Genomic DNA, 72,089 nt, shown 5'->3' on the forward strand with positions numbered 1-72,089 from the left:
GTCTGATCAGGTGAGAAAACGTCACCTCCTCCACCCTGATCCTGAACACTGTTGTTCCACATGCTGCGTGCTGAACCCCCTCCTGTACTCCCTCTTCACCCACAACTGTGTTCCTGTACACAGTTCCAACACTTGTCAAGTTCGCAGACGACACCACAGTAGTAGGCCTGATCAGTGACAATGACGAGTCAGAAAACATGGAGGAGGTCAAGTGCCTGGCAGCATGGTGCGAAGACAACAACCTAACATCCTGGGCCTCAATGCAAAGAAGACCAAGGAGCTCATTGTGGATTAGTCTCAAGGCTGCAGTCACACCCCAGTTCTCATCGATGGCACTGAGTTGGAACACATGCCCAGCTTCCAATTCCTGGGTGTCCACATCTCCGAGGACCTCTCCTGGACCCTCAACAGCACAACCCTGGTCAAAAATGCGCAGCAGCACCCGTATAGAGAAGACTTCATGAATACAGAGGGTTCACCACAAGGTGCAAACCATTCATAAGCCTCAAGAATAGAAAGGACAGATTTAGCCAAAAAAACATCTAAAAAAGGCAGCCCAGTTCTGGAACCGCATTCTGAGCTGAGTACGGCTTGGCATTTACTACAATTTTAATAAGATACCAAATGTATCAGTAATGAAGCATACCAAGTCATCTGTAAAACAGGCACGAGGCAGTGTGATGGCACGAGTATGCATGGCTTCCAATGGCACTAGTGTTTATTGATGATGTGATAGAAGATAAAAGCAGCCAGAAGAATTCTGAAGTGTATAGGGCTATATTGTTCAGATTCAGACAAATTCAGTGAAGTTGATTGGACGGCCCTTCACTTATGGATAGACAATCACTCAAAGCACACTGCGAAAGCAACACAGGAGTTTTTTTAAGGCAAACAAGTGAAATATTCTGCAATGGCTGAGTCAATCACCTGCTCTCAACACGATCGAGCATGCATTTCACTTGCTGAAGACAAAACTTCAGGCAGTCAATTACAAAATAATGAAAATATTGTCATTGTCCAAATATTTCTGGATCTAACTGCACATATACATAATAATACATGTTCTGCCCTCCCCTATTTGCCTTCATTGCTCATTTATATTGCCATTTGCACTGTATTTGCCTTCATTGCACATCAATACATTTCACTTGTAACATACACTATACTTAATACTGCATTTCCTGCCCTCCTCTATTTGCACTTCTGGTTAGATGCTAACTGCATTTCATTGTAATGTACTCATAACTGTTCAATGACAATAATGTTGAATCTAAATAAAAAATGTATCAAAAAATTTTGGCAGTAAAATTACACCACATTTTAATTACATAGTGTAACAGGAAAACATGTAATGACATCAGAAGTTATAAATCTGGAATAAAATTCAGAAAGGCAATTTGCAATTTCACATTCCCATTTTTAATTGTGCAATAACAGATTTTGTAACAAACATATTACCATGTCATTACTAATACAGGAACCTATGTCACTACCAAATTGCTACTATAATTATTATTGTGCTGGTTACATAATTTTTCATATGAAAAGAAGTCTAAAAAGATTCTTCCAATAAATGAGTAGGGCTCAGAAAAATGTCAGTCATGCAGTGCAGTATTTCAGATTCCAGTAGGGTGAGAGAGAAGGCCTGCTTTGTTGAACTTGATGTAATCTGTGGTAGTGCCTGAACCTAACTTACAGTGGAGAGAACAAGTATTTGATACACTGCCGATTTTGCAGGTTTTCCTACTTACAAAGCATGTAGAGGTCTGTAATTTTTATCATTGGTACTCTTCAACTGTGAGTGACGGAATCTAAAACAAAAATTCAGAAAATCACATTGTATGATTTTTAAGTAATTCATTTGCATTTTATTGCATGACGTAAGTATCTGATCACCTACCAACCAGTAAGAATTCCGGCACTCACAGCCCTCCTGTTCTCCACTCATTACCTGTATTAACTGCACTTGTTTGACCTCGTTACCTGTATGAGAAAGAAAGAAACCTGTCCACACAGACTCCAACCTCTCCACAATGGCCAAGACCAGAGAGCTGTGTAAGGACATCAGGGATATAATTGTAGACCTGTACAAGGCTGGGATGGACTACAGGACAATAGGCAAGCAGCTTGGTGAGAAGGCAACAACTGTTGCCGCAATTATTAGAAAGAACTTCAAGATGACAGTCAATCTCCCTCGGTCTGGGGCTCCATCCAAGATCTCACCTCTCCCCCTTTTTTCCAACATGGAAATGTTTATAATAAATACCATATTTAAACTACCTTACTTTTTTCTGGACAGATATGTGTCGGACAAAAGGGGGAGACAATATATCTTACATAAAAATAATTTCTACCTTCTCAAAGTTATGGGTATACTTTCCTGACAGATATTTCCTACGGCTACTTGGGTCTAAAGACTATGTCTTGCTCAGGGTGTACTGGAGTGGAGTAGGGGTTGACGTGTTAAGTCTGTTCCTGGTACATGCAGAAATAAAATAGTGAAACAAATGTTTGTCTTTGGAAATCTCACACTAGCACCTCGAAAATTCTGTTATCACCTGTGTTGAGCTTTAGTTTAGCCTTTTGGCACAGGGAGTCTTTGTTGTTATATAGCGTGAAAAGAAAAAATAGTATTTACATATTACACACAAGGTGACACACACAGGTGAAAATGGCAATTAAATGGGAATTTCCCATACCTGTGGCTTTTTAAGTTGCAATTAGTGTGTATAAATAGTCAATGGCTGAATCTCAAATCGCATAATTGCATACTATATAGAAGTATGAGAAGATTAGTATGTCTTCAACCATAGTATGCTGAAAATAGTATGCCAAATGTTCCCTGATGGTCTGCTATTTCTTGTGGATATTCGAAGTCTATTCACTTGATGACAAAATCTGTTATCGTCACCTATATTGATACTTATTGCGTCAATATCATTCATATATGCCATTATGTTGGTCTTCAGTCTCGCTAGCAATTGCTCAATTCTTATGACTATTCCAAGTATTAAGTAGACACTAGTAGGCTTAATACTGGTTAATAAGCTGGTAAAATGGCCAGTGGCAAAAGCAATACAGTTCATAGATGCTATTTGTGGCAGAAGTAAACTTTATAAGAAACGTTAGTCAGTTTAACACAATGCTTAATGGTGTTTTGCTAAATATGCAAACTTGGCATGATGTTAATTTGCGACAAAATCAAATTTTGAGACGCAATTTTAGTTTGTTTGTCCCAATCGGTCCCAATACTGGCATACTAGCTTACTATGTACTAAAGAGTACGTACTTTACCATAATCCGTGAAGTACATACTTGTAGTATGTAGTATGAGATTTGAGATTCAGCCAATGATTTTCTTAGCACTGAGTAGGCTAGATATGGAGAGCAGAAAATAACAATCAAAAGACCTGCGTAACAAGGTAATGGAACTTTATAAAGATGGAAAAGGATATATAAAGATATCTAAAGCCTTACAAATGTCAGTCAGTACTTTTCAATCACTTATTAAGAAGTGGCCATTTTTGGGATCTCTTGATACCAAGCCAAGGTCAGCTAGACCAAGAAAGATTTCAGGTAGACCAAGAAAGCCAAAATTGGCAGAAGAATTGTTCGAGATACAAAGAAAAACCCACAGGTAACTTCAGGAGAAATACAGGCAGCTCTGGAAAAAGACAGTTTGGTTGTTTCAAGGAGCACAATACGACAATACTTGAACAAAAATGAGCTGCATGGTGGAGTTGCCAGACAGAAGCCTTTACTATGCCAATGCCACAATAAAGCCCAGTTACAATATGCCTGACAACACCTTGACACACCTCACAGCTTCTGGCACACTGTAATTTGGAGTGATGAGACCAAAATAGAGCTTTATGGTCACAACCATAAGTGCTATTTTTGGAGAGGGGTCAACAAGGCTTATATTGAACAGAATACCATCCCCACTGTGAAGCATGGTGGTGGCTCACTGATGTTTTGTGGGTGTGTGAGCTCTAAAGGCACAGAGAACTAGGCAGTATATCAGTATATGGAGTAGAAAGAACATCATTAGTGATAATATTTTTTGTTTATACACAGAAGCTTGATTCACAGTTATTGCTTGTCCTTTATTGATGCAAGCCTCCAAGTGTTGAAGTAGTTCGAAGCTCCTTTTCCCTGGTTTTTAGAGGACCTGGGTATTTGGATGCCTGAAGACATCTAGAAATTGCTCTATTTAGTTTCCATTTGTTCATCTGACTCTGGCTAAGTACTGGAGCAAAAGGACTTAAATCTTAAAATCCTGCAGTATCCCTTTAAGGATTATCGGTGGTCCCTGAGAAAATTACCACATTAGATAATTGCCTAGATAATTACATACTCCTAATTATCTTAGTTTAAGAGATACGTGTTTGGACAAGAAAAGACATATCATCACCATCAAGTGATAATGAAGATCTAGGTGAACTGCAGCAGAAACAAGTGTTGACAAGAGGAAAGACTGAGATCAAAGGGGAGGATGCAGCGCTAGTTGTCATCAAATATGTACAAATTCATGCCTTTCTCAAGGTCAACCGTGTGTACAGCTTCCCCATGCTATTAGTCCCTCACATGACTCACACGGATCTCTCATGTGGCTTTCCAATAGGTTGACATATCTCCTAGATCTGTTCTGCCCTATCTCACTAATATGATCTGACAGCACTGGTCTATAAGCTGCAATGTTTACTCTTGGTGGGCCTGGTCATTGGAGTAATACCGTTCCACTCACAGCTTATTAATGTATATGTCAAAGATGCATTAGATATGAAGGGATTGTTCAAATAGTTCCCCCTGCATTCATACCACTAATTGCCTGATGTTTATGCTTTACAGCTGTCACGCCCTAAACAACACAGTATTGCTTCTTTGGAATGGAAATTCTCCACAAAGCAATTTGAACATGTCATGTCTTAAGCTGGTCACACGTGTGGCGGCTGTGCTAAACATTCCGCAGCTGCCAAACAACCTTGCCTACTTAATGAGCATAAATGAATTATGCAAAGAAATTGCGCAGCACTTTGCATTTCACAATCAGCATCAGTGTGGAGTGAAAACACTAATGCAGCAGCATTCACGCTCAAACAAGCACAAATAATTATTGGACAAAAACATTGATGCTGATGTTTACACATCAAAGACAGTGCCATGGGCATGTTTTATAATTGCCAAATGGTTGTGTAGGTTGTGCATTCATTTACACAGATAAACACCTGGCCTAGACAATTTTGAAAATCGTTGGATTTTACATTAGATATGTATACTGCTCTTTGTACTACTGCTTAGGACAAATTAGGCTGGCTTTGTATTTCCTAAAACTATAGCAACAGAAATACACAAGTTTGCTTCATGTTTCGCCGGCTCATCTATTTATACCCAAACACCCCCATCCAAATGTTCTTACAATTCTGTGGCTCATTATTCACTATCTGGGCTGGAGTGTCCTGCCTGTGTCCCTGATAACAGCTTTCAGAAGAGATCCTATTTACTTTTCTCTTGCTTTTACTTCCCCCACGAACAGTGAAATTCAACCAAGCAGGTCAAGTGGCAAGCATGTGGCGCCATTTGCAAGTAAATTACTTAGAATTTCTACTGTTCATGATAGTTCCTTTTTAGAATAAAACAAGGATTCTTGGAACTTCTTGTGAAGGTTAGCTTTGTGCCTTGCTGTCTTTCCTTGTGATGTGATCATATAAGAACTAGGATGCTGAAAAGGAATGATCTTATCTGCTTTCATCAGCAGTCTGCCTCAGAGTACGCCTCTGAGCTGCTTTGATTTGATTCCACTGTATCTCCTCTCATTCAGCACGGTTGCCTCAGTTTAGCATTTTTAGAATTTCACCTGGTTTATTCCAGTGTTCTTATCCAGACAGGGACAGACAGAAACACAGTCTCCAGTTGGATTGGCAGAAAACAAGAACTACACCACTGTCTCCCTCCCAGAGTGTCCCCCACAGCAGTGTGACGGATTCTCTCTGCTCATCTCCAGGCTACTGAGTTTTGTGGGAGGGAGAAATGCAGGCTGTCAAATTTCTCTCTGTTCCCTGTGGGATCAGTTGTTTCAAAAAATGTGAGGTGTAAAAATTGCAGCTTCATTGAAGAGCTGTAACATGCCATTGATAGTAGCATATCCACAGGAATGTTTTACTTATGACACATTAATATGACTACAGCAGCATTTTACAGGCTACCAAGGAATATTGAGGTGCTGATATTTTCAGACTGCATAATCTTTTAAAATGTAAGCACTGGAGGCAATTTCTTTTTCCTTGGTGGCCAATTAGAGTTTTCCTCTGTACTGTGGCAGACAGCTACCAACCCAGCTACTGTCAGAGTTATTCCCTCTTATCCTTGAGTAGCCTGACTCAAGAGCGACAACTGAGGTTCATTTAAAAAAAAATGTATTTAGTGTTTTATTTTTTGCACACAGCAGAGCTCCCATAATCTAGGGCGAGGTTCCCACAGGGCACAAACATAATTTCAATGTCTATATTTTTGTCTGCATTTGGTGAGGCTGTCCAATATTGGGAATTCAACATGTAATCAGTAAAAAGTTGGGTCAATTTAAAGCAGATATTCCCATACTTTGATATCTTTATTCAAATCCAAACTGTTTTCCAAGTTCATTCAACTTCATCACAATGAGAAGTAACTTTGATTCAACCGTTGCCCATGGCCCATGCCCATTGCATTTTTTGTACTGTATTCAGCAAAAAATGACTTAAGACCAGAAAGTGTTGAAAGAAAAAACAGAGAAAAGTATCAAGGGTCCTTTGGAAACATAACTACAAAAATTACTTCCACCTCCACTTTCTCCTTGGTGTATTTCTTCTGATAGACAATCTCTCAAAGCCAGTGTAACAAGACTGGCCCAATACTTTGGAGATTTCCTTCAGCCCATTTTCACCTAGGATGTGGGGAGGGAGTGATTCAGAAGAAGAGAAGGTAACGGAACAGCAAGTGATGAGAGAATAAAGGGAGGGATATGAAAATTGCCCTTAGTTGTTGTTTCAATTCAATTTCATTCTAAGCAATAGTTTGTAATGGTTGTTAAGTACAGTATACAGTTGTGCTCAAAAGTTTGCATACCCTTGGAGAATTGATAATATATGTACAATTTGTAAAGAAAACACGAGTGAGCAGGCAAAACACGTCTTTTATTTCTTATAGGATTCACATTCAACTGTAGGTCATAACAGAATGGCACAATCATTAAACAAAACATGGCAACAAAGAAAAAAATTAACTGACCCTGTCCAAAAGTCTGCATACCCTTAGTTCTTAATACTGTGCATTGCCCCCTTTAGCATCAATGACAGCGTGCAGTCTTTTGTAATAGTTGTCTATGAGGCCCCAAATTCTTGCAGGTGGTATAGCTGCCCATTCGCCTTGGCAAAATGCCTCCAGGTCATGCAAAGTCTTTGGTCATCTTGAATGAACCGCGCATTTGAAATCTTCCCAGAGTGGCCCGATGATATTAAGCTCAGGAGACTGTGATGGCCACTCCAGAACCTTCACCTTTTTCTGCTGTAACCACTGTAGGGTCAACTTGGCCTTGTGCTTAGGGTCATTGTCAAGCTGGAAAGTCCAAGAGTGTCCCATGCACAGCTTTTGTGCAGAAGAAAGCAAATTGTCTGCCAGTATTTTCTGATAACATGCTGCATTCGTCTTGACATCCATTTTTACAAGATTCCCCATGCCTTTAGAGCTCACACACCCACAAAACATCAGTGAGCCACCACCATGCTTCACAGTGGGGATGGTATTCTGTTCACTATAGGCCTTGTTGACCCCTCTCCAAACATTGCGCTTATGTATGTGGTCTCGTCACTCCAAATTACAGAGTTTTTTGTGACATTGGCACAGTAACTGATTTTGTCATCAAGTGAATGGACGAGAGAATCGTGGAAACCCTTCCTCTTTTACTGTGCGCAAGGGGTTGTGGTCTGTTTTACCCCAAAAAGTATGCATGGATGCGAACTTCGAATATCCACAAGAAATAGCAGACCATCAGGGAACATTTGGCATACTATTTTCAGCATACCATGGTTGAAGACATACTAATCTTCTCGCACTTCTATATAGTATGCGATTTGAGATTCAGCCATTGACTATTTATACACACTAATTGCAATTTAAAAAGCCACAGGTATGGGAAATTCCCATTTACTTGCCATTTTCACCTGTGTGTGTCACCTTGTGTGTCTGTAACAAGGCCAAACATTCAAGGGTATTTAAACTTTTGATCAGGGGCATTTGGGTGATTTCTGTTATCATTAGGATTTAAGCCAGACAACTCTATGATAATAAATGGCTTCATATGATCACTATCCTTAAAACAATTTCTGCCATGGTAAGCAAAATTATGAGCGCAACTGTAGGACTATGGAAGTAGTAAGCATAGAAAGCAAACAATGCTTTGTGAGACATTCTAGAATCATAATTACACTTCAAAGCCAAAAGTTACATTTAGTTAAAATAGATATTTTCATGGTAAAGGACCATAAAGTCTATTGCTATTTTCAAAAGCAGCCTACATGAATTGGCTTTTATGTACTTGAGTGGATATCACTGGATGGAGATACACCTTTCATAAAACACACTGTGGAGACTGGCAAAAGCACTCTGGAGCATTGTTTCCTCCGCAATCTCTCTTCTCTGTTACGTGCTGTTGCTAGGAGACCAACCAGTCTTCCTCCTTCTCCATCCCCACTCCCACACATTCTGAGGGTGAACATGTCTTACACAGACCCCTCATCATGCAAGGTTCACCACTGTAGAGTCAGGAAGCATGGATAGCAAAGGTTTCGGGTTGAAGAGAGTCTAAGGGGGTTCATACCTACAGTATCTGGCTTGCCATGTAAAAAAAGGTACTTTTTCGGTGGTATTGAAACCTTGCACATTCTTTAACCCTGATATTCTACAATATGTGTTCAATGATTGATTTGCCATATTTTTCTCGAAGACTATTGTAAGATTTCAGCGAACTCATTGAAATTCAAAAAACAATGGTCAAATAGGAGAGTTGTATCGAGTTGCCATAGCATTCTATGCCGCCCATTTGAAATCCAATATCTTCAAAGGCCAGAAATACAACTTCTCAATTATTCATGTATACGTGTGATGTGTCATTGGCACTCCATGGGGTTTTGACAGTCATGCAGGTCAGAGGCACATCAAAGCTACTCTGATACACATGGAGTTAGGTCAGCTTTGGTAAAACGTTAGGTATGTAAACAGAATTTAAATGGCAAATAACTAGAAAGAATTCATGCAAAAGAATCAATGACCAGGGAATTTCTGTGTACAGTCTTCTTGATAACATTACGTATGGTGGAAACAGGAACATTAAGGTCTGGAGATGGACTTGTAGCCTTGGGGTTCTTTCTATCCTCCATACTTATTATGGTACACGCGCAAGACAGAAAACAGGAGAATGAGTCCCTTTCTATATTCAAACTTGTTGAATATGTAATATTTGTATTGCAAGCACATGTAACTCACAGGTGAGCAAAATTATTACGGTTTAGTTCCAATACAAACCAAAACATTACATATGTGGATACCAACTTTGTTTTACAGAAAGAAGTTGGGGTTGTACATCAAATTTATTTTAGCTATGTATGCATAATCGTGATTATACTTTGTGTAATAGTAATACTTAAAATGTAGAGACTAGAAAATAGACAACTTAAAGTTTGCATGGCCTGGCCCTGCAGGAGGAGAATCTTTGGAACAGGGCATGACAGGGATCAAAGATGTAGGTGATAATCTCTCCTCCATGCATTATGCCCTGAAGCCATGTAGACGTAGACCAAAACCAGACAGTGATTGGGGAGATAAAGATGGGCTTAGCAGCTTCGGATTGGCAGATGTTTTATATTTTATTTCAACACACACGTATCCATAAGTACAGGTTCCAAGCTTTTGATTTAGGTTTGACAAAAATTACAATTAAATGTTGATTATAAAACTCTGTAATACAATAACAACATTGCCAATGTTGCCTTACTTGCTAGCTAGAGGACTTGATTAATCTTAGCCTAAGCAAAGTGCTCATTCATGATGACGATGATACCTAGCTAACATCAGTAGACGCATCTAGTGTCAAGAGAATATACAGTATAATTATAAGCCAGTTCTGTAACATATAGCTAACCATTAACATAGCTAAACTTCAATTAGTGCTGAACGCAGCTGCTAGAATCCCAGCTAGAACAAAAACATTTGAACACATTACTCCAGTACTAGCCTCACTACACTGGTTGCCTGTTAAGGTTATTGTTAACCTATAAAGCAATACATGGACTTGCTCCTACTTACCTCACTGAAATGATGCATACATACCTACATGTAACCTAAGATCGCAAGATGCAGGCCTTCTTATTGTACCTAGAATTTCTAAACAAACAGCTGGAGGCAGGGCTTCCTTTTATAGAGCTCCGCTACTGTGGAATTATCTGCCAATTAAGGTTAGAAATGCAGACTCAGTGCAAACTTTCAAGAGTCTACTAAAGACTCATCTCTTCAGCATGGTCTATGATTAAGTATAGTGTGGCCAAGGGGTATGAAGGTGTTGAAGCACAGTGGCTTTTCCTAGCCACTGTGCTTCAACATTGTTGTTGCTTGCTCCTTGGAGTGTCAGGCTGGGTGTTTTATAAAAGCACCTTGTGACAAAGCACCTTGTGACAAGCTGTAAAAACAGCTTATATGAATACATTTGATAGATTGATGATTATACATGGGTAACAACAACTTGTGACTAGTTCATTTTCAATTTTGGGTATTTATTGACTGTCCAGATGCCACACAATGAAGATTATTACACCCTCCCGGGCTCTTTGATTCTTTGATTTTGTCATGTCTTTTAAGCTCCAGCCCAAAACTCTACAGAATTTGACATAGTCAATTTGATGAGGTGTGTCGATTCATTTCAACGTTCAGAATGGTAGCCTTTTTTCTAGCAGCTAAGATGGCTAGCCTGATGGATCATTATGACAGTTTTTGTCTACAAAGGGTCACTCTGTCCACTAGCTATTGAATAACATAGAATGCAAGACCATTGCAACTTATTCTTTGAAGCCATTTCTTGAGTACAAGATAGAGAGAAACAGATGTTAATTTCAACACCACAAAGTGGGTATTCTCATGCCGTCCTCACCATAGAAATAAATTGCTATGCAATCCATGTTTTTTAAAACGGTAAAATCTTTTTTTTTTTTGCAGATTTCTGCAGATTTAATTTGCTCTCAGATTGAAGTGTGCCATTTTAAACTGATAGACAATGGTACATGATTTGAAACCTTCATGAAGAAATATATGCATAGTTAAACCGGACTAACATAAACCGTAAAATGTATCTCTTCCCCCCTCCTTGAACTGCCACCTTAACGTGGTGGAGGGGTTTGAGTACCCGAGTGATCCTAGGAGCTATGTTGTCTGGGGCTATATGCCCCTGGTAGGGTCTCCCAAGGCAAACAGGTCCTAGGCGACGGGTCAGACTAAGAGCGGTTCAAAAACCCCTTAATGATGAAAAAGAGTTTGTGTCCTGTGACGTCGCCCAGGATGGCGCAGCCGGGGCCCCAGCCTGGAGCCAGGCCCGGGGTTGGGGCTCGTTCGCGAGCGCCTGGTGGCCGGGCCTTTCCCCATGGGGCCCGGCCGGGCCCAGCCCGAACGAGCGACATGGGGCCGCCCTCCCGTGGGCTCACCACCCACAGGAGGGACCATAAGGGGCCGGTGCAGAGAGGATCGGGCGGCAGTCGAAGGCGGGGGCCTAGACAACCCGATCCCTGGACACGGAAACTAGCTCTAGGGACGTGGAATGTCACCTCGCTGGCGGGGAAGGAGCCTGAGATCGTGCGTGAGGTTGAGAGGTTCCGACTAGCTCCCCAGCTCTGCCACCATGTGTTGGAGTTTACCCCGGTGAACGAGAGGGTCGTTTCCCTGCGCCTACGGGTCGGGGATAGGTCTCTCACTGTTGTTTGTGCCTACGGGCCGAACGGCAGTGCAGAGTACCCGACCTTCTTGGAGTCTCTGGGAGGGGTGCTGGAAAGTGCTCCGACTGGGGACTCTATCGTTCTACTGGGGGACTTCAACGCCCACGTGGGCAACGACAGTGACACCTGGAGGGGCGTGATTGGGAGGAATGGCCCCCCTGATCTGAACCCAAGCGGTGTTCAGTTCTTGGACTTCTGTGCTAGTCACAGTTTGTCCATAACGAACACCATGTTCAAGCATAAGGGTGTCCATTAGTGCACGTGGCACCAGGACACCCTAGGCCGCAGGTCGATGATCGACTTTGTTGTCGTCAGTTCTCAGTCGGAAAAGGGTGGCTTGCCCACTTCAGGTTGGTGGAGAGTGCCTGCCTCAAGTGGAGGAGTTTAAGTATCTAGGGGTCCTGTTGACGAGTGAGGGAAGGAAGGAACGGGAGATTGACAGACGGATCGGTGCAGCTTCTGCAGTAATGCGGTTGATGTATCGGTCTGTCGTGGTGAAGAAAGAGCTGAGTCGCAAGGCGAAGCTCTCGATTTACCAGTCAATCTACGTTCCTACTCTCACCTATGGTCATGAGCTTTGGGTCATGACCGAAAGACAAGATCCCGGATACAGGCGGCCGAAATGAGCTTTCTCCGCAGGGTGGCTGGGCGATCCCTTAGAGATAGGGTGAGAAGCTCGGTCACCCGGGAGGAGCTTCAAGACAGCATCAGTGGACGCCTTGAGCCTCGAGAGATTCAAATACAGTGGGGAGAACAAGTATTTGATACACTGCTGATTTTGCAGGTTTTCCCACTTAAAAAGCATGTAGAAGTCTGTAATTTTTATCATAGGTACTCTTCAACTGTGAATGACAGAAAATCACATTAAACCAGGAAAAGCTCATTGAGATCAAAAATCTATTTTCCAAAAGCGTCCTAGAATACAATATAACAAATACAAGTATAATCAATAAATCCAGAAGACAATAAACAGAATAATTCCACAGATGTTGACCCAACATATTTAAAAACACTGGACATGTAAGGGAATTAGCTTCCAAGTCCATCATCAATGATTTAAAATTGCCAAGATAGACAAGTTCTTTCAGTTTAGAATGATTTTGAAAGGTGTTCAAATCTGATGGGGAAGAGTACATGAAGGTAGTGATGGCCATTTGAGGCTTCATTAGCGTTATTTTAGCAGCCAGATATTATGCTGGCAACACAAAAAAAAAGCCATCATTGAAATGTACAAGGCAATATACTTAATCTAGTCTGTGAAAAAGAACAGACAAGAATAACATTGGAACGGACATTTAACAGAAAATGTACAGACTGGATTAACTATATTACCTTATATATTTCAATGATGGCTTTTATTTTGAAAAAGAATATCTGAGTTAGCACTACTAGCATAATATCCTGCTGCTAGAAGAACGGTAATGAAGCCTTGAATGGCCATAACTACATGAAGGCACTTTTTCCCCAAATCCGTTCTGACTGTTAGTACAGTAAGCAAAATAACATCCTTTGAGCGGAGAGAGTATTTACCACATTTTTTACAGATAAAAGAAGATAAATATGAAGGCAATAAACCCAGAACGGCTTTGTAAACAAAGGTATACCAGTGGCTAAGTCTACAGGATGCTAGGGAAGGCCATCCAACTTCAGCATATAAGGTGCAGAAGTCTGTAAGTGCCTGACAATTTAGGATAAATCTCAATGCTCCATAAATCTCAATGCCTCCAGTATAGGCATAAAGGTTGCCGAAATAAGATTTTGTCTGGCTTTAAAAAAGAAACAAGCCTTGTTCCTAAAATAAAATCCCAACTTCAACTTAAGTTTTTTTACAAGTTGCAGTATATGCAGTTTGAAGGACAAGTCATCATTAATTAGAATTACAAGATATTTATATGAAGTTACTGCCTCAATCACATTTCCCTGGTAGGTAACAAAACTTGGGAGATTCATAGGTTTCTTTCTTGTTTTAGAGAACACCATTAGTTTGGTTTTGTCTACAATGAGAACAAGCTTCAATTGACACTGCCTTTAATGCTGGTATGTTGAACAGCATTAGAGGCAGTTTGTAAATTCTGAAAAGCCTTCGCTAAGGTCAAAACACAACAATAAATAACAGAGTCATTGGCATAAAAGTGGAGTTTGGCATTTTATATAGTTTTATCTAGATCATTTATATAAATAGTGAACAAGAGAGGACCCTGTTCAGAGCCCTGGGGTACATCACTTAGAACATACAATGTATCTGATGCAAGCCCATTAAATTCCGTGCACTAGTTGACAAACCATGAAATAGCATGCTGACAAAGACCTATGCTTGACAGCCTTTGCTTCAGTATAGTATGATGTACTGCATGAAAAGCTTTGAGAGATCAACAAAAAGTGAGACACAGTGTTATTTCTTATCAAGGGCAGTAGTGATGTCACTTAAAACCTTCATGGCTGCTGTAACTGTGTTATGCTTTTTCCTGAAGCCAGATTGATACATAGGTGAAACGCATGATAAAACTGGTGTGTGCTATGGGCTGTTCGAGAAGTACTCCTGACATATTACATCCTCCAATCCTCCCCGATATGTGACCTGAAGTGTGGCCAGTGAAGAGGGCTGGTTAGCCAGTGGTGAGTAAGATCCCAACTATGAAATCGGGACAACTTAAGACAGGCACATCTGATCACAATCCACAATATACATACCAAAGGTACATGTGTACGTAACCCAGAAACAGGATCTGTGCTGACCAAATAGCACAATGACTAGACCAAGAACATGTGGTGCTTTCCAGGTCCGGGGAGGTTGTTGAGTGTCACTCAGACAAATGCAATCAATCAATCAAATGTATTTATAAAGCCCTTTTTACAACAGCAATTGACACAAAGTGCATTTACAAAACACCCAGCCTGAAACCCCAAGGAGCAAACAACAACAAGGTTGAATTTCAGTGGCTAGGAAAAACTCCCTAAGAAGGGAGAAACCTAGACAGGAACTAGACTCAGAGGGGTAACCAGTCCTCTTCTGCCAGGTGAACATTTTCAGAGGACAAGCACTGAATTCCTAACTGCACACATTGTCTCACCCACATGCCAGTGGGGATTTCTTTAAGACTGCAAGGGAAGCTCGGCTTCCCCTATAATGTCAAAAAAAAGAATGGTCAAATATGTACTATTGTGTAAACATTTTATTGACAAAAAATGTGTTAAAACACGTTCATCTCTAAAACTAGTTAGTTCAGAATCAGCTACAGGTCAGCTCACTCGATTTTCTTCTCATACAATCCCGCAGTGTCACAGTGCATTTCCCTGTTGAAGCCGAGCGTCCATTGACTTCAATGGGGCTGCTTAGAACAGTTTTTTTCAGTGCACCACTTACATAGTATGATGTTTTTCTGTTTGTATTTGTGTCTTTTATGTGTGAGTTTGTATGATTGAGTGTGAAATGATGCATTAGAAAAAGAAAAAAAAGGGAAAAAAGAGGGGGTGCAGAAATGATGCTAATAATGACAGTATTCACCATTGATTTGGTTGACAATAATAATGACAGTATTCACCATTGATTTGGTTGACAATAATGACTGACATAAAGTGCAGTCACTTGTGCAGATTGAGTAGAGTAGGGGTGATAGCAAGCATCCTTTCAGTCCACAAACGGAATCGGGTGGCAAATATCGTAGCAGTTATAGCGTCTAACCAGTAACCACTGCAGGGGTGGGAGGTTATACTGAGATGGGGGCAAGTGTAAAAGTGATGTTATCAGTTGAATGGATCTGCTGTGCTTTGAACCACTTCTAACTCCTTGAGCCAGACACGACTCCTTTCCTTTCCAGCAGGAGGTGTTGAGCCTGAAAGAAAATTGGGACAGCAGGCTACGCCTAAATCTCCACTGAGGTTTTTATTAATACCAGCACAGACTCACAAAAGCATCCTGCCGTGTCCTTCAGGATGTCAATAGCCCAGAATAATAACATTAATAAGTAATAGTTTAGAGACTTAGAAAATGTAAATTGTTACAAATTTAGAAAATGTAAATTGTTACATTTTAAGTGCAATCTGAACAAGCACATGGACTGCTCAAAAGATTATCTGCAGTCAAAGAACCAGAAAAAGACTGAAAAGGTGTTCAGGGTTGCTCCTTCTGGTTGCTCCTTCTCTGAGTGCCCCAAGAAGAGTGGGATAAGCAAAAAAAACATTCACACGTGTGTGTCTTTGGAACACAAGCAGACAAACTAGTCATTGTTATTTTTGTAAGAGCATACAACCACATCATTGCTGAAAATTAGAAAGTGTTCTTATTGGTTAAATAAGGGTGAAAAAAGACAACCCTGTTTCCAAAAATTTGGGACGCTGTGCCAAATGCTAATAAAAACAGAATGCAATGCAAATTATTTATCCCTATATTTAATTGAAAATTGTACAAAGACAATATCAAATGTTGAAACTGAGAAATTTTATTGTATTTGGAAAAACACAGGCCCATTTTGAATTTGATGCCAGCAACACATTTCAAAATAAAAACGTTAGGACAGGGGCATATGTTTACCACTGTGTTGCATCACCTCTTTTTTTATCAATACTTTGTATGCATTTGGGAACTGAGGAGACCAATTTCTGTAGTTTTGAAAGTGAAATGTTTTCCCATTTTTGCTTGATGTTTTATTTCAGCTGCTCAACAGTTGGGGTCTCCTTGGTCGTATTTTTCTTTTCATAATGACCCAAATGTTTTCAATGGTTGACAGGTCTGGACTGCAGACAGGCTAGTTTAACACCCATACTATTTTACTACAGAGCCATGCTGTTGTAATACAGCTCTGGAAAAGAGAGACCACTCCTAATTATTCTTAAATCAGCATGTCTACATGTATGGCAGCCATTCCATTCCAGTGTCTGTTAAATTCCAACACAGGTACACCTCATTTTACTTAATGAGGTACTGATTAGGTGATTACCTGAACCAAATCTATTTTAACGAGTATAAAAACCACTGGTGTGGTCATCACTATCCTCCTGCAATAGGACCAGCTGGATGGCAAAAACAGTGCCAGTAGTATCTCAAATGTGATTTGAATTAAAAAAAAACTATTCAGCATGACAAAAGAGTTGAAAAGAAAAGCTTTAAATGAGGAAAAGGAGGGTTCAATTCTGGCTTTATTGGCAGAGGGATACAGTGAGCATCAGGATGCTTCAGGATGACTGAAAATTTCAAAGACGGTGGTGCCTAAGAACAATGTCAAGCAACAGACATTGGGGACAACAAAGCTACAGACTGTCCACTGACCGAGATTACTCATTTGAATGTCACTCAACAACCGTAGGATGACATCAAGTGATCTACAAAAGGAATGGGAAAAAGCAGCTGGGGTGAAAAGCATGGCGAGGACTGTTCGAAACAGGCTTCTAGGGGCAGGGCTGAAGTCGTGCAAAGCTAGAAAGAAGCCCTTCATCAATAAGAATCAAAGAAGAGCCAGGCGGAAGTTTGCAAAAGACCAGAAGAATTGGACCGTCAAGGAATGGAGTAAGGTCATCTTCACTGACGAGTCAAATATTTATCTTTGCCCAACACCTGGTCGTGGTTAGATGGAGACCTGGAGAGGCCTACAAGTCACAGTGTCTCTCACCCACTGTGAAATTTGGTGGAGGATCGGTGATGATCTGGGGATGCTTCAGCAAGACTGGAATCGGGCAGATTTGTCTTTGTGAAGGACGCATGAATCAAGCCAAGTACAAGGTTATCCTGGAATAACACCTGCTTCCTTCTGCTCTGACAATGTTCCCCAACTCTGAGAATTGGTTTTTCCAGCAGGACAATGCTCCATGCCACACAGCCAGGTGAATCAAGGTGTGATTCTCATTGAAAACCTCGAATTTGATTTAGAGGAAGATGGATGGTCACAAGCCATCAACCACCAAGCAACTTGAATTTTTGTGCCAGGAGTGGCATAAAGTCACCCAACAGCAATGTGACAGACTGGTGGAGAACATGCCAAGACGCATGAAAGCTGTGATAAAAAATTCCACCAAAAATTCATTTCTGAACTCTTCCTAAGTAAAAATATTTGTATTTTGTGGTTGAAAAATGTGTTTTCTTTTCATTATTTGAGGTCTGAAAACAATGCATATTTTTCTTGTTATTTTGACCAGTTGTAATTTTCTACAAATATATACTCTAAATGACAATATTTGTATTAGTAACTTGGGAGTAATGTTTTCAGTGGTTTATAGAATAAAACAAACTGTTCATTTTACTCAAACACATACCTATGAATAGTAAAACCAGAGAAACTTGTAATTTTGCAGTGGTCTCTTACTTTTTTCCAGAGCTGTATGTGCAGAATGTGGTTGGGCATTGTCTTGCGGAAATAAGCCAGGCCTTATAAAAGACATCTGGAAGGCAGCATATGTTTCTCCAAAATCTGTGTATATTGTTCAGCATTAAAGGTGCCTTTACAGATATGCAAGTCACCCATACCACGTGCACTAATGCACACACTACCATCATGGATACTGGCTTTTGCACTGTGTGCTGATAACAAGCCAGATTGTCCCTCTCCTCTTTAGTCCAGAGGAAGCGGCGTCCATGATTCCCCAAGATAATTTCAAAATTTGATTCAACAGACCACAGGACAGTTTTGCACATCGCCTTAAATTAGCTCAGCCCCAAAGAAGGCGGTGGCGGTTCTGAATCTTGTTTGTATATGTTTTCTTTTTGGCTTAGTGGAGTTTTAACTTGCATTTGTGGATGCAGTGACATACTGTATCCACAGACAATGGTTTTTGGAAGTGTTCCTGAGCCCATGCAGTGATTTCCACTACAGAATCGGGGCTGTTTTTAATGAGGGCCCGAAGATCCCGGCCATCCAACATTGGTTTTCAGCCTTGTCCCTTGCATACAGAGATTTCTCTGGATTCTCTGAATCTTTTACTGATATTATGTATCCAGGTGATGTTCCACCAGGTTAGTTTTTTAGCATTACACAACTTTTACAGTCTTTTGCTGAATCTGTCCCAACTTTTCTGATTAAATTCAAAGAGGGCATTTATGTTTACACAATCAAAAAAATGCCTCAGTTTCAGCATTTGATATGTTGTCTTTGTGCTATTTTCTGTTGAATATAGGGTTTAAATGATTTGCACAACATTGCTTTCGGTTTTTATTTACATTTTACGGAGCATCCAAACTATTTTGGAAACAGGGTTGTACAATAAATATTAATAAAAACAATACATAAAGAATAAATATGACCAAATTGAATTTGTTCATCCCATTCTAAAGAGCCAATTGTATACTGTATGTTGCAATGTTTTCTTTTTACTACTCCTAAAACAATCTATCTATACCGGTACATAACTAGACTAGTTTCCTCTTATTTGCTACCACGTTTTACCCATCACCCATCACTATGTGAGAGAAATCTTGACAAAGCCAATTATCAGTTTGGTGATGGCACCACTGAGTCACTGACAGAGCCGACAATGTGATTTACCTGAAGGTGTCTGGGCTCCCACTGATAGTTTTATCCCTTGAAAGATAGGGCAGACATTTTTCAGCATGCCTGGATGCTTGGATTTTGTATGTTTGGCTTATTTGAGTGCGACATCCATTTGTGTGTGTGTGTGATCCTGGTTGCCATAGATGCTGGTCCTCACAAAGATAGTATCCTGACAAAATGGTCCCCAAAAGGGAAAAGGGGTTAGGTTTAGATGTTAGGGTTAACTTCTTCATTTATCCATAATGGTTAGGTTATTGAGGTTAAATTCAGGGTGTAGGTTAAGATTAGGGTTATGGTTTGAGTCAAGATTAGGGTTAGAAAATATTTTTGCATTTTATAATGATAGAGATGTGCTTCACTTCACAACTAGTTTGAATGGTAATTCTTAGACCGGTTGTGCATTTCTTAATTCTAAGGACTTCTGTCCAGTTTTTTAATCCATTCAAGAAATTCTGTACGTACAGTATTATGCTATGACATTAGGATGCCACCTACTGGAAGAAGCAATACATCTTCAGTGTGCGTGCATGCGTATATACACTCACCTAAAGGATTATTAGAAACACCTGTTCAATTTCTCATTAATGCAATTATCTAATCAACCAATCACATGGAAGTTGCTTCAATGCATTTAGGGGTGTGGTCCTGGTCAAGACAATCTCCTGAACTCCAAACTGAATGTCAGAATGGGAAAGAAAGGTGATTTAAGCAATTTTGAGCGTGGCATGGTTGTTGGTGCCAGACGGGCCGGTCTGAGTATTTCACAATCTGCTCAGTTACTGGGATTTTCACGCACAACCATTTCTAGGGTTTACAAAGAATGGTGTGAAAAGGGAAAAACATCCAGTATGCGGCAGTCCTGTGGGCGAAAATGCCTTGTTGATGCTAGAGGTCAGAGGAGAATGGGCCGACTGATTCAAGCTGATAGAAGAGCAACTTTGACTGAAATAACCACTCATTACAACCGAGGTATGCAGCAAAGCATTTGTGAAGCCACAACACGCACAACCTTGAGGCGGATGGGCTACAACAGCAGAAGACCCCACCGGGTACCACTCATCTCCACTACAAATAGGAAAAAGAGGATACAATTTGCACAAGCTCACCAACATTGGACAGTTGAAGACTGGAAGAATGTTGCCTGGTCTGAGGAGTCTTGATTTCTGTTGAGACATTCAGATGGTAGAGTCAGAATTTGGCGTAAAACAGAATGAGAACATGGATCCATCATGCCTTGTTACCACTGTGCAGGCTGTGGTGGTGGTGTTATGGTGTGGGGGATGTTTTCTTGGCACACTTTAGGCCCCTTAGTTCCAATTGGGCATTGTTTAAATGCCACAGCCTACCTGAGCATTGTTTCTGACCATGTCCATCCCTTTATGACCACCATGTACCCATCCTCTGATGGCTACTTCCAGCAGGATAACGCACCATGTCACAAAGCTCAAATCATTTCAAATTGGTTTCTTGAACATGACAATGAGTTCACTGTATTGAAATGGCCCCCACAGTCACCAGATCTCAACCCAATAGAGCATCTTTGGGATGTGGTGGAACGGGAGCTTCGTGCCCTGGATGTGCATCCAACAAATCTCCATCAACTGCAAGATGCTATCCTATCAATATGGGCCAACATTTCTAAAGAATGCTTTCAGCACCTTGTTGAATCAATGCCACGTAGAATTAAGGCAGTTCTGAAGGCGAAAGGGGGTCAAACACAGAATTAGTATGGTGTTCCTAATAATCCTTTAGGTGAGTGTATATATAGGTGCTGGTCATAAAATTAGAATATCATCAAAAAGTTGATTTATTTCAGTAATTCCATTCAAAAGGTGGAACTTGTATATTATATTCATTCATTACACACAGACTGATATATTTCAAATGTTTATTTCTTTTAATTGTGATGATTATAACTGACAACTAATGAATATCCCAAATTCAGTATCTCCGAAAATTAGAATGTTACTTAAGACCAATACAAAAAAAGGATTTTTAGAAATGTTGGCCAACTGAAAAGTATGAACAAGAAAAGTATGAGCATGTACAGCATTACTTAGTTGGGGCTCCTTTTGCCTGAAGTACTGCAGCAATGCGGCGTGGCATGGAGTCAATCAGTCTGTGGCACTGCTCAGGTGTTATGAGAGCCCAGGTTGCTCTGATAGTGGCCTTCAGCTCTTCTGCATTGTTGGGTCTGGCGTATCGCATCTTCCTCTTCACAATACCCCATAGATTTTCTATAGGGTTAAGGTCAGGCGAGTTTGCTGGCCAATTAAGAACAGGGATACCATGGTCCTTAAACCAGGTACTGGTAGCTTTGGCACTGTGTGCAGGTGCCAAGTCCTGTTGGAAAATGAAATCTGCATCTCCATAAAGTTGGTCAGCAGCAGGAAGCATGAAGTGCTCTAAAACTTCCTGGTAGACGGCTGCGTTGACCTTGGGCCTCAGAAAACACAGCGGACCAACACTAGCAGATGACATGGCACCCCAAACCATCACTGACTGTGGAAACTTTACACTGGACTTCAAGCAATGTGGATTCTGTGCCTCTCCTCTCTTCCTCCAGACTCTGGGACCTTGATTTCCAAAGGAAATGCAAAATTTACTTTAATCAAAGAACATAACTCAGCAGCAGTCCAGTCCTTTTTGTCTTTAGCCCAGGCGAGAAGCTTCTGACGTTGTGTCTTGTTCAAGAGTGGCTTGACACAAGGAATGCGACAGCTGAAACCCATGTCTTGCATACGTCTGTGCATGGTGGTTCTTGAAGCAGTCCACTCTTTGTGAATCTCCCCCACATTTTTGAATGGGTTTTGTTTCACAATCCTCTCCAGGGTGCGGTTATCCCTATTGCTTGTACACTTTTTTCTACCACATCTTTTCCCTCCCTTCGCCTCTCTATTAATGTGCTTGGACACAGAGCTCTGTGAACAGCCAGCCTCTTTAGCTATGACCTTTTGTGTCTTGCCCTCCTTGTGCAAGGTGTCAATGGTCGTCTTTTGGACAGCTGTCAAGTCAGCAGTCTTCCCCATGATTGTGTTGCCTACAGAACTAGACTGAGAGACCATTTAAAGGCTTTTGCAGGTGTTTTGGGTTAATTAGCTGATTAGAGTGTGTCACCAGGTGTCTTCAATATTGAACCTTTTCACAATATTCCAATTTTCTAACATACTGAATTTGGGGTTTTCATTAGTTGTCAGTTATAATCATCAAAATTAAATCAGAAATAAACACTTAAAATATATCAGTGTGTGGAATGAATGTATAAATTATACAAGTTTCACTATTTGAATGGAATTACTAAAATAAATAAACTTTTGATGATATTAAAATGTTATATACAGTGGGGAGAACAAGTATTTCATACACTGCCGATTTTGCAGGTTTTCCAACTTACAAAGCATGTAGAGGTCTGTAATTTTTTATCATAGGTACGATTATGATTTTTAAATAAATAATTTGCATTTTATGGCATGACATAAGTATTTGATCACCTAACAACCAGTAAGAATCCCGGCTCTCACAGACATGTGAGTTTTTCTTTAAGAAGCCCTCCTGTTCTCCACTCATTACCTGTATTAACTGCACCTGTTTGAACTCTTTACCTCTATAAAAGACACCTGTCCACACACTCGAACAGACTCCAACCTCTCCACAATGGCCAAAACCAGAGAGCTGTGTATCAGGGATATCAGACATCAGGGATAAAATTGTAGACCTGCACAAGGCTGGGATGGGCTACAGGACAATAAGCAAGCAGCTTGGTAAAAAGGCAACAACTGTTGGCTCAATTATTAGAAAATGGAAGAAGTTCAAGATGACGGTCAATCTCCCTCGGTCTGGGGCTCCATGCAAGATATCACCTTGTGGGGCATCAATGATCATGAGGAAGGTGAGGGATCAGCCCAGAACTACACAGCAGGACCTGGTCAATGACCGGAGGAGCGCTGGGACCACAGTCTCAAAGAAAACCATTAGTAACACACTACGCCGTCATGGATTAAAATCCTGCAGCGCACGCAAGGTCCCCCTGCTCAAGCCAGCGCATGTCCAGGCCCCAGGTCCACGACCTGAACCCTATAGAAAATCTTTGGAGGGAGCTGAAAGTCCGTATTGCCCAGCGACAGCCCTGAAACCTGAAGGATCTGGAGAAGGTCTGTATGGAGGAGTGGGCCAATATCCCTGCTGCAGTGTGTGCAAACCTGGTCAAGAACTACAGGAAACGTATGATCTCTGTAATGCAGAGGTCTCAAACCGGTAACACGGAGGGCCGAGTGTCTGCAGGTTTTCGCTCTCACCTTGTACTTAATGACTAATTAGGTCACTAATTGGTTCGTTTCTACCCCCACCTGGTTGTTTAGGTCTGAACTGGGAACCAATTTAAAGGAAAAGCCAAAAACCTGCAGACACATGGCCCTCCGTGGAACCGGTTTGAGACCTCTGGTGTTATTGCAAACAAAGGTTTCTGTACCAAATATTAAGTATTGCTTTTATGATGTATCAAATACTTATGTCATGCAATAAAATCTAAAAGAATTACTTAAAAATCATACAATGTGATTTTCTGGATTTTTGTTTTAGATTCCGTCACTCACAGTTGAAGAGTACCTATAATAAAAATGACAGACTTCTACATGCTTTGTAAGTGGGAAAACCTGCAAAATTGGCAGTGTATCAAATACTTGTTCTCCCCACTATACAGTACTGTGTAAAAGTCATACAGCACCATATAATTACTTAAAGCAGTAAATGTTAATTTGCTTGTAAAAACAATGTATAACAGAATAAACATACAAGAAAAAGTGACATTAATGTTGTTGTCCAATAGGTAATTGTGATATTGTGAGATGGCTGGAAGAAATGTCATAATGAAATTTGAAACAAGAAACCAGACAAGCCTAGTTCAGCCGGCCTGCAATAGAAATCGAACCCACGTCACCCACATGAAAGGCTGTGTCGTTAACAACTACGCCACGGAGCTGTACATTTGCTAACTGTCAGTATAGCCTCTTATAGCACCCTATCCTGAACAAATCCCCTTTTGCCACTGCGTGTTTTAATAGTTAATTGGCCATTCGTGAATGACACTGATACAGTTTAACTGACTAACATTTCTTACTAGGTTTACCTCCAACACAAATAGCGGCTATGTATTGCATTATGTATTAGCCAGTAATAAGCTTTACCGGTATCTACTAACTTACTGGAATTGTCATAAGAATTTTCTTTTCATGGCATAAGAACTTATTTTTTTCTTTCATGGCAAAACAACATACTTTTTTCTTTCATTCGTGAATGACATTTATGGAATAAATATCAATAAAGGCGACGATAACTAACTTTTTCATCAAGTGAAAAGACGACAATCATGGACTCTACCAGAAATAATTATTAAATGTTGTTGCTCTCAATAGATTCAAACTTAAGTCTTCCACATGAAAGGATTGGTCTTTAACCACTACACCATGGAATTATACATTTCAGCAGTCATTAGACTCCATTGAGGAAATTTGTTAAACTGACTAACGTTTCTTATCAAGTTTACCTCCACCATAGCTTCTATGAACTGTATTGCTTTTGCCAATGGACGTTTTAACAGTATATTAGCCAGTAATCGGCTTGCTAGTATCTACTAACTTCCTAGGAATAATCATTAGATTTAAGCAATTTCTAGTGAGACTGAAGATGAACTATTCCATGCCAGAAAGTCGCAATATAAATCGTATACAGTTTCAGTTAAGGCATACTATAAAGTAACTACGTTGTTAATTATCTGAACATATTTTTACTTAAAATAACTGTTCAAGTATTAGCAGCAGTATTTTGCAGGTGGTGTGGTCTCAGACAAGTGAGCTTGTCAACATTATTTATGAAGAATGTAAGGAATATGGAATAAATGACAACAGAAGTGTTTTTTTGTGTGTTTTTTTTTACATTGTTTAATACAATAAAATTGCAACATTTGTGGTCAATAATAGCATAAATTGTTTTCCAGCCACATGAATATAGAATTATAACAAAAGGGAAAAATTTGATGTGGGTCCTGAGGCAAAACAAGTACAGAAACCTGCCTAACAGGGCATAAAAAGGTAAATAAATTAACTTTTGTCCTGCTCTAACAGGTTTCAAGGAATTGATATAAATTCGGAATTACGATCGCTTAGAAATGTGCTGATAATTAACCAGGAAGTTCCAATATTTATATCCATTTCATGGAAGCACTGTAGTCATTGTAGGGTTATGTTTGTTCAGTTAATTTTTTCTGTATTGTTCTATTAATTTCAAGATAAGATGGTTGTGTGCTTAACTAAATTAATTTCCATACACACAAAAAAATCCATCTAACAACATTATCGTCATACAAAGTGAAAGTTACTCAGTAATTTCATTTAAAAGTTTATTTTGTAATTGAACATAGATAAGCTCATTGATTGCTACAGTGGATTCATGTAAAGCCATGCTAACAGTGAAAATACAGTGAGCTGTAAAGACAATAGTCTTGTTTTCCATTGCCCATAAACAGCCTCAAAGCTGCACACACCAGCATCATTCCACAGGTTTAAATCAACTAAGTCTTACTCTCCCTGGTTTAGTTGGTTAAGTCTATAAAAAGGAATTCAAATGATTTAAATGAGAAAAATACATTACAATGCAAATAAGTCTGACTACTTTAATTATAATAAAAAAAGATGAGGCAATATGGAATTACTCTCATAGCCCTTATCTGATCCAAGTATGGCTATCTTAACAAAAATAAAAACATAAACCAATGTAGGTTTTAATGTACTGTTACCTTGATCAACTAACTATCCAAAACAAAACCCATATCAATAGTCTCTACTTACTTAAACCTACTATTAGGAGAAAAAAATATATATTTACACAAGGTACTTGTGGGAAAATAAACACTAGTAGCAGGTGAACAATTGTGCATACCGTCTCAACTTAATAAATACTTCAAGTGAGTTGTGCTTTGAGGGAAAGCTACTACAACATTTTGATACATGACTGAAAAGTGAGATCACTTCTGCATCCTTGCGGGGGTATCCTCTGTCGATTAGGAATTAACTTGCCATGTTTGGTGTTCTGTGGTGGTCGCTCAAATCGTCACAGTTTCTGGTTTTGAGTGCTGCCTGCCAGTCACATGGCAGAGAGAGCTGTGCAAATGTCCTTCCCTGGCATCCTTTTCAAAGGCACTCTAATGGTGATGTATCTCACAAAGACTGAGGAAAACCTTTATAGTTTGAAGATCTCCATACTTGTTACTAATCCTTTAGTTAGTTAAGGAAACATATGTTTTAATTCGAACTGTACTTGGGTTTCATTATCCTTGAAATGAACCGCCATCTCGGTGAAACCGAGCATGGCCGGTCATTTAGTGGACTCACGGCACTGTTGTAGGTGTTCATTGTTGTCTGGCGCCAATTCTCGTGATGCCTGTACTATTGAAGTACCGTTAACTGCGTTGTAGCCCACGGCAGCTAGGCGGTCATCGGGACGGGACAGCCTGGACGTAGTTAGCAGGGTAGAGGCCCACTTCACCGTTGGCCAGCTGCCCTTTGCACCAACCCTGCTCGTCCTCCTCACCCATCTTCATTAGCTCTTCACCTTGAAGACGGGAGAGAAGAAAGCACAGTGGCACATGCTTTAAGGCCTCACAACTGTTTCCAGTCTCAAGCATCCCTGGAATGTTCCCTAGACACCCCCTACTGGGAGTGTGAGAAATTACAATTGTGTGCAATTACACACACTGTAATTCAGCTATATTAGAATTGTGTACTAGACTTCTGAACATTACCTTTAGGTACAAGGGCCAACAGAAGATGATGTGATCAGGACAAAATTGTTAAAATTACTTAATTACTGACATTCATTACTGACATTCATTCATCTTTTTCAGTCTGACGGGTTCTTGAAGATTATTGAATTAGACAGAGGCTTTTCTAGATTACTGAAATCTAAAATGTTTATATTTATCTGAAGGCCCTCTGAAGGCTGATCATAGAAGCCAAGCATCAACTTCTATTATCTAGTACCCTCTCCAAATCCAAGGGCTCACCCCCATTATACATATCTAAAAGAACAGACATTTGCTCCTGGTTAGACTGGGGGGGGGGGGGGGGGGGGGGGGGGATCAGGATTAGACCAGTTAAGCTTCACTGGCAGGGAGATCTGAGAGAGACCTTTCCAGTAGCTTGTTTTTCACTGATGTAAGGGGGTCCCCCCCTACCATCATGACCATGTGAATTACCTGCTATTCACAATAATGGAACATGTCCTCCTGTGCCTTTTAAGCAGCTTGGGATATTCTAGGATATGTGGGGTCTTTTAACAAATAAACAGTATGATTCTGTTCAAGGTAATGCATGCACATCTCAGAAAACAATTGTTATGACTATCAAATTACCTGCAGTGTTGAGGAGCTGGATTAGTTTACAGGTGCATCTAAAAAAAAAAAAATATCTAGGAAAAGTTTTTTTTTTTTTTTTTTTCTTCAAATAAAAAAGTGACAACATATATTCTAGGTTCATTACACAAAGTGAAACATTTCAAGCATTTTTTGTTTCAGTGTTGATGATTACAGCTTACAGCTCATGGAAATGAAATATTCACTACATCAAAATATTAGAAGAAAAACTTTATAATACAGAAATGTCGACCTGAGAAGAGCTCTAATCAGCAAATTAACTCAACACCTGCAAAGGTTTCCTTTAATGTATGTTAATTTATGCCCTCAATACTTGGTCGGGGCTCCTTCGGCACAAATTCCTGCGTAAGTGTGGTGTGACGGAGGCAATCAGCCGGTGGCACCGCTGGGGTGTTATGGAAGCCCAGGTTGCTTTGATAGCAACCCAAGTTGTTGGGTCTTGTGTATCAGATTTTCCTCTTGACAATACCCTACAGATTCTCTATGGGGTTCATATCAGGCGAGTTGGCTGGCCAATCTAGCACAGTAACACCACGGGCAGCAAACCAGTTACCAGTCGTTTTGGCAATGTGGGCAGGTGCCAAGTCCTGCTGGAAAAGGAAATCAGCATCTCCATAAAGCTTGTCAGCAGATGGAAATATGAAGGGCTCTAAAATCCCTGGTAGACGGATGCATTGACTCTGGACTTGATAAAACACAGTGGACCAACACCAGCAGATGACATGGCCCCCAAATCATCACTGACTGCGAGAACTTCACACTGGATTTCAAACAACTTGGATTCTGTGCCTCTCCACTCGTCCTCCAGACTCTGGAATCTTGATTTCCAAATGAAATGCAAAATGTACTTTCATCTGAAGAGGGGACTTTGGACCACTGAGCAATGGTCCAGTTCTTTTTCTTCTTCGCCCAGGTAAGACGCTTCTGACATTGTCTCTGGTTCAGGAGTGGCTTGACACTAGGAATGTGACACTTGTAGCCCATTTCCTGGACATGTCTGTGCGTGGTGGCTCTTGATGCACTGACTCCAGCCTCAGTCCACTCCTTGTGAAGCTCCCTCAGGTTCTTGAATCGGCTTTGCTTGACAATCCTCTCAAGGCTGTGCTCATCCATGTTGCTTGTGTAGCTTTTCCTACCACACTTTTCCCTTCCAGTCAACCTTCCATGAATATGCTTTGATACAGCACACTGCGAACAGCCAGCCCTTTCAGCAATGACCTTCTGTGGCTTTACCGTCCTCGTGGAGGGTGTCAATGAGTGTCTTCTGCACAATTATCAAGTCAGCAGTCTTCCCCATGATTGTGGTTGTGTGTACTGAAGGCTCAGCTAGTTTATTAGCAGATTGGAGCTCATCTCACATTTCTGTATTGTACATTTTCTATTCTAATGTTTTCAGATACTGGATTTGCTGTAAGCCGTAATCATCAAGATTGAAACAAAAGGCTTGAAATGTTTCACTTCATGTGTAATGAATCTAGAATATATAAAGGTGTCACTTCTTGATTTGAATTCCAGAATGAAATGAACTTTTCCATGACATAGACATTTTTTAAGATGCACCTTTAGAATCAATGATCGTATGAGAATCATTTGGTTGGACATGCCATGTATTGCATTCTGATTATTTATATTACATTTTTGAATGTTAAACCTCCAGAATTAAGATGACCAGATGGGAAATACAAGTTCAACCAGGATTTCCTACACATATATGTGTAAATATTGTTAGGATAGACAGAGGATAGTTAGAGTCATGTGAAGAAGTACATACACCCCCGGGAAAGTTGTCTTTTGTTTTACATGCAGTACCAGTCAAATGTTTGGACATACCCATTCACTTTAATTGGCAAGTGAATGGGTGTCAAACATTTGACTGGCACTGTATTTGGTAACAGACACTGAGCAAAATTCCAACCACATTGATTGATAAATGTAAGTCAATTTAACAAATCCCTCCAAAGATGTTTTACTTTGAAACCATTTAAGCAATTAAAACAAACAAATGCAATTTCCTTATGTGGAAAACACCCGGACATTTACCATACACAAAATGGCTAAAATTTGAAATCAGGTGCACCAAAACAGGTGCAAAGGATTAGAAAATCATTAAAGTAACTTGGTAGCCTTCCACAAAGATTAGAAACCAGCTCTGGCTTGGTCTTTACCATATGGGTGAGTGTTAACACCTCATGATCAAAATACCTATCCAAGGCCCTCAGAAGATTGATGCCCCGGAGTCTGGGAGGGGTTACAATGCCAATTCCAAGCAATTCCAAGTGCAGCATTTCACTGTCTGACAGATGATCTACAAATGGAGGAAATCCGAGACCACTGGCAATGTCCGTGGGAGTTTGTCCTGACTGAAAGATGCTCTTAGAAGTTTCTAAAAATCCCAGGGACACAAAACATGCAAGCAAAGCTACAACTGGAGCACATGTTTTTATCCCTCTCAGTCGATGTAAGAAACTGAGAGACAGTTACATGAAATGGCCACATTAAGTTATTTCAGCCAAAGTGGGTAACACCAGCTGTCACAGCTAGGGGTGTACTATGAAAATGCATCTCTATTGATTTTTGATGAATACATGATAGCAAAGTATAATATTTCGGTGTCACTTGTTAGGCTACCTTTATCTGTCAGTGAAGTGAAGATTACATATCCATGTATTGAAATAAAAACTTTCCACAGGGTGTATTAACATTTTCACAAGACTCGTAGCATGCACAAACAAACGTTCTACAATCTAATGCTCATTTCCCAACTGTTAATTTTGTCCTCATATTTGTTTGCAATACCATCATAGGCCAAATTAACAATGGGTGAGTCCATTGCTAGTGGTTTAGCAAGGCAACACTACTCATTCAGACCAACATGATATGCTACTGCCTTACGGACATTTGTGTGTGCGTGTGGGGTTCAATGTCCAGTGATATTAATAAGCATTAGTAGGGATTAATACCTGCTTTAAAGCTCAGCTCATCCGCCTCCTGCCCTGTGTAATCATACAGAGCTCTAACTCGTACACCTTCTACCTTCTCCTCCTCCTCCAGCCCATTAGCAGCGAAGACCTTCTTGGGGATGTCTTCATCAGACCAATCTGAGGAGTAATCTTTAACCCCCCTGTTGGCAGAGAGAAAGAGCTGAGGGTGAGTATCCACTAGGGAAAAGCAAACCAAACTTTTCTTGTCCGAGTATCTTCCAAAGTACATGTGGGCGCTGAAATCAGACGTCTTGTAAACCCAGCCATGCATTCTGTTTGTCATTTATTCATTCCTGTAGCAACACCTTTCACCAACGGAGGGCGCCAGTGAACATGGGTCATCCCCTTGAAAATTCTAATCTATTGAATTGTGACAAAACGCATCAATATACCTTGATGTGATCTTGGAGCTCACACAATGAAGTACAGACCGGTCATGGCACTGTCTGAACAGCTCCTCTGAAATCTGTGTGTGTGTGTGTATGGTGAAGCGAATTTCAAAGTGAAATTCGATGCATGAAACCCAGAGACGAGGCCCTCAGACTCAGCACTAAAACAAACACTAAGCGACTAATTAGAGGCTGCAGCTCTCTCTAGATACAGGAAGTTAAGTCCTTGGGGGCCATGGTTACTAAGATAGAGCGCATGGCAAATACAGTAGCAGAAGCCAAACAGTGTTTTCCAAACGCCTGGAAAAATTGTTTAAACAGCTCAGAAATGTATCAGTCTTTGGTACAAACCAGCTTTGAAACCGACAAACAGGAAGTACAAACGATAATATTTTCAAAAGGAAAAAAGTGGCCTTGAGAACCACAGTCATAATTCTTTGAGCAAATAAAAACTGAAGAATTCATAAACATCCATTGTCTCCTGGTAACAGAATCTGTAAAACATGATACTCCTCCACAACTTTCCCCCACCCCCCTTTCTCCCCGATCTGTGCACACAGCAAAACACTGTCGATGAGGAATGACTCCCACTCTCATTGTTAAGTACTGGTCCTAAAGCTGACAAGATGACTCATGAATAGTAGTTCAGACAGAAACTTGTCTGCAGCTTTGAATTTAAACAAGTGATTCGGGGCAGAGGTTAGGGTGACAGCACAGGCTTGGGAGCACCAGATGGATGGGTCATCGGTGGTTCAGAGTGCACTGTTACCTAGTGGTCTCCTGAGGGGTCTGGGGTGCCTCCTCGCTTGAAGGTACAATGTTGGTCAGGGTGACTACATCATGTGCCCGGTTGTTCTTCGCCTTCTGATTGGAGATGGAGCGGTTTGACTCAGGGGACCACTCCTGAAGAAAAGAGACATGGGTTTTCATGAAGAAGAAAAAACCTCCTGCCAAACAGTTTTGCTTCTCAATCAGTAAGTACGCCCCTAATTACACATTTAGAGCAGAATTAATTTCCAGCTAACCACCACAGAGGAACTTGCAGGTTCCTAATCCACCACATGGAGTCGCTAAAGCGCGACATGAGAAGGCAACTTATTACATTCCTCTCACCAACCCAGGCAATGTGCTGAGCAAATTACTGGCACTTTCTATGTTTCACAAGCAAGAAAAAATCCATGGTCGCAAAAAAGCAGCTGCACAGCAAGCGGCTTAGAAATTTGAAAGAACATATAGATAAACATCCTATAACATCTATCCATTAAAAACTAGTTTTTTTGCCATCACATGTTATACCGCTGACTCAAATATTTATAGTACACATCTGACCCAGGGCAACTGCAGTCCACAAATAATTTGCTTCAGTTTAGAATGCGGTTACAGTAGTTTAATCAGCTGTGTTTGTAGGAGATGGTGAGGACTGTGACACTCAAGCCCTCGAGGACATTTCCCATCCCTGGTCTGGCCTACTGTGAATTCCACCAATGCAGTCCACAGCCAAATACCACAAAAGAAGACATTGCATCTACAGACCTGTAATCTAAATCTAGTCACACTCTGATGACAACTGAACAGAAAGATAACCAGACAATCACTGTGTTGATGGAGATATCTGAGGAAAGGTCCATCAGGGAGTTACATGTTGACCAATCTTTGAGAAAATACAGATTTTTTTTAACTTCATATGAATCCTTGTGTCTGGCGCTAAAGCCGCAGCAGAGAGCCACACTGCTCCCCAGCCGGGACAAAGGGGCCCCTGTGTCCGGGGAAACCGGTGGGAATGCCAAAAGATTCCTAAGGAGACAGCGGAGAGACGCCTCACTCTCCAGAAGCCTCACAGTGGTTTTGCCTGGAAGTGTAAACCAATGCCGGTTTCCAGATCAACATGCTCTACTGATCACTGGCGACTAACTCCCGCTCTTATGAACAGGACTTTTTTTGTTCAGAGTATGAGACAGTAGCACTGCATTCCCACAACAGAAAAATATGGCAACTGACAACCCCTGCATGTGCAGTAGTGAAGGGTGGTGCCTTGAGATGCAGATTTAGCGGAATGACTTACGATAGGAAACTTAGGTCTGTGTGTGGAGTGCTCCGAGCAGAGGAAAGAAGGCTTTGGCTCTGACAGAGCACTCCAGCATTCCAGAACCCACTCAGGTCCACATGTCACACAAGGGCCCATTCAATGTCATCCCCATTCGGAATTTATCAACAGTTAACCAAGAGCTCACTATGGCTGCATCGCTAAGACCTTTTATCAAAGGCTTATCAGAGGCTGCGGGGACTCTGAAGAGATTTCTCTACAACTAATTTCTAAATATTTTTTTAAGATACATTGTTAGGCATTTATTTTGCTTTATTTCACAGCAACATTGGGAACAACAGAAGGGCTGTGGACCAGAAATGAAGCCAGGCTGCAGCAGTCTATGTGCACTGGAGGCAGCGGCTTCGACTGCTGGGACAATTCTTTACCAAATAAGTATATAAAGTAGCCTCAATCTGAATAAGTACTATTTGAGAATCAGGAAAGGAGACATCCTTTCATATGTTTTACCTCAAACTGGGGCCAGTTCATGCTCATGCCAGGTCCGTGGGTGTTCCTCCACCACCTCAGGTCTTCGCTGTCATTGGCTGCAGTGATAGTCTGGCCCAGGTCGCGGTACAGGGCCTTGAATCTAAGGGGACAAATTCCTCTACTAGTCACTGGAGTCACATTATACACAGTAAGATGGCCAGTGAGCCAGATGATTAGCACGCGTGTGTGTGGAATCAAAAGAATAACAATGAAACATGAACATTTTGGGTACAGGACAGCAGTTCTTTCATCCCTAGGAACTTTAAAACATTATCTGTTTCTGACCTGAAAGAAGGTCAGAAATTAAACAGAAACATCGTATTTGGCATTTGGCTTGAATGTGTGACTTCAGATTCTATTTGTTGTGGGATTAATGGACTTCATCCAGTCAAACCCATTGATATACTTTACTCGGCCAGGTTTATCTTAATGCCTGGTAATACCAAACTGAAAGAATTCTGATGCATTCCAGCTAATATTTGTTCAGGCAGAAGGCCAATCCAACTAATCAACAAGGTTTCCACGGTCAACTGATCCTCGTCAAAAAAAAAGAGCCTGATATGAATGACTGTTAGTTAATGGACAACACCAGCAGTTGAACATTCGCTCCCTGAGTACACATACCGTTAGACAAACATGGGAACATTCTATGAAATATTTGCACTATTCCATGCAGTGTTGATTTCCCAATGTTGTGAAAGCTATTAATCTGGAAAAACATAACTGATGTCTCCCAGCCCATATAACAGTGACTAATTATTGTCAACTGCCCAATTCACGAGAAGAGGAAAGCAATAATTTATTTCCAAAATCCATTAAACAAAAAATATGTTAACGATTAACCATAATTACCACCCAGAAAGAAAAAGATGACCTCCCTTGACTATTTCCCAATTAAGCGCACCAGTGGATGTACTAGTCAGTAGGGTGTGTTATAGTCCTACCCATCACTGGTGGAAAGATCTAGGTGTTTGTGGATGTCCAGCAGGATCTCCTTGAAGAAGCATAGCCGGTTCTTCTCAGCCTCCTGGGTGATCTCAAACACTTGTTCCATATCCTCCATGTAGCGCGGGTTACAGCGGTTTAGCTCCTCCAAAGCCTTTTCATAGCGATCCTTCGCCTTGAGTTTAAATCACAGACAGAACACACATTTTGGCTACAGAGTCTTGAAAGACATATCAGGGACATTTACAAAATGACGTTCTGTCAATGATAACCTCGGAACTGCTCCCAGTCATTGTAAAAAGGTATTGCATTCCCAAATCTGGTCTAACTAGGGTGCACTTTTTGGAAAAGTGGAAAAGTGTGGCATGACAAAGGTTCTTGCTCAAACAGTAGTGCCCTGGACTCTAATCCATGCTTCACCTGTACATGTGCAAAAGAGCCAGCAGCCAAGACCACTGGACCACGTATTTGTCTGAAACAATTATTTGTGATAACAAAAACATTTAACATATTAAGGAAATTTAAAAAATGCTATGTTCTACAGTATGATTAGTAATAGAGACCACACACTGTCGAAGTAAGGACAAAGTCCAAACCTCAGGCATAGTTTGTACGTTTCTTCAAGTTTGTATTTTGGGCATGACTAAATATATATTCTTACATTTTATTCCTCAGTTTTGGACTTTGTCCGTTTGAAACCTATGCTTTTGAAACAATTGTAGTTGTCAAGAAACATGATATTTCAATGAGTGCAGACGGTTTCTGTCTATTTCTTTGTGGTTCAGAATGCCAGAAAGCACTTGGCTTTAATGTAGCTGATGTTGTTAGGCGGGTTGGTAACCGGAGAGAAAAAGCCTACACTTCCTTGGAAGACAAAGAGAGCTGCAATAGGGTATAATCAACAGATTGACCGTGAGCAAGTAAACAGCCATAAATCCAGTTGTCATTCAGGATTCATTTATTAAAAATGTAGACAGAGAAAGTCACTAATTCAACTTCATTTAGACATGATGTAAGAGACAAAAAATACCGGCTTCCACAGATCCAGCCAGTCAAAAACCCAACAGCTCCTTTTTTTCCCTGCTGTTTGCCTCAGGGCTAGAGTGACATGTGACAAGCCTGATCACATCCAAATTTCCTTAAAAGGCCCAGCAGAAGTTGCCACCTTACCCAAAAATGTCACACGTTAGGACAGGCAACACCGACTGAAGCCAGTCCATGTTACTACACTGAAACATTCCTACAGACACAGTCACTAAACTGGACAGTTGCTGTGGCTGATCCTTTAAGGCAAGTAGAAAATAACATATGAAATGCTTAAGAGGTGGGCTTGGCTACTTGTGTTTGTGGGTTGACAGCGGTTTCAAAGGCTCAGGATTCCAGTTCAAGTACAGCATATAAAGGACTACCCTCAAAGGAGATCAGAAGCCTCTAAAGCCAAAGTTGCATTAACTGTCCATGTGTTTTAGTGGGGTTCCCGTACCTTTTCGGCTTCCTGTGTACATTTCTCGACACGGTCTGTAAATTTACGGACTTCTTCCTGTGACTTGGTGGGGTCAGCCTTGGCATGGGTCTCACGAGTCAAAGCTGTCTTCTCCTCCTTACGAGCTTGGTGGTAACTCTTCTTCGATGACTCCACCTAGGACGGAAGAATTCATCCATCATCATCAACAAACCCATACCTTCATCAACCAGATGAAGAAATCAACGCTACCGCAATTTATAATACTAGTCTCTTATTGGTCATTCAGAGATGATTTTTACACTGGTTAGAAAAGCAATGGCAAGAATGACTTACGTCTTTCAATTTCCGGACCCAGGGTTTCTGTGCCTTGCGGAATCCTTCATCAGCATCCTTTGTCTCGCGGAACCCTCCGATCATCTGCTTGTGGAAGGCATCTTTCTGCCAGTTACGGACCTTCTCGCTGTCTTCCACGGCAAGGTGCTCCTTCAGCTCCATGTGGATCTCGCTCAGCCGATCAGCGGCATTCATGAAGGCGTGCCACGCCTTCTCAAGGGTCCCATACTGAGGTCCTTCAGGGGAAGAGGGGAAATTTAATCACACGCTCATATTTCATTCCAATGACCTTTGGCTGGGAGACATTTCATGAGTGAAGTAATTACCAAAAGTAAATGGACAACAGCTTCAGGAGGGTTGTTATAATCTGTTTTGCTTACTGCTCACTGACACGGATTAACGAGAAGGGGTTTTAAGGTGGTTTGTGTGAGGCCTACTGGGTTGCAGCCTACAGAGTGAAGGTGTCCCTACACCACCAAACCTACTCACCTTTCTCCACAACGCCTCGCCACTTCTTTGCCCAGTCACCCAGCTGTTGGGAATAGCTCTTCTCAATCTTGGCCCGCTCAGTGAAGCAGCTGACCAGCTCGTTGCACAGCTTGTGTCCATCGTCGATGCGCTTCACTGTCCGCTTGTAGTTGCCTGGCTATGTAAAGGCAGACGTTATACTTGTTTAAGAAAGGATCTGCCATACAGTCGGAATGTTGTGGAAATGTGGGCGTGGACTTGTGGTCTGGGAAACGCAACAAACTAGGGAAACGTGATAAACCACAGCTGACCTCTGAATGCAGAGACCATATGTCCTTACCAGAATTGTCCAGATGTTCATGAGTTAAAGTAAATATCAGGCTTAAACTGAGCTCTCTGTGCTTATTCTGTTAAATGTTGCAGCCATTTATTAATTAAAATTAGCTTTAATTGCAATGATTCACAAGTTAACAGCCTGTCAACATAGGTTGTACAAATCCGACTTTTGCTGGTTAAATGCCACAGGCCTGGGGGAAATAAAAAGAACCATAGAACACTTTAAAGACCCAATCCAGTCAGATTTTTTTTCTCTAAATTTGTATGATAACATTTAGAAACAATTTTTAAGATATTTCCATTAAATTTCTTATAAGTTTGAAATAACATCATAGCTAAAATTATGACAATGCCCTTCAGTGCTAGAGCTTTTGAATTTCTGGTGGGATGGTACCCCAACTGGATGATGTCACATCTGATTTATTTGTAACAGACCAATGACAGTTCAGCTGAGTAAGGGGGTGGGGCTGTGTAGACAATTTAAAGCCATGTCACAGAGGATAAAAATTACTTCCAACTGACTGATCTACAAATCACATTGCATCATAAATAACATCAGTATTTGTAGATCAGACAGTCATAATGTACCCATGGTATTCTGGTTTTCATCCTCTCAAGCACAGCCAGACTAAAAATTATATTAGTGAAATAATTCTAAAAAACATTTTAATAATAAAAAAATGTAATCCAAATATACATAGCAAAATGCATGGGGAAATGCTTACAGGTGAATATTTGTTATCACTTGCTCTGTGAGGAACTAGCACAAGTGATAACTTGCTGAGGCAGGCCTGAGGCTGCAATGGGTAAGAAACCTTGATTAGCCGGGGCTTGGAAATGTTAAATCTATAGGGATTCATTATGCATGTTGCCCTGTAGCATTTCTCATGAAAAGAAACTTCCATGCAAACCCTGGCTGACTGCCAGAGAGGGCTGTCCTGTGGTAGGCCTCCTTCAATCCCAGGCAGCTCCAATCCAAAGGGCTGGCAACTGTAGTAGGTGTTGAGCTTACCTCCCAGAAGCTTTCGTAGCTCCCGGCGTCTCGCAGGTCTCCATTTGAAGACATTTCGGGGTCGCCTTTACAGCACGGAATGATGGCGGCTATCTGTTAAACTGAAGAGAGGACAGCGTGTCAGACTGTCACCTGGTCTACGGACTTGGATACGGCTGCATTGTGCGCAACGCACTCAAACGTCTCAGTGAGCGAGTGAGATTTAACCAGAACAGTGAAAATTCGCCAGAAGCGACAGCAGCAGGTAGCATGTCATCAGAAGAGCCAAGTAAATTGCCGCCCTACTTGGCAAGCGACCCTAAGGTAGATTCCAGAGCACTGAATGGGCAGAAAAGACCTCCGAACCTGCCACACGCAAACGCCAACATATCCAGTCACCTGGCATCGCTCCACAGCTTCTTCTTGCAAAGCTAATGCCTATGAGCTAATGTCCACCCAGAAGGCTTAAGCCGGTAATCTCTTAGGGTTGAGAGATGAGCAGAGTGGAGGAGAACAGAGCAGGTTTCACCTCTGAGTGTCTGTCTCCGTCTGAGAGGATTGAGCCAAGGCAGAGACAGACTCGTTTTAGCCAGGCTGGGTGTGGCTGGGCTGAGTGACTTAAGATAATGAGGCACTGTCATCCAGGTCCACCCACCAGCAGAACTACACTCAGTCATATTAACAGCAGGTCTTTTATCTAATGCCTACCATGTCTCTGATATTCAATGTTGAGAGCAAAGCCACCCCCCCCCCCCCCCCCCCACCCTCCACCTCTGGTACACTCATACTGGTAAGGACTTGCATTCTACAATTAATAGGATTTCATCATGAATAATGTATTAACTCTTTTTGACAAGTTCATTTTATCTTCATAGAGTCTCTAATGAGCTACTGTAGGTGAAACCAATGTTAAATGATCCCTGTACAGAGTTCACACTCACTTCTACGTCCGCTTCCCTCTGTTCTGTTCCTGATTGTATGAGCTGGTGGTGCCAAGGTCGAGCTGCTTCCTTTGACAGACACAACAACTTGGGGAGGGAGTCAGAGGATTTGGGAAAACAATCACCAAGGCTATAAGGAGTTTGAGTTTCCATTGCTGAAAACACCAGCTGCCCTCTATCAAACAGAATGAGACTCAATGGTGACAGACCTTGCAAATGGATTTAGCCACAAACAAACGTACATGTAGATATGCTATGCCATCATTCTCAGAATGAACACAGATAACGAATCGACAAAGATGGATTATATTATAAAAATGTTAGGAGCATGTTTTCCTTTGAATGGCCCATTCTTGTTGAGTATTGCCAGACGTTAGTCTGGCTAAGTTAGCGTGACATAGCTGTCAGTGAGAGGGGCTGCCTGTTTATGTTGAAGTGGGGCTGCGCAATATAACTCTGTGCGAAGTCTACTATAGTGGAATAACAAAACGTGATGGATGGACTCCTTGAGATGAAGACAGAACGGTTTTAGGACATTCAATATTCCCGGAAAGGAATGGAAGGGGGTTGGGAGCCGCTGTCAGGCAGCAGTGGAAGGTATGCTAGCAGGAGAGGCATTTCCCACTGATGCGCCAAAACAGGAACCTCCACGACAAGCTTGCATCCGCAAAGGCCTGCTAATTGAAAAATCTCTGACCCATCTCAGCAGGAGAAAAGTAGTAAGGTGTCGGGATACAGCGCTGCACAGTCACTGAAGGCTCAGGGTAAGTTAGTGTAACCCCTGAAAAAAAAGGGCAAACAACAAGTGGCCTATAGACAGGTACAGTAAAGGTTAAGTGTCCTCATCCACTTATCTTCATTCATTGATCAGCTGACGGCATGAGAAAGAAATGTCCACAGCTGGAGTTTCTAGGTCAGTAGTTCTCAAACATTTTGGGGCCAGAGACCCCTTTTGAGATAAAATCATCAGGGAGTCTAATCAGACCCCAACTTGAGGGAGGTAAAAACAGCATACAAGGAATTACATTATGACTTTGGCAATGCATGACTGAATGAGTTAAGTCTTGGACCTTCTGGCAATGGAGAAAACATTTAGCAGTTTAACGTAATTTCCTGCAGTTCTACACATTGCCATGGGTGGAGATTTTTGCTGTTGCAGCTTTAAAAGATAATATCCTGGAAAAACATAAATTTTGCCAAGAGGCAGAGAAAACTCTGTAGCTTTAATGCTTACATTACAATTCAAGTTCAAAAATTGGTGAATACAAGTAGTACAACGTGACAGTGAAAACAAATGTTTCAAAGTCTATACCCTCGACATTTATTCAACAGATCCTTTTGGCAAACCTTTTTAATCACAAATGATTGTCGACCCCCCTGCAGTAACTGTGTGGATCCTATGGGACCAGATCAAATTGAATGTCACATAATAATCCAATCTCTGGAGGAAATAACACTATGATATGGAATCTAGGGATGATACAATGTCCTGAAAATGAGGGGGGAATGAAACAGATGGCTTTGCCACACCGATATCACTAAACAATTGCCACTGAAATCACAAGGATTAAGAGCATTGCTGAAAGCAGAGCGCTCACTTACTGTATAAACAATTCATGGTCCAGAAGAACGTCTGTAAACATGACAGGCTGCAAGAATACACCCGCCACACGCATCTGGGGATTTTTGTGTATAGCTGATACTGTAATATTATGTGATGCAAATTTTTTGGAACCATACCCAAAGCCAAATAGAATATTTGTGAAGTCTTTTCAAAAGATATTTGCCTGACCCTTTTTAGATTCAAGAAAACCTGTGAAAACATCCATTCGAAATGGACAAGGTTTAAAATGGACATTAAGGAAAACCGTGAAACTTAAATGGGCACACAGCCACAATGCGTGTAAGGTAAGAGGCAAAATGTCCAGATACGATCTACGGCAACAGAACATGTGCTGAAGGCCTTGAATGTGTCCCAGGATATTTAGATTCCACCGTTCACTGACATTGTTTAGGTAGTGTGCTCTGTTCATCCATCATCCAAGAGTGAAGCGTGTCTTAAAATCTCTGGGAGATTTAATCACCATAGTGAACAGGTATGGTTGACAGAACATAGCAGGTCAAAAGCTGGCTACTGGTCAAAGACGGCACCAGACTTCCTGAACCAGAGCTGGAAACCAGTTCTCTGGGGCTAGCTGGTCAAGTCCAAACAGCAGAGAGTGAAATTGGAACCCATTATACACTTTCACCTCCCTCCCCCCCCCCCCTTGCTCTTAGATGTGGCTCTGAGAACACAACTCTTAACATGTGGAACCAGTTTACATTGCTTAGGACGCACCAATACAAACACGTACACAAGCCAAGAGAAAAACAGAACCATGTCACCTTCCAGCTGGATTAATAAATGACAAAACCTAGAAGGGTAGAAAGGGGAGTGGTCAAACAGTCATACTTTGAACCCATCTCCCAACTATTTGAATTCCTTACCTCAATTTTGACTGTCTCAATGTCAAAATACTCCCCAAAATGTCTTACATTAAAATAAATATATAACTATATTTGTTCAGTGCCACAACCATCTGTTCTTGAGGACGGTATCCATGCCGACAGTAAGGGAATGAACATTGGCTCTAATTTACTACCAAAATTGGGTCAGATTAAGGAGGAGCCAGGAGCTCCTAAAACCACACTGGAAACTTGTAGTCATTAATCTAATTTATGTATACGAGCAGCATGCGCCAGCTGACAGACATTCTTTTTTTTACTGAAAGTGCAGTTTAACGTAAGAGCAAGCATACCATCCTCTCAAAATCATTTCTTTGCATGAGACTTCTACAACATGCATGATATGTACTATAGGGTTGACCTGCCCCATATTCCTGTGAGTTTCACACACCAAAGCATACAAGTGTTGCTACAACATAGAAATAGGCCCACATGTTTACACAGGGAATACTAGAGCACCGCAAAACATTTCATAAAATGAAGGGCAAACAGAACCTACTGGATAATGACTCATTCAGTACTATAACAACTGTTTTGCCAAGAAAGTCTTCACACAGTATAATTATTGGATCAAGATGCCAGGCGTTCTGGTGTCAATCACGGCAGAGGTGACGATATAATAGAGAGGACACTGTAAGGGGAAACATCCGATTCTCATAAGGTCAGACGGAACACCCCAAGACAAGCTGAGAGAGGTTGCGTTCCCCGGCTCAGACTTTATTTGCATGAACCAACGGTGTGTTACACTTCATCAAGTGACAAATTGCTAAACTATAAAGATGTGGCTAGCTGATATATAAAATACCTTTTCAAGTGTTGTCAGAACTGTTAGCTGTCAGCCGTGTCAGAGCTGAGGAATGCATATTGAAGCGGTCGGTACACTTCCCAGACAAACCTGTCCATGCGTTTATTATGACAACATTCTGTGACTTGCTTTAGTGTTCAGTTTAAATTTTTCTGGTTTGTCATGTACACTTTCTTGAGGCAAGCAACATTTTATTTGGACCCCCGTAGGTATATTATATATTGGCCAAATATACTACCAAAAATATTACTCAGTAAGAGTAAGAACTATGGAGATGATTCTTTGTGTTTGCTGTCATCCAACAGAAGTCCAGACTTTTTTCATTTGAGAGATACAGCCTGAAACATTGTAGTTAGACATTGTAGCGGCAATCATCCTCCACAAAAACTTAAGAAATAATATTCACCTTAGATCAATTAGGACATTCTTTCAAATTGTTGTTGGTAAGATGGCAAACAGTACTGCTGCCACTTCTTCATGATTTTCAAGTTAAGGAGAAGGCTAAGAGGGTCACCTTCAAATCAAACCTAGTCTGCTGGTGCCTCATAATGCATTAGGTTCATGGAGCGCCTTACACTTACTGTAAGGCACTCCATTTGCATAACAACTAAAAGTGTTGAATCCTTTTGTGATCCGCTGTATCAGTGTGGAAGCGAAACCATGCACATGCACAGATACACGCAAGTGTGTGAGAAGAAAATCTTGCATCTCGCTCATCTCAGTATCTGCAATGCTGCTGCTTGGGGCAATGGCATTTAACAGTCTCTCTTTAACGTGTGAAGGGGAAAGTCACATGGGGTGCAGATGTGACAATTCATTTTTGAAAACAGGTTTAGTTCAGGAATCTGTTGTAACTACCCATAACACATGCAAGTCAATTGTAGAAACAATGGACTTCAACTATAGTCAAAAAATGTAATCAAACCAAAACCAAGCATGTAAGGCAACAAAATGAAAATCGCAAACTCAATCATGCAACAAGCTGCAGGACTTACCCAAGATGAAATTAAAAAAGATGGGATGAGGTCCAAGATGTCCCTGTCCAGGAACTTGGCTTTCTCTGTGTCCCTGGAGGAAAGAAACAGCGTATGAAAACCCACTAAATATGACAGGACTGAGCAGTGGAACTCAACAGTGGGGAGAACCGCTCATCATCAGAGAATGAGTGGGGCTGACCATTACATGCTTATTATATGTCTTGGCTCCACAAGGTGACAGATTCTGAATAGGAAGGCGAAATGCCACGCATATTAGAAGCCATGGAAATCCAGCAATGGATGGAAAACAATGCAGTCTAATGGTCTTGGAGGAGACCCTCCAACTATGAAAGGTCAGAACCTGTAACACATCACAAGTCTAAAATAACTTGCTAAGAGTCAAATAATAGAAGGCATCTGTTTGAAAGTTACTGAATTTTGGAAATTTGGCTGCTTACAGGTGTGGTTAAATATATCGGCACTTTTTTTCCCCATTTATTATTTATGAGTCCAATATATAAAATAAACAAATGTTCCGTTTTCTCCTCATAAAACAAGTTATATGTCTAGCAGAAACCTGTAAGCAGCTACATTTTGTTGGAGATAATATATTTAAAAACAATGACTTGCTTCGAACCAAATTCATTAACGTAGTCCAATGATTTTACTTAAAATAATTGTTAAATGGTCAGCACACATAACACTAGAAAAACTCAATAGTCATGCCTTTAAACATGTTACACATTCCCTCAGAAAATCACACAAGATTATTTCTCGCTCAAAACCCTTGACCCCTAAAGTAAAAAAAAAATAGAATCCAAATGAAAGCATGTTACACATTCCATTGCCATCTCAGGTTCGAACATGAATCATGAATCATGCTCTAACAACTGGAGCAAAATGGCAATTTACTAGAACTGAAACTAGAACTGGATTTCCTATTCGAATACTACAGGGCTTACACAGACAGGGTTTATACCACACAACTCTATACACTGTTAACACTGAAAATCTAGCAAAAACAGATTTACCTGAACGGTAAGAATGCAAAGTTTGGTAAAAAGAAAAACGTTGGCATTGTTTGTGCTATTTGTTACTACACTTTTTGCTACTAAACAGATCTGCAACATTATTACATTACTGTTTCCTTCATTACATTTTAGTGGACATTGTCCAAGTCCCTGTGCATAGACTATGGTTCCATGTGCAGTCGTTGGTTTTTGTTTGACATACATTTTAAAGTGAAGCAGTGACCTGTCATGTCAGTCACTGACAACTACATTCATGGATTACTTTAATGAGACATGGCCTAATTACATAAGCAGTCTGAGGCTGACAAATCGATCTGGAGAGGCCAGTGGTGCACAGTATTCAAAACCCTTTACTTTTTCCACATTCTGTGGTGTTATAGACTTCATTTATAATTTATTACATACATTTTTTGCCATCAATCTACACACCATACTCCTTAATGACAAAAAATGTTTTTACTAAATGTGTGACAATTCACTGAAAATGAACAGATATCTATAAAGGATTCAGACCCTTTGCAAAGACACTTCAAATTGAGCTAAGATGCATCCTGTTCTTCAATCATAATTAAACATAGCTAAAATGTATATAATGTGACACTGAACTGAACAATATGGAAGAAAATAATCACTTATTTCAGAGTTCTCCTACATTCTGAAGAAAAAACAGAATAAAGCCAATATTGACTAAGAATTATAAAAACAAAAAGCAATGTAGAAAAAGTAGAAATGTGTAACCTCCGCCATGTAGCATACACTGTACATGGGAAATAGCAGAAACAATGCATTTACATTTGGTATTGAATTTTTATAGTATTTTCAATGAGGAACACATGCTCCTAAGTAAACTAATTTATGCAGATGCGAATACATTCAGTTGTAATAAATGTAATAATTTAGGTAGAGGTTTAATTGGCTCTAGTGGTGACATTAAGGGTTTTTCAAGGGGTCTCCAAACTTTTGGGGTGAGAGCTTCGAAATGGCAATCCATTTCAGTGATTCAATTACATTAGAATAAAAAACGTGCTATTTCAGTGGTGCAGGGTAGTATGAAACAGCATTTTAGCTAAGAGGTTACAAGGAACACACATCTTTATTTGCATGTGCGAGTGAAATTGTCGAACTGCTTGCTTTTCTGAAAATGTGACGCCCTATATTGAGAGTGAAGGACAGCTGAACTCTGTCCCCAACCACGGCTGACGTAATTCCTCCAGTGAGGCTTAAAGAGGGCCAGGACCACTACACTCTGTCCCTAACCACGGCTGACGTAATTCCCCCAGTGAGGCTTAAAGAGGGCCAGGACCACTACACTCTGTCCCTAATCACGGCTGACGTAATTCCTCCAGGGAGGCTTAAAGAGGGCCAGGACCACTACACTCTGTCCCAAACCACAGCTGACGTGTGGAGAGCTTTTAGACCTACGGACAATGCAATTGCCCCAACGATACACACCGCCCTCCCCTACCTGGAAAAAAGCAACACATACATGAGGATGCTGTTCGTGGACTACAGCTCTGCATTCAACACTATTGTGCGTGTAAATCTTGTTCCTAAGTTCAGGACCCTGGGACTCAACACCATCCTTTGCAATTGGATCCTGGACTTCCTTACGGGCAGACCCCAGGTGGTGAGAATGGGCAACCGCACCTCCTCTGCCCTGACCCTGAGCACTGGAGCCCTCCAGGGCTGTGTACTCAGTCCCCTCCTGTACTCCCTATTCATGCATTACCGCATGGCCACACACAGTTCCAATGTCATCCTTAAGTTTGCAGACAACACAGCCATCCTGGGTCTCAAACGATGATGAGACCACTTACAGAGAGGAGGTAAAGAACCTGGCTACATGGTGCCAGGACAACAACCTTTTTCTCAATGTCTGCAAGACTAATAAGGAGATGATCGTGGACTTCAGGAAGCGGCAGTGGGGGGGGGGGGGGGTGTCATGCCCCCATACAAATCAATGGAGCTGAAGTGGAGTCTCCAACAGCAAGTTCCTCTGTGTGTTGACTTCACTTGGTCCAGGCAAGCAGTGAAAACTGCCCAAAAACTACTACACGTCTTAAGGAGACTGAAGTTTGGCATGTCTGTAAAAACTCGCACCAACTTCTACAGGTGAACTGCTAAGAACTTCCTCTCAGGCTGCATTACTGCCTAGCACGGCAGTCCCTCCATAGGGTGAAGTCTGCGGAGCTCATCATTGGCTGCCACCTCCCCTCAATGCAAGGCATCTACCAAACACAATGCCTGAGACAAGCACGGATCATCATCAAAGATCACAGCCACCCAGGCTGTTCACGCTACCTCTGTCTGGAAGGCGCTACCGGAGCATCGGGGCACGCACGTCTAGACTCACAAACAGTCTCCTCCCCTCAGGCCACAAGGCTCCTCAACCAACACACTGATCTATGATCTTATTGAACACACATGAAAAATCCAAATTATGTTTTTCAAATGTACATTTAATGTACATTAGAATATTATTTTGAATGTACCATTTGCCCTTGTGCTTAGGATCATTGTCAAGCTGTAAAGTCCAAGAGCATCCCATGCGCAGGTTTGGTGCAGAAGAACGCAAATTTCTGATAACATGCTGGATTCATCTTGCCATCAATTTTCACCAGATTCCCTGTGCCTTTGAAACTCACACACCCACAAAACATCAGTGAGTAACCACCATGCTTCACAGTGGGGATGGTATTCTGTTCTTCAATGGTGAGGGCATTACTTCGGCGAGTGGCATTAGATACAGTGGGGAGAATTATTTGATAGTATTTGATAACCTGCAAAACCAGCAGTGTTTCCTACTTACAAAGCATGTTGAGGTCTGTAATTTTTATCATAGGTACACTTGTACAACTGTGAGAGACGGAATCTAAAACAAAAATCCAGAAAATCACATTGTATGATTTTTTTTATAATTAACCAAATATTAAGTTAGGCTTTTCGGATGTATCAAATACTTAGGTCATGCAATAAAAGGCAAATTAATTATCTAAAAATCATATATATGTGATTTTCTGGATTTTTGTTTTTGATTCCGTCACTCACAATTGAAGTGTACCTATGATAAAAATGACAGACTTCTACATGCTTTGTAAGTGGGAAAACCTGCAAAATCTGCAGCGTATCAAATTCTATTCCGTCAGATGAGAATCAATATTTTCATTAGAAAACATCATCGGGGTAAAGTAGAGGAGTTACACTGTCTATAATAAACCTTGCCCTGTGGTGTGGGCCTCTCACAAACCGTGCGGCAATGTCGATTGAGTCTTCCAAAAGTGCTGGACTTTTTGTGGGCGGAAGGGCGGTGCTTATGTTAGGTAATACTGAGTTACCCATGAAGATAACCTGCTCTGAGCAGTTGAGAGATGCAGTGTAAATTGCCATGACAGCATACCTCGGGTAGAACGTATTCACCTTTTGTAGTACAGGTTAATCGAGAAGTTACACCCGACTCCACTAAGTTACTCCTGAAATTACCTCGATAAGCCAGTTAGCTCAATTCATAGTATACCCCTCTGATATATTGTTTACATATGCCATGGGTTTACTTTTCTAATTGCAGTGTATAACATTTCTGGAGTTTTTCCAATATCCCACAGCTAAACGCTGTATTTGGCAATGCATTGTGCCTAATAACAGCTCAAGCTATGGTAGCATATTTGGCCATATACCACACCCCGTCGTGGCTTAAATGGCTTAAATAAAACATCCTAAAATGATATTTTAGTACTAATCAAGATTAACAGGAACATCTATAGAACAGCAATCAAGGGCATAGAAATGTTTTGGTCCGTTAGACCTGCCACAAAATGGCCCTCATTTTGTGGCAGGCAGCAACTTTCTTTGCACCACCCACACCATCCCCAAAGGATGGGTAGCATACTTTCATCATATACGTTTTTGAAAGCTTGAATAGGTCTCAAAATTTGGAGCAATTACATTTGTTTTGTGTTAACATTTTACCAGGAAATGCAGCTCTGCCCCAGTTGCTGCAGTGGGGTGGGTATTTAAGGTTTTGTCAGTTTCTTTTTGTCTCAATAGTTATTGTGGTTTTGTTTAGACTCTTGTAACTTAGTTTATTCTGATAGGATGTTTTAGTTTTGTGGCTTCAGGGTGTTCGTAGAAAAGATTTGTGAAATCAGTGCCAGGACCAGCTGGATGAGTCACTTTGCTCAACTCTTGGTATTTTCTTTAGTTTTTTTAATGATCACCATTAGCTATTGCACATGCTACTTGTCATGGGGTCCACATTAAACATCGAACCTGTGATAGTATGGAACAGTTGATAAGACAATCTTCTGCTGATGGCAGGGTTTGGTAACGGTGTGAGAATGGGGTCACTGTATTTGAAAGGTTTGCTTAATACATACAGGGCACTCAAAAGTGTGAAGTAAACATATGCAATTGTTTTGCGATTAATTTTGCATAACATTTTGTATTTTGATATGAGAGGTGCTGTAGCGACACGCTAGGGCCCATGGGTTTTAGCCTTTTTGCTAGAGAGCCTGACTCCCACCCTGAGGACATGGGTTCGAGTCCGAGTAGGACCATATGGCCCCCAAGTGCCTGTATGCACTCCCGACAATGTATGGGCATGCTCCTGATGAGACAGCAGATGGTATCCTGGGGGATTCTCCCTCATGCAGTCTGTTTCTGACAGTTTAGTCAGAAACTTGTGCACCAGTAGCTCGCCAGAGTTCATTTATTATTGGGGAGTTATTTTATATGAAGTCAAATCGTTCTTATTGTCAGTGTATTCATGATCACTAGGTTCGGTGTCTTCCCGATTCTCTTGTTTATTTTGGTCTGGTTGTTTTGTACACCCGGTGCCAGTCTCTAAGAAAATGGGATACAAAAGTTTATGCACCGAATAACACAGCGTCATTCTGAACAATGAAATTCTTGTGACATGGCACCCGACATCTACGTAGTAAGAATTATGAAATATATAAAGTAAAAATATAGCAATAATATACAGTTAAGTAAGTTTTCATACCCTGTTGGCATTTATGTTGAAAATATGACTGATCATGCAAAAAAAGCTTTTATTTAAGGATAGTGATCATACAAAGCCATTTATTATTACACAGTTAATTGGCTCCTTTTTAAATCACAATGATAACAGAAATCACCCAATTTGCCCTGATCAAAAGTTTGGCCTTGTTACAGACACACAAGGTGACACACACAGGTAAAAATGGCAATTAAAGATGAATATCCCACACCTGTGGCTTTTTAAAAATTTCAATTAGTGTGTGTGTAAAAACAGTCAATGAGTTTGTTAGCTCTTACGTGGATGCAATGAGCAGTCTAGACACTGAGCCATGGGGAGCAGGAAAGAACTGTCAAAAGACCTGCGTAACAAGGTAATGGAACTTTATAAAGATGGAAAATTATAGAAAAAGATATCCAAAGCCTTGCAAATGCCAGTCAGTGCTGTTCAACCACTTATTAAGGAGTGGAAATTTTGGGGATCTTTTGATACCAAGCTAAGGTCAGGTAGACCAAGAAAGATTTCAGCCAAAAGTGCCAGAGGAATTGTTCGGGATACAAAGGTTTTTCTCTGAACAAAAATTAGCTGCATGGTCGAGTTGTCAGAAAGAAGACTTTACTGCACTAATGCCACAAAAAAGCCTGGTTACAATATGCCAGACAACACCTTGACACGCCTCACAGCTTCTGGCACACTGTAATTTGGAGTGACAAGACCAAAAGAGAGCTTTATGGGCACAAGCATAAGTGCAATATTTAGAGAGGGGTAAACAAGGCCTATAGTGAACAGAATACCATCGCCACTGTGAAGTATGGTGGCTCACTGATGTGGGGGGGGGGGGTCTAAAGGCACAGGGAATCTTGTGAAAATTGATGGCAAGATGAATGCAGCATGTTATCAGAAAATACTGGAAGACAATTTGCATTCTTCTGCTCAAAAGCTGTGCATGGGATGTTCTTGGACTTTCCAGCTTGACAAGGACCCTAAGTACAAGGCCAACCCTTCAGTGGTTACAGCAGAGAAAGGTGAAGGTTCTGGAGTGCCATCACAGTCTCCTGACCTTAATTACATCGAGCCATTCTGGGGAGATCTCAAACGTGCAGTTCATGCAAGACAAATGGGCAGCTCTAGCATTTGCAAGAATTTGGGGCCTCATAGACAACTATTACAAAAGACTGCACGCTGTCATTGATGCTAAAGGGGGCAATACACAGTATTAAGAACTAAGTGTATGCAGATTTTAAACAGGGGTCAGTTAATTTTTTTTTCTTTGTTGACATGTTTTGTTTTAGGATTGTGCCACTCTTATGACCTACAGTTGAATGTGAATCCCATAAGAAATAAGACGTGTTTTGCCTGCTCACTCATGTTTATTTACAAATGGTAAATATATTACCGATTCTCCAAGGGTATGCAAATAATAGAGCACAACTGTACATAATGTAAATTAACAGCAATTTTAATATCATCAAGCCACTATGGGGAGATATTCAAACATGCAGTTCATTCAAGACGACCAAAGACTTTGCATGACCTGGAAGCATTTTGCCAAGATGAATGGGCAGCTATATACAGTTGAATGTGAATCCCATAAGAAATAAAATACGTGTTTTGCCTGTTCACTCATGTTTTCTTTACAAATGGTACATATTACCAATTCTCCAAGGGTATGCCAACTTTTGAACACAACTGTACGCCATGGATATTGGGGCATTATGGCATGTCAACACCACCCAGAACTTAAATGCCACCTGTTGGAATTCATTCAACATTACTGAGACATCCAGAAAACCAAGCCCAATGGGCTGCAAATGTTTCATGGAGCATTTACCCCAGTAAAAGGATCCACTGTTCAGCCTCAGCTCCATGTTCCCTAACCCTGGAGGGCAAAGTGACCCTCAAATCCCAGTGCAGGCAAAACAAAGATATGTTTGTTCCACAACCAATATTCAATAGTTACCACAAACAAATAAAAAAATAATCTGTGCTAAAGCCTCTGACACTAATGTGCAACAACAACTATGTACAAAGAAACCAGGTTAATCACAATGCTTTATCAACCAAGGACAGCAGTTAAACATATACATGAACTTTTGAATATTCAGTTTACAGTCATCTTTGAAACGAACATAGGAAGAAGTGAAAAGCAATGGCAACTATAAATGGACAGACCAAATTCAGTAGAACTTGCTTACACAAAACAACCCCAAAGGACAACTCAGCCTTGTTTTAGACAACTAGCAACTTGCAGACTAAATCTCTAATTTCTCAACCACATTAGTCAGTTCTCATGAGATGGATACATATTCTCTGTCAGCTTTCCAGGCTAAATAAAAAAAAAGCAGAAAGGGTTATTATAGCAACTAAAAGCTTGGCAACAAGTATAAGGCCACAAAAGGTTATATAGAAAAACAGCCTGTTATACAATGACATTGCAGGACAGGTGAGTGGTCATACATTTACTTTTTGTAACAACCACAGGTCAGTGTTTCTCAAACCAGTTCAGAGAACATCTGAGTGTCCCATGAGAAACAGTTGCAAAAATAAAGATTGCACTACATTGTAGGAGACATGAAAAACAGAACAAGCATGTTTACTAAACATCAACAACTATAGCTCATCAAGCATCAGACTAACCACAATCTAGGTTATTCTGTATCAATTTTCCAGCTTAGTAAAAGCATACTAGGATCAGGCAGATAAATTGGCTTAATGGCCTTGAACAATCAAATTTTCTATGAATTCTACTTGATGATGGGTGGGGTTGATCTCATTCTAGGTGTTGGTTATATTCAATGAACACAATGACAGCAGAGAAATTGAACACCTCAATAAAACATCTGCGTCCAACACTCCTCGGGCTGGCCTTAGGCTACAGGGGAAACTCATTGTTCCGACTGTACTGAGCACTCTTTGCTCCATTCAATGGGTCAGAACGATGCTACTAGTGTGGACATTCTGATCTTTATGATTGAGACGAGGTTACAGCTTTCACCAACAAAATACAACCTACTGTAGCACTCTGGAACCCTGACAACCATGACCCATTTTGTATCCTACATGAGCAAAATGTGAAGCAATCGGCTGCACATATTGTGAATGGTTGCTGTGTATACAAGGAACAGACATTTCCGGTGTGTCAATCTAATGGCCAGTTAGGTGAAGCAGACACTAGTCTCATCAACGGCACACATGCATAACCATCCTTGTGAAAGAAAAAGTTGGTTTGGTGTAATTCATTTTGTGTTCTCCAATGTACGACATATGCCTAATGTTATTCTGGGGAAGTGGGCATCTCATTTGACCACTACATGGAGAAGGCCATTGCTGACAAGCTACTCAAATAACAGTCCCTAATATTACAACTCTGTCATAAGTGCAAGCCTGCAATACTAATATTCGGGTGTATTGGTAATGTTTACCGACTGACAGTACATGGCCTTCAGATTTCAGGCCTGAATATATCAAGGTTAAAGCAGCCAGAAACGTACAGCTCAGTAGTCACAGAGAGACTCACTGTGTGGACGAGGAGTTGTTTCCATAAATGCCCACATCTGTCCTAAAATGTTTGACACTCTTGTGCAGTTTGTAGGATTTATTGATTGAAATAAGAAATGTGTTCTACTCAACAATGTTTACATCATGTAACTAGTAACCAAAGGTTTGCTAGATCAAATCCCCTTGCTTGCAGTGACCAGGAGTAACACTGTCAACCCTAATTGTTTCCGTAAGATGGTCTGCATAAAAGTCTGTTTAAAGGATTGCAAAAAAAAAAGCATTTTGGTAATCTATTGAAAAAGATGGACAGAAAAGAAAGCTGGTGTTTGAGAGGCCAACAACGTTGTCTCAATTTCAACAGTTTTCCAGATTTTATGCCGAAGTCCTGAACGTTCGCCAACGTAGCCTGCTATCGGTTAGCATTATGCTGTCTACTGAAGACGAGTGTAGCCTTATGATATATTACAAACAGTACTGAAGTACATTTAATCCAGACAATTTAATTATGTAGGTCAACCAAGAGATAATCACTCATCTACATAAATCACCATACTACGCCTAGCTTACCATGGTTGATATCTAGGTCATATCGACACAACGTAGCCTAGTCACAGACTTTTGATAGTTTACACGACAATGTAACAATTTAGTGAAAATAAGAGAACTGTGCCGTGTCTACATCGTTTCTGAACAGTTAGAGAAATTACCTGTTGCTGCTTTCAAAGGCTTCTTCAATCCGTACTTCAGGAGCCTACAGTTAGTTATCAATTCCGGAGAAAAAAGTCCCCAGAGCAATCCTTTAATAAACAAACAGGAGAGAGATGCCAAAACCGTGTTATCTCTTCATGTCCGAAAGTGCATGAACAAATTCGTTTCTAAACGTTCCCGAAGACAACGAAAGCGGTCGTAGATACCGCTCTGCCATTGCAACGAAATTAAAATAATTCGATGTCCTGCCACATTAAATAAAAGTCCAGCATCGCCAGTATTGGTCAAATCTGCTTTTGTCAAACAGTATTACAAGTCACTAAACGTGTGCTATCTGACGACCAGGTTACGATACCCAAAAGCAACCCTCCTGGTTGTTCTGAAAAGCTCTACCGCTGTAATCAGATGCTGTGGCGAGCCGGAGCCACATCCATTCATCCAATTACAGGCGTTAACCCTTTAGGCTATTGTCTGGACTTTAGACTAGTCACTGGGCGTAATAGTGGAGATGGTTAGGCTATATGAAATAGTTTTTTCATTTATCCTATACAATGCCATAATAGATTTACCCAACTCAACTTGAAACAGACCATCGAACTGTTGGTGGAATTTAATGATTTTATTCTCCAGTTTCATAGGAGATTTTAGGCCAAACACGTGTTGCTTGAACATATGGCCACTGCCTAATAGAATAGCTGAATGAGCAGCACCCTCTCTGGGTCATCATCCGGTAGGACACTATGATTTTGTTTGATTTGAAATAGCAAATACTTTTACAATCGTCATCAAACCACACATGCAAAAAGTCACTGACAGCCTAGCCAGCATGCTAATAGTTTGAAATTAAGTAGATTTTGTATGATTAAAATGACATTTAAACAGTAAGCAAAAAAAATAATATGGAAATCCACTGAATATAGCTGTTTTATATATTACTCTCCTCTGATTTAATGGGCTTGCATTTAATTCACTCTTAGAGACTTTCAGGTGTCCCCCTGCCCTGCATGATTTAGATCTGTTCCTGCCCTAACATACCTGAGAATACAATTATTACTTCAAAATGGAGATGGCACTGCTGGTGCACTCATAAATGTCCTAATGGGACATATATACTCACCTAAAGGATTATTAGGAACACCATACTAATGACCCCCTTTCGCCTTCAGAACTGCCTTAATTCAACGTGGCATTGAATCTACAAGGTGCTGAAAGCATTCTTTAGAAATGTTGGCCCATATTGATAGGATAGCATCTTGCAGTTGATGGAGATTTGTTGGATGCACATCCAGGTCACGAAGCTCCCGTTCCACCACATCCCAAAGATGCTCTATTGGGTTGAGATCTGGTGACTGTGGGGGCCATTTCAATTCAGTGAACTCATTGTCATGTTCAAGAAACCAATTTGAAATGATTTGAGCTTTGTGACATGGTGCGTTATCCTGCTGGAAGTAGCCATCAGAGGATGGGTACATGGTGGTCATAAAGGGATGGACATGGTCAGAAACAATGCTCAGGTAGGCTGTGGCATTTAAACGATGCCCAATTGACACTAAGGGGCCTAAAGTGTGCCAAGAAAACATCCCCCACACCATTACACCACCACCACCAGCCTGCACAGTGGTAACAAGGCATGATGGATCCATGTTCTCATTCTGTTTACGCCAAATTCTGACTCTACCATCTGAATGTCTCAACAGAAATCAAGACTCCTCAGACCAGGCAACATTCTTCCAGTCTTCAACTGTCCAATGTTGGTGAGCTTGTGCAAATTGTAGCCTCTTTTTCCAATTTGTAGTGGAGATGAGTGATACCCGGTTGGGTCTTCTGCTGTTGTAGCCCATCCGCCTCAAGGTTGTGCGTGTTGTGGCTTCACAAATGCTTTGCTGCCTACCTCGGTTGTAACCAGTGGTTATTTCAGTCAAAGTTGCTCTTCTATCAGCTTGAATAAGTCGGCCCATTCTCCTCTGACCTCTAGCATCAACAAGGCATTTTAGCCCACAGGACTGCCCCATACTGGATGTTTTTCCTTTTTCACACCATTCTTTGTAAACCCTAGAAATGGTTGTGCATGAAAATCCCAGTAACTGAGCAGATTGTGAAATACTCAGACCGGCCCATCTGGCACCAACAACCATGCCATGCTCAAAATTGCTTAAATCACCTTTCTTTCACATTCTGACATTCAGTTTGGAGTTCAGGAGATTGTCTTGACCAGGACCACACCCCTAAATGCATTGAAGCAACTGCCATGTGATTGGTTGATTAGATAATTGCAATAATGAGAAAATGAACAGGTGTTCCTAATAATCCTTTAGGTGAGTGTATAATGGTTATAGTTCTATAATTCCCAACATTTACCACATGGCTAGAAAACATCTACAGTAATTAAACAGCACTGACAACTGACCATTGCTTGGGTGGGTAACACTTAATTTTGAGTCACAAATTCCCTCTGTAGATAATCTATAGATAGTAATCAACAAAGTCTCTGTTGATAAGCAATTGCTTAAGGCTTAGGGTTAAGTTTACAAGAAGGTTTAGGGAAAGGGTTAAGGTTAGTAGATAGTGAAAATGTTACTGATAGTCAGTAGATAATCTGAAGACCATCTACAGACTCACTTTTGGGACCTCAGGCATATTTCACTTAGGAAATTACAATAAGATCAAGAATTTTCTGAAGTTAAAATGCAATTGGGAAACATTATAAAAGTAATTTTTGTAACTATATTATTGGTTTGCAAGCCATAAAAGTGCTTTTAAATATTGAATGACCCTTGTTGGGTATGTAATGTAATGTAAATCATTTTCAGACTCATCAAACCATTCATTGACTCCTTATGTTGTGTGGAAGGGGGCATTGTCATCCTGACCCAATAAAGTTAATGTTACTTAGATCCTTTCTTCTTGCAAGCCTAATTCTAAATCGAGGTCAGCATTTTCATATATGCCACAGAGCATGACAGGATGCTTTATTGTATCATGCATTACACCTGTATGGAAGCTTCCCTCATTTATTAAGGTTTTTCCTTAGATTTGTCACCTGTTGGCCATGACTTGCCATTTTCTTCATCTAACTCAAACAACCTTAATCAGACCAGGTGTAATATAGCCCATTCAAATGTGCATTTCATGAGCGGACAATGTTATATACTGGAACTTTACACTTCATTTATCCCATGATTCAGGGTGTTTTTTAAGCAATTTTAATGAATCTTGTCTTTTCAGCAAAACAGAGACAGTGAAACATCATCCTACACCAGCAAATTTGAGAAACGCAATCTCATTTTAGATTCCCATCAGTCAGTCAATTTAGCTCCCAGAGGATTGAGGAATATTTCTCAATATTTAGGGGTTTTCATAGAGCATCAGTTTCATGAGCTGAAATAAAAGACTCCAGAGATGTTTCATAGACACAAGCTTACCCATTTCATATTTAATAATAAACATAAGACAAAGATAACAAAAGAGAACAAACGTGGTTTCTGGGGAACTATATACTGCTTTTTGAAGACAGGTAGAGACTCTGCTATCCTAGGCTTCAAGGGAAGTTGGTTCCACCTATGAGGTGCCAGGATAGAGGTTTGACAAAATGGATCTTGAATGGCCCCACGGGGGTGGAACAGCCAAGAGCCCAGAGGATGCTGAACGAAAAGCCTGGGTAGGGATGTAGGGTTTGAGCATTGCCTAAAGGTAGGGAGAAGCTCCGCTTGTTGATCCGTAGGCGCAAACCATAGGCTTGAAGCGGATTCGAGCTTTCACCAAAAGCCAGTCTAGAGCATACAATTTTTTTTTTATAGCCTATCCCTGATAGTTAGCATTTCTCCTTTGCCAAATATAATCCATCCACCTGTTACACACCTGTCATCATTAAGTACTTTGACAGTCTTGTCACCTATTAAAGTCAGGTTGCTAGGATCTCTGGATCCTAGGATCTCTGGATCCTAGGATCTCTGGATCCTAGCAATCTACATCCACATAACTAAGGACTTATCATGGACCATCAGCGTCATCTCTGAGTGCTTAACGGCAACTAAGACTGCCTTACAAAACAACGTATATTTGTTTCTCTCGCTACACATCTATTATGTTCCCTGAACAAACAACTATGCAAAAGATCAGAAAACAAGTCAGTATCAGGTGAGACTTCTTTGTATAGCATTGATCAGTATGTTGATTATGGCCTATACAATGTTGTCTCATTCCTCTTAAATGGCTGCTCCAAGTTGCAGGATATTGACAAGAAATGGTCCATGCCATCCTAAACATCCTTCTAGAGCATCCCAAACACATTCAGTGGCTTTCTGGTGGGTAGGCAAGCAATTGAGCAACTGGGACATGTATGTAAAGGCCCTAAACACATGGGGCAGGACACACTTTTCAAACATCCGCCCAGGAGTGTGATGCGCTTGACTATGACAGCCAATCACTGTTCAGTACCACCCTGTGCTAAGCCAGCACCAACACCCCCTGATCAAAACATCTTCCAGCCCGTATGATGGTCCCTCTCCATCCAATTTGATAGCAATAAAATACAAAACACGTGGCCTTTTACTGTCCCCAGTACAAGAGGCAACTATACAGTGATCATGCTGTTTATTCTTTTTATATGCCACACCTGTTGGATGATCTTTTCAATGGGAAAAAAAGCTCACTAAGATGTATGAAAGCAAAAAGCTTTTTGTTCAAATGTATTTTTTGTAAGATCATTCATTTCAGCTCATCAAACATGGGACCAACAACCTAAATGTTGAGTTTAGATTTTTCTTCATACTAAATGAACAATTATACAATTGGCCATTTATAAGATATTATATTACCTACCCAGCAACTGAGATCCTAGCATCATGTTGTAAACTACTCATTGTATTAATATCAACTTTCTCTCTAAGAAATTGCTTATCTGTTTATTGGAACTGTATAATTGCAAAGTGGAAATTAAATAATTAAATAATTGATTTCTGTTATATTTGGTGAAATGTATCTGCCATGAAAGTAATGTCAAATATACATATACTCAAATACTAAGGAAATAAAAACTACCACCATATATGGACATTGTCATTCCATTTAAATGTAATGAAGGGAAGAAGTTGCATTTCTATGGTGGAAGAGAAGTGTGCAAATACCAGTCATTAAAATATAAAATCAAATGTTTATCTGGATAAAAACACATTTCTGTTTTAGGAGGATACGACTATTCTGGGACAAAACTGTGGGATTCTTTTTGTTGTTGATTGAAATGACGTATTGACTATAATACGGATAAGGTCAAGTCAGTCCACATGAGAAATGTCTCTAAATAACATGCAAGGCCTGGATGCCAAGTGGTTTCCCAGGGTCAGAGAGCCTGCTTTGTGGTGGATGGTAGGATTGCTGCCAATAATGCCATCTTAAAGAAATGCAACTGCACTTTCAACATTAGTATGCAGGATTGCTGTTACTACCAAATAAAACATTTTAAGCGTTGTGTTTTTAGTACAATAAATCCAGAAAGCATTAAGTAGAATCACCAGAAATGTGTCTACATTCTAGCTCTGTTAATAACAACAGTTGGTAATCCATGCAACATAGATCTTAATCCATAACTGATTACCAAAATATGTTAACAAAGGCAATATGTAAGATATGTAAGCAAAGACAACCAGTACACAGTTAATGTTTTTAGGTAATGTTTCAAATAATATTTTCTTACTAAACTGATCAGAGTGCCTGATAAATTCCCCAACTTACTTGCCGTTCTGTCTATCAATCAGTTTGCATTGACTTGTAATCTCATTATACTGGCTTGACACTTGCACTACAATCATTCGCACCACGAATCATGCTGGACTACCTAATATTCGGTTCTCATTTGGTAAAGGAATAGCAGGGAGACAAGTCATGGTATTGTTTAGAGTCAGGATTCTACATAGTGCCCTTTTAAATAAAATGTTTTATCCAAACTCAATTGAAATGTAATCACATTGACTGAAAGATGTTAAATATATTAAAGACAGTTAAAAACCTCCGAAGCCATGAAAACAAGTTGACATTGAGATTGAGTAAGTTGTGCATCTCTCCAATTTTATTCTACCTAAAACAAGACAGCAATATTTTTTTCCTATACAAAATCAAATGACATTACTTTGAGCAAAACCAGATTTGGTGATTTGACGTGATTAAAATACAACGATTGCAGTAATCCTGATAATTCTGTGTCTATAAATACAAATTACAAAAAGGTTACTGTAACGTTAAGTTAATGTTATTTAGATGGAACAGCTCAAATGTAGTCTTTTCATTACAACTAAATGAATAGCGGATGCACATTTTAAAAACAGAAGCTCAGACAAAAAAAAAAGGAACTTATCCTAACATTCACCAGTGTGGGGTTAATACTTCAACAGACTTTCCATTATTCTAATGTGTGTACTGTACATTGGTACACACATCCCATTTACTCTGAACGAATGTCAACATATTTGAGATCAAAATGCAAACAGCCCGGCTAAAATCAAATACATTGCCAGTACTGAAAATGCGTTTACCTCAGGAAATCAGGAAATATACAGTGGGGCAAATAACTATTGAGTCAGCCACCAAATGTGCAAGTTCTCTCACTTAAAAAGATGAGAGGCCTGTCATTTTCATCATAGGTACACTTCAACTATGAGAGACAAAATGAAGAAGAAAAAAAAAAGATCCAGAAAAATCACATTGTAGGATTTTTAATGAATTCATTGGTAAATTATGGTGGAAAATAAGTATTTGGTCAATAACAAAAGTTAATCTCAATACTTTGTTATATACCTTCTGTTGGCAATGACAGAGGTCAAACATTTTCTGTAAGTCTTCACAAGGTTTTCACACACTGTTGCTGGTATTTGGCCCATTCCTCCAAGCAGATCTCCTCTAGAGCAGTGATGTTTTGGGGCTGTCGCTGGGCAACACAGACTTTCAACTCCCTCCAAAGATTTTCTATGGGGTTGAGATCTGGTGACTGGCTAGGCCACTCCAGGACCTTGAAATGCTTCTTACAAAGCCACTCCTTCATTGCCCGGGCGGTGTGTTTGGGATCATTGTCATGCTGAAAGACCCAGCCACGTTTCATCTTCAATGCCCTTGCTGATGGAAGGTTTTCACTCATAATCTCATGATACATGACCCCATTCATTCTTTCCTTTACACGGATCAGTCATCCTGTTCCCTTTGCAGAAAAACAGCCCTAAAGCATGATGTTTCCACACCCATGTTTTACAGTAGGTATGGTGTTCTTTGGATGCAACTCAGCATTCTTTCTCCTCCAAACACAACAAGTTGAGTTTTTACCAAAGAGTTTTATTTTGGTTTCATCTGACCATATGACATTCTCCCAATCCTCTTCTGGACCATCCAAATGCTCTCTAGCAAACTTCCAATGGGCCTGGACATAAGCTTAAGCAGGGTGACACGTCTGGCACTGCAGGATTGGAGTCCCTGGCGGCCTAGTGTGTTACTGATGGTAGCTTTTGTTACTTTGAGGTTGTGGAGGTGTCTTTTATACTGAGGTGTCTTTTATACTGATAACAAGTTCAAATAGGTGCCATTAATACAAGTAACGAGTGGAGGACAGAGGAGCCTCTTAAAGAAGTTACAGGTCTGTGAGAGCCACAAATCTTGCTTGTTTGTAGGTGACCAAATACTTATATTACAGAGGAATTTACCAATAAATTCATTTTCTGGAGAAAAAAACCCTCATTTTGTCCCTCATAGTTGAAGTGTACCTGTGATGAAATTTACAGGCCTTTCTCATCTTTTTAAGTGGGAGAACTTGCACAATTGATGGCTGACTAAATTATTTTTTGCCCCACTGTAAGCACTGGCATTCAACAGCATTGTAAATGTCACCAGTTGAAACAATTTCAAAGGATTGTTTCAATAATTACAATGTTTATGCCAACATATTACAGATCATGACTCTCCAGCACACCCCAAAAATACCAAGAAACACTGTACAGCTTTACAGACAAATGAGACATCTGCACAAACTAAAAGGCAACTTAAACCAGATCTGGTTAAAAGACACCATTATCATTACTTTTTACCCACAAATACACAATGGAAATGAAATGTTATTTATTTGAATTAGGCATTACTATCATTAATTTTACAACTGTGCTTAGACTAGAATTCAGTGGAGTATTCCCCCACTGTGGTTGTACTGTTCCTTAGCCCATAAAATAGAACAGCGGGGTCAAACCGGTTTCATGGAGGGCCGAGTGCATGCTGGTTTCTGATCTTCCTTTAAATTGGAGCCCAACTGAGACTAAACAGAACCAGGGGAAGGAAGATCCTAACCAATCAAGCACAAGATGAGAGTGAAAACCTGTAGGCACCTGGCCCTCCATGGAACCGGTTTGACACCTCTCAGGTATAATATCTGGCTTATAATGGTTAAACATGGACATTTGAGGAAAGGACTGGTAATTGTAACATCTTTTTGCATGAACGGCATGGCTCTCAACACATGTAATCCATTTCTGCCTTACTGGAAACTGGATAAAGACACATTGCAATAGGCTCCCTGCCAGACAGGACAAAGACGGTGTCGGTAAAATAGATGTCAGTTCAATTTGCGGCATGTTACACTATACTGTTTGCATTAGGAGAATGTTGAGCAACATGTTATCATTGGAGAGCAACACCACTTACACGTATCCAGTTAAGGTTTTTGATCCTGCCTACAAAATTCACAAAAATTGATTCCCTGCATTAGTTAGAGCAGAACGTTTGATTTTTAAATGTGCAGGGTCACACTAGTCAGGTTTCCATCCAGCCTTTTTTCCCGGATAAAAGTCTGGTAGAATAACATGAATTTTCGGATCCACTTCAAATAAGGTGTTTTGTGTAGGCTTACACCCTCATTCTCATAATCTCGTAAATATCTATAGGACAAGTAGACTTTTAGCAATATTGGCTAAATATAAGCAAATAGATATCTAGGTAACAGCTGGATTAAGTCTTTATATTCAAACTTTAGAATTTGCACCTAAAGCATGTTGGATAAGAGGATGGCTAGCTACTGAGACACTATGTCCAGCAAACACATAGTGCCTTAAATGGAATCAAACAGCCAGAAGCATAAAGCATGACTGGCCTGACTGGAAGTACCTCTGAGAACTGAAGCCAAGCCTTTACCAGGGGGCCCATAATGTTTAGCCTTCTCCAAGTACCATGACCATCACCACAAGAGGAAATAGCCTTCTTGATCAAATGACTTGATAGAAAATCTCAGTACAGTAGGTTTACGTTCGTGGTAATCTGTTCCTGGGAAAGAATGATCCTTTAGTTTAGGGTCACATGGTGGTTTGAACCCTGAATGGACAGGCAAAGCAGTATGATCCAGCATTTCATGTGTATGACAACATTTATTTTTACTATTTGATGTGTGTTGGTAACTGGTTTCTAATACGAATAAGGCACCGGTGTAGTTTGTGGTGTATGGCCAGTGCACCAAGACTAAGGGCTGTGACTTAGGGCTGCCTCCAGGAACTCCCCTTTGCCTCATCCCCAAGAACAGATCTTACCCAAGGGAATCTTGGCCATATACCATACCCCTTTGTGCTTTATTACTTAATCATCATTTTCTAAGAGGAGAATCAAACATGTGAAGCATCCACTGATAACATTTAAACACTGATCAGATGACTGGGAACCAAGGAGAACAGTAGCAATTGAAAGCATTAAAGGCTGCATTCCCATATATAAATGTAGTCCAGCCTCTCCCTCAAAAAGCACGTATCAAGTCTATTATCAAAGAAGTAAAACAGTCTCTGACCACTTGAATAATGAATCAAGTAGCCAAATTTGACACACCTAGAACTTACCATGAAAGTAAAAAAGTAAACTCTTAAGTTCATCAGTAAGATGCTGTGATTTTTTTGGGGTGGAGGGCCACCCCAGTCAAGTGATTTTTTTCATACATCCCAGCAGAGGGCAGTGCAGGGAGGCAGTCAAAGGTCCCATTCACTATCCCATGAATCCTGTCCACTGTGGAATTTGTGCATTTGTCAAGACTCACTCTCATTGTGAATATGACTGTAGCCACTGGAACGATCATGTAGCCGACAAAGCACAGTGAGGAGCAGTAAGATAAGCAGGAAGAGCAAACTCCCACAAATTGCTAGTCCGATGATCACTTCTGATGATAGGAATGGAAAGAGACACACAGTTGATGTCAAAAACAGTTTTTCCACATCAAGTCAAGACACACCATCTCAGTCTAGTCTGAAAAAACACATTCCTGCAACTTCATATTACTGAATAATTATTTGATCTAAGAAAAGTTAAGCATATTGATTTCACCTCAATTTGGGAATTTTACATTTATAAGATTCATAATATTCAATATTCCCACTTAAACTTGATGAATTTGATGCAGACCCATTACGGCTCCTAGCCAATAGTAAAGGCTCTATTCTATATTTTAGTGGTCAACTCGGCACTATGAATGAGTGCTTAAGACTGCTGCACCACATGGCAGGTTCTTTAAAGAACCTGTTTCCCATTTTAAGTCCATCATTGTAACAAAATCTGACTGCTACACTAGATGGTTCTGTTCAAGCAGGTGAAACCCTTTATTGTTATTACAATTATTTGTAGATCTTTCCCACGTAACCCTGGTTCCATAAAGCAAACAAAAAAAGGCTGATGTTGCTACAAAAAGTCTTTCACTACACACCTTTATCCTTTGTAGGAGACTCCACCATGCACTCCTTGTCCCAATCCTCTGGAATGGATGGTTTAGTGAGGCGCACAAAGTCATCCAGAGGGCAGAACAGGTCACATCCAGGTACAGCGAGTTGGTAAGGATCTCTTGTGGTGTCATTGCGGTAAAACATGGCAACTGAGAACGATCTAAAAAAGAGGGACAACTTCTAAATAAGACTGAACATAGATCTCATTGTAACCATTTTCATTTGGAATAAAATGGAAAGTTCTGTTTAATATCCTAATAGAAGTGTTTTCTTCAGACTGCTTAAGAATTATTACAGTAATTTCCAATCTGTTATTAAATACATTTATTTAAAAGCATATCATGCATTTGTCATGCTTTCCTAATGGAATTACATTGTTAGAAGTCCAAGTGTTGCAATGTGTGAGTCAAGAGCATTGGGTCTTTTAGCAGTCCCACTGCATTTACTAAACCCCTAGAAAAGTCTCTTTTATATAATTAATATGTTGGCTGCATGTTGAGATTTTCTACATGCAGAATGTGGATTAACTTAGGTTTACTGCATAATACGGTACTAAGTACTCGAACAGCGATTAACAAGTCTCACAGCACAGCACAACCTACCCATTGTCTTCCTGATAGAGTTCAAATATGTGGCAGGAAGCATAGGGTGGCTGCTTTTCATTGAAGATACTCAAACTTGAATGCAAAGCCACAATGGTGGTATCATGCTGTAAATTACCACAAAAACAAAAGACTTGCAAGTGAGATGAACAGTTTATGGAAAACAGCCCAGGTAATAAGTGGAAAAAGGAGATCATAAACAATATACCAAACCTTACCGCAGATAGCATCATCATCTTCAGACGACGATTAGAGTTGGGATGTGCAGACTCCGTGATGTTGTTCACAATGCTTCCCAAGAGGACGCCTAGTTGATAGAGCAGTAAAAGTGTAAGTGAGCAGTAGGCTAGACCATTCAACATGAGAAGACAATTGCCAACTATGGAAGATAGGTTAGGTCCGGAAATATTTGGACACTGACACAATTTTCATAATTTTGGCTCTGCACACCACCACAATGGATTTGAAATGAAACAACTGAGATGCAATTGAAGTGCAGACTTTCAACTTTAATTCAAGGGGTTAATCAAAAATATTGTATGAAACGTTTAGGAATTGCAAATCATTTTCATACGCAATCCCCTTATTTCAGGGGCACAAATGTAATTGGACAAATTAACACAATCATAAATAAAAAAAATGTATGTTTAACATTTTTAATACTTTGTCGACAATCCTTTGCAGGCAATGACTGCTTGAAGTCTGGAAAGAATTGGCATTACCAAACACTGGGTTTCCTCCTTTGTGATGCTTTGCCAGGCCTTCACCACAGCTGTCTTCAGTTGTTTGTTCGTGGGTCTTTCTGCCTTACGTTATCTTCAGCAGGTCAAATGCATGCTCAATAGAGGTGAGATCAGGTGATAGACTGGGCCATTGCAGAATAATCAATGTCTTTGCCTTACAAACTCCTGGGTAGCTTTCTCAGTATGATTTGGGTCATTGTCCATCTATAAAATGAAGCGCCGTCCAATCAACTTGAAGCTGAATCTGAGCAGACAATATATCCTTATACACTTCGTCTGGCTGCTTCTGTCTCATCATCAATAAACACTACTGACCCAGTGCCATGGGAAGCCATGCATGCCCATGCAATCTCACTGCCTCCACCGTGTTTTACAGATGATGTGGTATGCTTCAGATCATGAGCCATTCCAAGTCTTCTCATTAGTTTTTTCTTCCCATCATACAGGTTGATCTTAGTTTCATCTGTCCAAAGAATGATGTTCCAGAACTGGGCTGGCTTTTTGAGATGTTTTTTGGCAAAGTCGAATCTGGCCTTTCTATGCTTAGGAATGGTTTGCACCTTGTGGTGAACCCTCTGTGTTTGCTCTCATGAAGTCTTCTCTTCATGATAGACTTGGATAAAGATATGCCTACCTCCTGGAGACTGTTCTTCACTTGGTTAGATGTTGTGAAGGGGTTTTTCTTTACCATGGAAAGGATGCAATGATCATCCTATGCCAAAGGAATAGCCCACACCTGCCCATGAAACAGCTTGAGTCAATTGTCCAATTACTTTTGGTCCCTTGAAAAAGAGGGGGCTACATAGAGCTGTAATTCCTAAATGCATCCTCGAAATTGGATGTGAATACCCTCAAATTAAAGCTGAGAGGCTGCATTTTGAGCCCATTTAACTGTAACTTGAATATATGTTGGTAAGCAGCAAAAATAACAAAACTTGGGTCAGTGTCCAATTATTTCCAGGCCTAACTGTATTTGGCCTTGAAGTGGCATATCCAAAACAGTCACCTCAAATCTTACTGGGAAGATGTTGTCATTCTACATTGCATATTAACACACAACTTCCCTTTGCACAAAGACAATAAGCTTTGATCAATAACATAACAGGCAAATTAGTTTCATAAATGTTTTGCATGCCATCTTGCTCTGGGCAAGCAGGTTTTGCACTTCAACTATTCCATTGGTCCTAAAGACACCACTTGGCTCAGGGCACAGAGAGAAAGAGCAGAATGAATAGGCCATTTGTATGTGTTCAAATTGTAATGACATTTGAAAGCAGACAGTATCAATGGAGTTATCAAACTACATAGGTCTGACAAATGCAAACCCTTAAGAGTAGTGAAGCATTTCTCAAAAGCTAATGTAGTTTGTCTTATGCTCCCCACAATAGGCACAAAAATGTGTTAGCAACCTAATCCTTTGGATTTGGAACATACAGTTGTGCTCAAAAGTTTGCATACGCTTGGAGAATTGGTAATACATGTACCATTTGTAAAGAAAACATGAGGTAAGAAGTCTGCATACCCTTAGTTCTTAACTGTGTATTGCCCCCTTTGTAATAGATGTCTATGAGGCCCTGAATTATTGCTGGTGGTATAGCTGCCCATGCGTCTTGGCAAAATGCCTCCATGTCGTGCAAGTCTTTGGTCGTCATGCATGTGAACGACACATTTGAAATCTCCCCAGAGTGGCTTAATGTAATTAAGGTCAGGAGACTGTGATGGCCACTCCAGAACTTTCACCTTTCTCTGCTGTAACCACTGGAAGGTCAACTGGGTCTTGTGCTTATGGTCATTGTCGTGCTGGAAAGTCCAAGTGCATCCCACGCGCAGCTTTCAGAAGAATGCAACTTGTCTGCCAGTATTTTCTGATAACATGCCATACATTTTAATCTTGCCATCAATTTTCACAAGATTCCATGCTCACACACCCACAAAACATCAGTGTCCCCACCACCATTCTTCAGTGGGATAGTATTCTGTTCCCTATAGTCCTTGTTGACCCCTCTTCAAACATAGCGCTTATGGCTGCGACCATAAAGCTCTATTTTGGTCCAAAATACAGTGTGCCAGAAACTGTGAGGTTTGTCAAGGTGTGGCCACCATATTGTAACCAGGCTTTTTTGTGGCATTGGCGCAGTAAAGGCTTCTTTCTGGCAACTCAACCATGCATTCCATTTTAGTTCAAGTATCATCATATTGTGCTCCTTGAAACAACCACATCGTGTTTTTCCAGAGCAGCCTGTATTTCTCCTGAGGTTACCTGTGGGTTTTTCCATTGAATCCCGAACAATTATGTCAGTTTCGGCTAAAATCTTCCTTGGTATACCTGACCTTGGCTTGGTATCAAGAGATCCCTGAATTTTCCACTTCTTAATAAGTCATTGAACAGTACTGACTGGCATTTGGCAAGGCTTTGGATATCTTTTTATATACTTTATCTTTATAATGTTCCATTACCTTGTTATGCAGGTCTTTTGACAGGTATTTTCTGTTCCCTATGGCTCTGCATCTAGCCTGCTCAGTGCATCCACGTGAAAGCTAACAAACTCATTGACTATTTATACACAGACACTAATTGCATTTCAAAAAGCCACAGGTATGGGAAATGCACCTTTAATTGCCATTTTCACCTGTGTGTGTCACCTTGTGTGTCTGTAACAAGGCCCAACATTCAAGGGTATGTAAACTTTTGATCAGGGCCATTTGGGTGATTTCTGTTATCCTTATGATTTAAAAAGGAGCCAAACAACTGTGATAATAAATGGCTTCATATGATCACTATCCTTAAATAAGGAGTTTTTTTTGCACGATCAGTCATATTTTCAAAACCAATGCCAAAATGTTACAATTTCTGCCAGGTATGCAAACTTATGAGCACAACTGTAACTGATTGCTTTTGGGGCACTTGAAGTTCCCGACATTCTGTACATGTACAGGATTCTCTACTTTAGGTCTGTGCTCAATTCACAGAAAACAGGCAATAGTGGTTAATGGAAATCATTTAATTTAGATCAAAGAGCATTATAAAACATTTGATTGATTGAACATTTTTCCACTTCAACCAATCAAATGTATTTATAAAGCCGTTTTTACATCAGCAGTTGTCACAAAGACTTTTATATAACACCCAGCTACTTGCATGTTCAACAGTCCACACCACTAGACAAAATATTTGTTTTGAGTAGGTCAAAACACAGAGTGTGTGCTACTACGTTAACACTATCTGCCTTAAAACTGTCTGCCATGCACACTGACAGTATTACCTCCTTGGAGATGGCTTTTCTCCTGCTGCTTGTAGACCCCAAAAAGGATTTTGAAGCCAAAGTCTTTTAACTTTCTCAGATCTTCCATGACCTGGGGGGTCACCCAGTCAGGAGGGGTCATGTTGTGCCTCGCCTGAGAGAAATAGTCAACAAGAAAAACCCAGATTGTGAAAATGACGACACTGCAATGACACTAAGATAACACCACTGTTCAACAGGGATACGATTGTCTTAACATTATATTGCTACCATTGCTCTAGAATAGAACATTGTACCCCTCGATCAGCTCTCACCAACATGACACTTAGCCGAAAGACAGTCTCTGACCACAATGCCGCCTTGGTGTCTTGCCTTCTTGTTGACACTCACCAAATAGCTTTGCAAGGAAGGTTTGATTTCTGCTCACAAGGCAGAATCGTTACCAGGTTATTGTTGCACTTTAGCGCATGCAAACAATCAAAAGTCAACTGACCTCTCTGGAGTCACGAGTCAGAGTAGCCACAGGCAAAGTGCCAGCTCTCAGTTCTGCTTTCCATTTCACAAAAAAAATCAAAAAAATCTTATCTGCTCACTAAAGAATTTTTGGCTGTCCTGACTCAAACATTTGCTCAATCTGCATGGTGTATGGCAACATATAACTATATGAAGGGCATTATGTTTACTGTAAGCAGAATGGGCAGTTTACCTCACAGAATAGGGTATCATGGACACTCCAAACAGACTCAATGTTGGTATTCCTCAGACCAGTTTTCTCCCGTACCAGCTTTATTAAATCCTGTACAAGAAAAAGCTCAGACATTTAAAATGTGCAGGTGACAAAAGGTTGAACAGTAACTGAATCTGAGGTGACGATGCATTGTGAAGCCTCAAGCCACAGCAGACTCCAAGAAGAAAACGTAATCACATTCCATAGGAATAAGACTAACCGCAGTGGTCGGCCCTCAGTTCGACTGACTCCACCATCACTTACTTTATATTTATTAGTCATGTCAACAAATTCCTCTGAGTGTTCCGTCTCATTCATGAGGACTTTATAACGAGGGCAACCCGGAATGGGAAACGACAAAAGCTGAAACAAAAACACATTTTTATTTTTCAGACAGAATCACATTAAGGTTCATTTATTTTGGAGTGGTGTCCATCTCTGGATGTCACTGAAGACTCTTCACTCAGCACCCTACTCACCCTCTCCTCCTCCAGGGGGACAGTGTGCACAGGAATGGGCTGCCACACCAGTTTAGGATCAAAGACCTGTGATCCATTAGGGGGGTAAAGTCCAGCCAGGTTGGCCTCTGCACTCATCAAGGTGCGGTCAACATCTGTGCTTCTCACAGAAATCTTGACAAAAAACACAATTGCAATGGTTGGTGGTTAATACAGAAACAAGATATTTCCTTCTGCAGGTGCAGGTTTTACTTCACCAAGATATTACTATTATAGCCACACTCAGGAACTAACCCCTACATTACCTCATGTCGGTCATAGGTGTTATTGAGAAAACCCATATAGTGTTTTCGCAGCATCTGCCCCAGTTCAAAGTGCTGCCTCATTCCTTCCTGTAAGGATCACATAAATTGTGATTAGTACAAGAACCACACCCATCCGTGCATCTGGATTAGTCCAAAACCTGTTGCTCTTGTCTGGTTTCCAGTGCAATTCATTCTCTCACTAATTGCCAGTCTGACATACTAAACATGTCTTTAGCATAACAAAGTAGAATGTTATCAAAAAAAGGATCTGAAATACATGCTTGACACAGTCCTTGATTAATACATTTAAAATGTACCTGTGTAAGCTGTCCAAAGCCCTGCGGCCAAGCGCTCTCTTGGTATTTATCAGTAGGATAGGCTTTGACTGGCGATCGATCCCCATGGCGGTAGAGCTGGATTCAGACGGTATGTCAACAATAAAAATGACATTTAAATATAATATGCTAGGAAAATGACACAAACAACTGGTTGGAGTACTGTTGCCTTTAAATCTCCGGCACAAACCGCATAACATTTTTACAAAATCCACAATTACGGTTAAACTGACACTTTACACACATTCTAGAGCAAATGTATTTGAATACGTTTAACATAAAAAAAAAAAAAGAAGATAAACCCTGGATTGTTGTTAAGTAGAAATACTAACGTTAGAAAATAATTTAAGAAGTAACTCTGACGACGTGCATCGTACACCGCATTAGGCTAGTCAGCGAAAGTGAACAGCTTACAGTACATGTTTGGGAAATTATTTAGCTTAAACAGCTACAGTAAGTCATGTTTTGTATAGCTAGGTAGTTACAGCAATTGGGAGTAGCATACTGTAACGTTAATGACTGGCTTATATAGTTTCCCACAGTAGTCAGCTAGTTAGACTAGGTGGAAAGGCAACACGGGAAACCGTTAAAGTTAGACGATAATACATTAACGACAACTCCTCTTTGAGAAAATAATACAGAAAGGTGACGGTACGATTTTCTAGAGCAAACCGGCTAGCTATGTCTCCTGTAGCTGGCACATTTACGGTAATAGTAGATACACTTTACAGTATTTGTTAGATAAGCAAACAATACCCCTCGCAGCTAAGCGTAGAACAAACTAACGCTAGCTGGCTAAATAAACAAGTCAACGTGCATATTAACTACTGTACAATAGTATGTTAGCTACCTACGCTAACATACTCACCACTGTCACGAATTTCAGTTTTCTCTCTCCCACAACGTTGCCTAAAACAGACAACACCGTCAATAACAGCAGTACGGTGGAGTCCATTGGCAACGGCTGGTTGGACACCAGATAAAAGATATTCATGCAGAGTAAGATGAATAGTTCCAGACACACTCGAGATAAAGATGCGGGGCGGGGAGAGCAGGGGAAGACGAATTAGCAGAGGGGGCGGGTGGTTGAAAGGTAGCCTTCAT

General features: G+C 40.6%; 2 protein-coding genes across 7 annotated transcripts; both read right to left on the reverse strand.

Annotated features, from left to right (window-relative positions):
* Nucleotides 1-25,869: 25,869 nt before the first annotated feature.
* Nucleotides 25,870-54,443, reverse strand: pacsin3 (protein kinase C and casein kinase substrate in neurons 3). Of its 6 annotated transcripts, XM_010899367.4 has the most exons (12): nt 54,428-54,443; nt 53,858-53,947; nt 43,644-43,716; nt 38,419-38,519; nt 37,092-37,248; nt 36,603-36,838; nt 36,288-36,443; nt 34,804-34,979; nt 33,839-33,959; nt 32,054-32,187; nt 30,875-31,035; nt 25,870-27,094 (listed from the first exon to the last, which is right to left on the reverse strand). In XM_010899367.4, the coding sequence occupies exons 4-12, from the start codon at nt 38,470-38,472 to the stop codon at nt 26,976-26,978; spliced, it is 1,314 nt and encodes a 437-aa protein (XP_010897669.1). In that variant the 5' UTR covers nt 38,473-38,519; nt 43,644-43,716; nt 53,858-53,947; nt 54,428-54,443; the 3' UTR covers nt 25,870-26,975. The 6 variants fall into 6 exon arrangements, with proteins under 6 accessions (XP_010897669.1, XP_010897668.1, XP_010897671.1 ...); XM_010899366.4 differs by lacking the exon at nt 54,428-54,443 and having other exon boundaries at nt 53,858-54,315; XM_020056731.3 differs by lacking the exon at nt 54,428-54,443 and having other exon boundaries at nt 26,976-27,094; nt 30,948-31,035; nt 53,858-54,315.
* A 7,494-nt stretch (nt 54,444-61,937) lies between these two features.
* acp2 (acid phosphatase 2, lysosomal) lies at nt 61,938-72,068 on the reverse strand. Its single transcript, XM_010899373.5, has 11 exons — nt 71,854-72,068; nt 70,968-71,063; nt 70,651-70,737; nt 70,367-70,519; nt 70,152-70,250; nt 69,867-69,956; nt 69,182-69,314; nt 65,394-65,482; nt 65,176-65,282; nt 64,558-64,733; nt 61,938-64,017 (listed from the first exon to the last, which is right to left on the reverse strand). Exons 1-11 carry the CDS (start codon nt 71,977-71,979, stop codon nt 63,887-63,889), a joined length of 1,287 nt encoding a protein of 428 aa, XP_010897675.2. The 5' UTR covers nt 71,980-72,068; the 3' UTR covers nt 61,938-63,886.
* Nucleotides 72,069-72,089: the final 21 nt, after the last annotated feature.

This window comes from Esox lucius, chromosome 2 (genome assembly GCF_011004845.1).
Source record: "Esox lucius isolate fEsoLuc1 chromosome 2, fEsoLuc1.pri, whole genome shotgun sequence".
Taxonomy (NCBI): Eukaryota; Metazoa; Chordata; class Actinopteri; order Esociformes; family Esocidae; genus Esox; species Esox lucius.

Bases quoted from the DNA above. Each gene is read 5' to 3' on its own strand.
- pacsin3 (XM_010899367.4), bottom strand. From the start codon at position 38,472: ATGTCTTCAAATGGAGACCTGCGAGACGCCGGGAGCTACGAAAGCTTC. The intron at 36,839-37,091 runs GTGAGTAGGTTT...CTTCCCCTGAAG, and splicing joins GCGAGGCGTTGTGGAGAAAG to GACCTCAGTATGGGACCCTT. The intron at 33,960-34,803 runs GTAGGACTATAA...TTGTCCCCTTAG, and splicing joins GATCTTTCCACCAGTGATGG to ATTCAAGGCCCTGTACCGCG.
- acp2 (XM_010899373.5), bottom strand. From the start codon at position 71,979: ATGAATATCTTTTATCTGGTGTCCAACCAGCCGTTGCCAATGGACTCC. The intron at 69,957-70,151 runs GTAAGTGATGGT...TTTCTTGTACAG, and splicing joins ACATGACTAATAAATATAAA to GATTTAATAAAGCTGGTACG. The intron at 65,483-69,181 runs GTAATACTGTCA...TCTATCAACTAG, and splicing joins GAAAAGCCATCTCCAAGGAG to GCGTCCTCTTGGGAAGCATT.